The following is a 72,089-nucleotide window of genomic DNA, read 5'->3' as shown; positions in this document are numbered from 1 at the left end:
TGACACGAATGAACTTATTTACAAAACAGGGACAGACTCACAGACATAGAAAACAAACTTATGGTTACCAGGGAAGAAGGTGGGTGGGGAGGGATAAATTGGGAGTTCAGGATTGGCAAATACATAAACAATAAGGTCCTACTGTATGGTATAGGGAACTATATTGAATATTTTTTTAATAGCCTATAGTGAAAAAGAATAAGAAAAAGAATAATATGCATATGTATAACTGAGTCACTATGCTGTACACCAGAAACTAACACATCATTGTAAATCGACTCCACTTCAGTTTGAAAAATAAAATAATCAATATGCCAACGTGGTGTATCTTGGGACAGCCTTCCCTAAGCTCCACTAAGTCAATTCACACCTCTTTGCTGTTAAAGCTCCCCAAAGCCATCCTTCCACAGACCCACAGGGATCCACCCTCTGTCCTGTCTTCCCGGTGGCATCCTCTCCTGCAAATCTCCCTCACTCATGCCCTCATCCTCTCCATCCCGCTCAGGTACCGCCTTCCCCAAGAGTCCTTTCCTGGCCATTGGATTTAAAACTACAACCCCCCACAGCCCGCTGCCTCCCCTCCTTGGCTGCGTTCTCATCCTCCGTCGCCCATATTACCGCCTAACAGGGGACATTTTAACGGACCTTTTACTATTGTCTGTCGCCCTGCTGGAATAGGTTCCACCGAAGACAAGGATGTTTGACTGTTTCAGTCACTCCTCTGTCTACTGTACCTGACACATAATTGGTGCTCAGTAAATAGTTCTTGAATACATAAGGGAATTCACGAATGAAGGAATTCTTTGTACGAATTAGAACGAGTCCTTCCTCAATGAAACCTTTGGTGATACTATTAACTCTGCCCTTCTCTTTCCACACTGTAATGTAAGCCTTTGCCTCAGAGTTTTACTGCGCTAGTAGCTTATCATACTGTATTTAACCACAGCATAACACCACTTAAAAACCCTAATCAATTCTGAAAGAAAATGAGAAAGTTTTTTTTCATAAATGTCAATGGCTCTTTTACCATTTTCCCTTTTCCCTGAGAAAATAAATCTAATAAATCTCAGTTCTTTGCTATTGCAGAGTTCCCCTCCCACCCATTCCCAAGGTTTGGTTCAGCCATAACATTCTATTCTTCCACATGTCTCTTCTTCCTTCACCGAATTTGAATTACCACAACTATATCTCTTGGTTTTATCTCAACGGAATTAGTCATCAAAGTTCTCAGTGCCTTTCTGTGGCCAATGTACCATGTCTACTTTCCTAGTAAATCTATACAGTCATGCTTTCTCCATGAAACAGAAATTCCAAAGACACTAAAACCCTTATACTTTACTAGGATGCTAAAGATGAATAGCAACAGATCTCTTAATCTCCAAAGGTTGAATCATATTCTAAATTTGATGAGAGACACTTAGAAATGCTGTATTTAAATATATATATATATATTTATATGTGTATATATATATATATATATTCTGGAAAAGTTTCAGGATGATTTTAAGCATCTAACGGGGCAAACTGTAGCTTCCAACCTCTTCTGTTTCAGTATGTTCCCAGTAAGCCCCTGAGTAATCCTGCCCTTTTTGGAGGACTTCTCTGATGGCTACTTTCCTCTCCACCATGTGGCTCACAAGATTAAAAACTGTGCCTTCCCTAAAGTCTCTTCCATCAAGAATCTATGAATGTAACTCATGCACAGAACTGCTCGCAAATCATTTAAGCTGTCCTGGGTGTAAGGTTCCTTGTTGGAATATTTTTGGTCTTTCAAGAAATATGTTTTTAAGCAACAACTCCTTTGCTTTTTTATTCCTAAGGGGTTTTTAGGAATCAGGGTTATGAAGAGACCGGTCTAGTATTAAAGCTTCCAACTGGATTTCAATGGCTTCCGAGAAGTATTTGCAAGTGAGACCAGGGTGGGAGACAAGAGAGATGCATAATCTCAGCCCTAAAAATGCTTGCCTTCTGGCAGGGAAGCTCAGCTAACTAACATCTTTAAAACAGTGAGAGGCCAAAATGTGCAAACTGGGTGGCACGGATGAGAAGTGCAGGAGCAGTTCAGAGTCAAGACAGCTGTGGTCCGCAGAGGTCAGGGAGAGCCTCAGGGAAAGAGATGGAACTCTGGGCTGGAATTTAGGGGTGAGTAGGACTAGGGTTGACAGGGTACGAGGGGAACTCTGCAGTCATGAGAAGTAGCATCGATGAAGGCGCGGACATCATTCCTGAGGAATTCTAAATGGAGGGGAAAAATCTTCAGCCTCCAGCCTTTTCCTCCCTTCCTCTGAGATGCATGGATTTCTGACTGCTACAGGGTTCTGAAAGCACCCCAAGACTGAAGCTCCCCCCGTGCCAAGGGAGAGAAGACATTTATGTCTGTCCCCAGGACAGTAGTGCGCAGTCTCTTGGGGTTTCCATTATATTCTGAAGAAAATAAGTGAGCAAATGTCAGATTCAAATAGATCCCTCAAGAAGGATAATTTTAGTTGACTGGGACTGGAAGCCTGTCTGGGCACGTACAGCACACAGATATCAGTTACCTTTAGTTACTGAGGAGGAGCGGGTGTCTAAACAAAGCTCCCGCCAGCCAAACCGATTTAAAATGACACAGCCCTCTTCCACAGCCCCAAGGATTAGTGAGCGTGCGGCAGCCCAAGATCACCTTCTTTCCAGATGGCTTCTGAGGACACCTGGACTTAGTTAACTGTCGCAGCCAATGGCTACATCTGAGCCTGACATTCTGTCCCAAAAGGAACACCAAGTGGTAACAGGATAACGCTGAGGGGCTTAGAACCTGGAGAAAGTGACTCCACACTATTTATCCCGGGTTTAGAGAGGCCTGGAAGGATGCTGGCTCTCTCTGAGATCCTGTTTTACTCCAAGTCATTTAGGCAAAGGGGCAGCTTATGATTCTTTCTTATTTCTGTTACTACTTTTTTTCAATTTGTTAAGACACGTTTACTGAGCGTTTATTCTGTGCAAGGCTCTCTGCCAAATGTTTGAGGGAAAAAGGGAAACACCGACAAGGTGAATGAGGGAACTCATGTCTCCAAACAGTGTAAAACCCTCTCTGGCAGTGCAACAGGGCGCAGTGAGTCTGAGGCTGTAAGAGAGGTCAGAATATGCCAGGGCGAGGCGGGAAATGGAGTGATTAATTGTCAGGGAATGTTTCTGGGATGTCTCCCCCGAAGCATCGTTTGACTTCTGGTTGGCAGAGCAGACAATATTCTGACTGGGGAGAGAAAGATTTCACGATACCGGAAGTGCATCAGTAAAGGTAAGGGAAGATGCAAATGGGTGATATATTTGGAAAATGATCAGGAGCCCAGGGTGGTTGGAGGGGATATAATGTAAAGTATGTTTTCCAAGGCAGGTTGAAGCTAGATGATGGGGAATGCCTGGCTAAGGCGATATCATTTTTTTCTGTAGGCAAATAATAAAGAGTTGCTCAAAGTTTTGAATAGGAGGATATAGAAAGCATGAAAATACAGTAGGTAGATATCAGTGTGTGAAGGATGGCAGAGTGTGTCATCCCAAAATACGCCACTTTGGCATATGGATTATTTTGAGCTGAAGGCAGTTGAGAAAAGGCAGCTACAGAAAAGCTGTCCACCCCCCTCATTTGTCAGTCTATAGGGTCCCATTCAGTCAACCTAAGATGGGTGGAAAGGAAGAATGTTTCCCTCCCTGCACACGCCCCCAGGAATGTGAGGAGTGGACTGGAGATTTAATAGGCCAGTCAGGACCAGCAAACGCCATCATCCTCCAGTGAGATGATGGAGGACTGACCTCGTCCAGAGAGAGTGAGAATGGCTGTGAGAGAGGCCGATTCGGGGTGTGGGCCAAGGTACGGGGGGGACTAGAGGACGGCTCCGGATCCAGCTTGAATTGTTTGACCACTGCCTTCCCCCATGCTTCTCATGAACATCCCAACCTGTGGAAGAGGACGTCAGCCTACTCACATAGAAACTGACATTTACAGACCTTCTGGAGCTCCCCAGACCACACTCAGCTAGGAGGAGACTGAGACTAGCCAAGGATCTGACTTCAAGTCCAGTAACTGGGAGGACAGAGATGCTTTAAATGAAGAAGAGGGAAACAGCGAGAACCGGGTGGTGAAGGAAGACACTGGGGGACACACTGGACCGCCAGCTGCCGGGTGGCTGTCAGGGTAGCGGTGGTCCAGTGGTGACCACAGCTGTTCCCTGGATGTTCCCTCGCAGCGTTCGATGGACCTGAGGGCTGCTGTTTCAGATATTTGTGAACATTTTGGGTGACCTTTTGTTCGTTTGTTGTTCATTTGTTTGGAAAATTAACTTTGGGGAGATATAAATTTCAGTTCTGATGAATCTTCCAAATTGAAGATAAGAAGGACACTATTCTCAGAGATCGAATCTCTTCTAGAAAACTTGAGCCAAGTGTCAAGGCAAACATTACGGGAGCTCTTGTGGTAGAGTTACAAAGGCCACAGTCATCTGTCTTCTGATGGGGAGGCCAGGCCTTTGGCCGGATGGCAGGGGTGAGGACCATTTATTTTAATTTCATCTACTAAAGCCCTTACTTACATACACAATTGCCTCTGGCCAATTCTAATGGGTTTTGCCTCCCAATCCTAGAACATCCAATCCTGGAACATCCTCTTTCCCAAAGATTCTGAGGAGGGGGACTTCACTTGTGATCTTGCGGAGCTCCAAAGGGGTGGTCCCCCAAGCACACACCTCTGCTCCAGGCAGCCTACACGTCTTGCCCCAGGAACAGAAGGGGCGGCGGTGCTTTGACCGAACAGTTTATTCAGGAGGAGTAACCGAAGTGAAACAGTTAGATGGACCACGTGCTGAAGAGTTTCAAATTCCTCTGAAAGTAAAGCTATTGCCCTCGTATACTTCCAGAGCGATTATTAAAGATTTTATTGGTGGGAAACTTTTAAAAGATGCAAATCATTGGAATTAATACCTGTAAGAGATTTTGCCCAGCGTCTAGGTGATCATCTTGAACAATTTAGATAATAACGTCTGTGTTTCCTGCTTCTAAAACACTTCTGTAAAATGTGATTTTTGAAAACACATTCTTGAATGACAAAAACAAAAACATAAAGCAAATTTGGTACCCAGCTGCGGGTGTTTTGACAAGTTCATCTATAGTTATAATCAGTGTGTTGATCCAGTTGATATTTATGATCATTGTTACCTGCAAAGGAGTATTCACAGCCCAGGATTCCTGAGTAACTGTGAGTGTGCGTGTGTCTGTGTGTGTGAGGTTTGCCTCTACTTACAGGAGGAAACGTGCATACATGTGCCATGTAGAAGACTATCCATATCCAAAAAGGGTTCTTGATTTCTGTGCAATGTCATCACTTTACAGTTTGAGGAAGATGAAAACATCATCTGAAAGGGAAAAATGTTGCTTAGGAAATTCACCATGCCTCTCTCTGATTTTTAGGTAGTTTCCACAAAGCTGACATGGGTCTTTTTTCTTTGTGGCTGTTTCTCTTACAAAAGCAATGAATAGATACACAACCAAGAAGATGTTTTTAGCAAGACTGAGTTTTATCCCTGTGTCTGGTCCTAAAATCAAATGTTCTCAAGACACACACTTTCCAAGTGAGGGGAAACAAAAACATTCTGTGTAAAAATTCCATCTTGCCACTAATGAGCGTGATTTGGGGTGATTACAGTGAGCCGTGAAGCAAATTCTCATGACGCAAGGTCAGTGTGCCATTAGGAATGGAAGGGACAGACCCTTTCTCAGAGCCTTGGATGCCCTCTCAAATTCAGTCCTCTCTGCTCCAGGCCTCCTGCTGCCTCCTTCCCAGCCCACAGCCTGTCATGTTGAAGGTCGTCTAAATATGCCTGGCCCATCAGGTCCAATACTCGGTGGAAACTTATCATGTGCACGTCACTCCCCAGCCTCCACACTGAAGGACGCTGACTCCAGGTAGTGCTGCAGACATCCAGAGTCATCGCCAGAGTGCACCGCTTCTCATGGCAGGTGTCCACGGACCTCTCCAGGTAGGTGGTCGGGCTGAGACCGGACGACTGAATGACTTGACCTCTGAAAATCCCCAATAGGGCAGTGGCAGAGCCAGGTTCAGAAGACAGAAGGGCCTCCCAAGAAATGGGTCACTCCACATGCAAACTCAGAAAGTGAAAATGTGGCCTGAGGCTCCAGGGCAGGGGAGAACTTTTAGTCGTGCTAAATATAGTGACCCGAACTGGAGGACAGCCAGTGCTCAGGGTGCCAGCCTTGCAGGAGCATTCTAGGATCTTTAATTGCCACAGGTGGGCTGCATAGTTCTTTTAAAGCTCTCCTAAAAATAAACCTTCAATGAGGCTGACTGCCAGGGTTGATCGTATTATCATCGTAAAAATCAGGATGAAAAGAGGTAGTGGCGAGGAGGAGGAAGAGGTTACTCTTGGGAAACTGAAGGTGCATTCTGTGAGCTGCTGGGGAGTGATGCTGAAAGTTGATCTTTTTCCTTCTTCTTTTTTAGAAATTCCTTGCAGACACCTGTTTACAGTATTCTCTTTGTTTTGTAAAAGCCTGAGAAACGGATCTGTGTATCTGTGAGTCCTGGCAGCCCTGGCTCTGAGGTTAAGGTCACTTACTGCCTGTTGCCCTCGCCTTGGGAGTTGTCTGTTTGCAGGGTGGGGTGCAAGCCCCACGCAGGTGCAGTGACCCCACCAACCAGGCGGCGAGGTGCCTTCTCCACTCCCGGGGGAGCCCCAACCTCCTTGAGTGCAGCAGGCCTGGCAGAACAGGGTGGGAACACCAAAGGACTTTGGAGCCAGATAGACTCGGGGTCTGCATCAGGGTTTCACTCTTATGCCGGCTCCATACACAAGCCTTGGGTTGTTTACTTCTACCTCAGAGATGATGACAACCCGCCCTCAAACAGTGAGATCGGATGAGGGACCGGTGCAGGGTGGTTTCCAGAGGCCCTGACACGCGGTGCCACCAGCACGCCTTTAAGTGTCCTTGCTCGGCATCTACATAATCACCTTGAACAGTTTAGTTGACCGCTGTTTGTTTTTAGTGCAGCTAAAGCACTTTTGTAAAACGTGAACTGGCACTGGGGATAGAGTGCTGGGGACAGCATTAGTTTTACAGTGGCTGTGCTTTCTCAGGATAACTCCCAGAGAATGGCTTATTTTCTGACTACCAGAAATACAGAGGGAAGATGCTCTTGTTAATTGGCATTTCAAATGACCTCTGATTTTTAAAAATTTGACTCCCGATTTAAAGTCCAAAGAATTTTCTTTCTTGCTAGAAGGTGAGTGAATGACCAGGTCCAGCTATGCTAAACTGGCTCCTTTTTTATACGTTTACCATTGGTGGGGGGTGGTCCTCTGTATTTTCTCGTGCATTTCCCCTTCCTCAAAGGCAGGAGCCACGTTGGCCCCTCGGTTCCCTGCTCCCCAGTCTAGTGACTGTCTGTGGTTCTATGGACTCTTAGTCGATTAACTACCGGACTAATGTGCGACCATTTACATACGAGGGATTCTCCAGACACAGCTTACAAGCTGAGCTTCCAAGTTCCTCAAAGCCACTCTCTCCTCCCAAACTCCTGCATTTAGATATAATCCTCCACAAACAAATAGCTTTTCTGCCACTAGCTGGCCCTTTTATGGTTTGACTGTTTTTGTTTCAATCCAAGTCTACTCCTTTGTATTTTCTTCCTACAAACTCTTTTTTTTTTGAAAGAGGTTTTATTCTGAGACTTTCAACTTTCCTGAGGCTGGCTGGTTAGACTTCTGGGCTTGAATTTTGTTTATGTGCTTTTAAAATTCTAATTATAACTCTCTGGGGAGTTGCTCTGCACAGGGCTGTATAAAGGAAGAGCTGGACGGGTGGACTGACACACAGGCAGGAATTAAACGGACCTGTCCCTTTGGGGCTGGGTGCAGCTGCCACAGCGATGCCCCCACAAGTAACTCGGGGCAAAGGTTCTCTGTGATACATGGTGAGGTTTCCTGAGAGCTTAGAAGGAGACCGACTTTTAGGAAGAAGACCGAGGCCCTATCGATCAGGGTGAAGTTGGCTGCTTCTCCAAGCTGATATGGGGGCACCAAGGAGTCTTCTGAAATAAGGCCCCTAGTTCGTTCTGTGCAAACGGTCCAAGTCCTTCGTTCCATAATTAAAAGGTCAAGTGTGGAATCAAAACATCCCTGCCAAAGTGACACGGGGCCACTTTGTAAGAGAGAATCACCTACTGGTCAGGGAACTGTCGTAAGGAGACAGCATAAAGTCTTACAAGTCCCCTGAGAAGGGAGAGCTCTGGAGAAGGGGATTTAGGTCTGCGTTTGGGTCCCGGGCCAGTCCAATGAGAATAAAATAGATTTTCTCCTTAAGGATAGCCCTTGAGGAGTCTCAGGACAGCTACTCCATCCCTCTGCCACCACCCCTGCTTCCCGAGAGAGCCTCCAATCCACCAGGAATCTCCAGCCCTTGGGGTCAAGGATTGTCTTTTTCACCAAGTGCCTATTTTTGGTCATTGTTTGCAAACGTGGGGGTGTGGGGGGAGTTAAGGACACTAGGTTGCTCACAAATTTGCTTCTCAAAGCTCAGCCCACAGTCCAGCCACGTCAGCCTCACCTGGGTTGCTGCGGATGATAAATGAAATCTTGATGACATCTGGATTAGAGTCTGTACTTTAACAAGGCCTACGGATGACATACCCTCATACTGAAGTCTAAGAAGCACTGACTCGCAGCTTAATGGAGACTTCTTTATTTTGGGTTTGCAGGTTGGAAAGACAATGGATCATTTCTGGATGTTGAAAGAGGATACGGGGACACAAGAGGCTGCACCCCATTCTATTCCTTGGACTAACATGAATGTCTCCCAGGCCCGTCTGCTCGGCTGTCCGGGAAGAGGCCCTTTACCAGTTTGTCCCTGTGCTTGCTGGATCAGCACCCTCCCCCTGCCAGTGGCCGGGTCTCTGTCACTCCCCTTGCTTGTGTCTGTCTGCAGGGTCCCGGAAGGGGATGGGAGTCTCTCACAGACACTCGGGCCGCTCCCTGCGGCTCTGCGCTCCCTCTGCCCCAGCGGCTGCTCTGTTCCTGGGCAGCCTCTGCTTCTGGCCTCTGAGGCTTTAATGCTGCCACAGACACCCATCTCCAACTGCCCACAGAGAAAGGGGACGCATTCAGACCTCTGAGCCCAGAGCAGCTGCACGCTCGTCACCGTCACCTGGAGCTCCTGGCCATCTGCTTAATGGTCTATCACTCACCACTCTTCCAGGTAAGAACATTTCCCTCCAAGCGGCCACCTCTCTTCTGGAGAGGGGACCAGCAACTGAGAAGGATGGGAGAAGAAGGGTGCTCCAGGCAGGATGGTGGGAAATGCAGCCAGAGGGCAAAGCTGACCCCCACGTAATGCCGTGCGGAGATGCTGAAGAGAAAATTCAGCAGAGAGTCTAGTTTTTTTTTTCATTTTTCATTTTTATTAGGTAGAGTTGTTACAATTTGACTGCACATTTACAATATATTGCATGTAAATACATATATACAATATACTGCACATTTTTAAAATTTACATATATGTACTGTTCATTGTTTCTAAGAATGTTTAGAGCTTTAGCCTTTTAAATTTACATTGTTATCAAAAGAATAAAGCCAACCACAAAATAAGAATTAATTCAAAAAGATATATACACCCCACTATTAATAGCAACATTATTTATAATTGCCAAGATACAGAAGCATCCTAAGTGCACATCAATAGATGAATGGATAAAGAAGATGCAGCCTGTATATGCAATGGATTACAAGTCACCCATAAGAAAGGATATTCTACCATTTGCAGCCCTTCATTCACTTTTCTTTTCTCATTTCAAAAGAGTTTAGTCTTTAATGTGAAGTTTTTTCCCTGAGTTATGCTATAGTACGGGCCTCCCTCCCTTTCTTCAAGCCAACTTTTGTACAGCCTGCTGCCTCTAACCCTTTGGCAGGAGAGCTGAGGTTAGAAGGACCGTGTCTAGCTGGAGGTTGGGTGATGCGGTGAGAGGAAGTGTCTGCTCACCTTAGAAGGCACGCCCGCTGGCTAGGTGACCTAGATTTCAGTGGAAGCCAGAAGTGCAGTCACTGTGAAAGTGTGAGTCCCCAAGTCTTGGGGAGGTCACTGGATTTGCTACAGAATATGGAATAAGGGAGGTTGGAACAAATACTTGTTTAATTAAGGGAATGAGTACCCAAAAGGGACTCAGGTCACCCAGAAAACAGTTACACTACTAAGTATAATTGTGCCCTTTCCCTGTGGGACACAAAGGTTCAGGAGGTGAGAGAGATTAGGTTGAGCTGAGGTCATGGAAAGCCACTGCTACCTGCCTGCATCCACCTCTGAGGGCCTCCTTCGTCACTCCCTGAAATCCAGCTTTTGCCCCTGTCTGTGTCTGAACCCTAAGTCTGGATAAAGTTCAAATTCCCTTTCATGGGACTCCAGGGCCCCAGAATTATCAGTGATGTTGAGTCACCCATGACCCCTAAGAAGGCTTGGCGCCCACGCAGAGGATCTCCAGGGCGGGCCACCAAGTCCTGACACCTGCAGGGAGTCTCAGCTGAGCTGCAGCCGGGAGACGCGGGGAGCTCGGGTTCACTTGGCTGCCACCACGCAAGCAGGGAAAGATCCCGGCTTTCCTGCTTCTGGAAGTTCCCCCTTTCTCCCCCTCTGCAGCCCACTGCCTGCCAGCACACACAGACATTTCAAGGGAACGACTGAGCCTGCCTTTTGTGGAGTGTTGACTGGTGCAAACGTGGAAGGCGGGTGAGGTCACGTGGTGCCCACTTTGTTGGCTCAGGCTTCCAGTGCTCATCGTTTACCTGGAACACCCAGATCTCTCAGTCTGCAGGCTCTTCCATAGCCTCAAGTTCCCCCGCCTTTGGAGAGCATCATCTCGGGTGATTCTCAAGGGGGCACATTCCGGGCCTGGGCCCGTCCGAAGACCGGTTGGGAGAAGCCCTGCTCCAGCGCTTGGCCTTGGCTTTCCAGTGTGGTAACCCCATGCCCCACCCTCCAGGGGCCCCTGGAGCCACTAATTTTTGCTTCTCCATGGCCTTCAGATCCTTAAATCCCCTTCAGGTCCTCCTTTCTGCTTCTGGTATATTATTGTTTTAAGAGTCACCTGTTTCACCAGCTTGGCCAGGCCCTCTTTTTTAGTTTCTCTGACCCCTTCTTTTTTTTTCCCTAAAACCCTCTTTTAGTTCCTTATAATTCTGCCCTTCCTTCTGCTTCCTCTCTCCACTTCACCCTCTGGAAAAAAATTCACCTTTATAACAGTCCCCTTAATATCGACCAAAAAACCCAAACAAAACCCAATTACATTTTAAGGGACACTTTTCTTTATTATCATTAAAATATTGAAAATATCAAAGACTCCATATTTAGATGGTTAACAGAGAAACCGCAGACTTTTGGGCCAGGAAGGAGCAGTGACAAAAAATCTACTTCACAAGAGTTGCTGTGGCCACATTATGGTCCCTGTAAACAGGGGCTGCTCTCAAATCGCTTTCCTTGTGAGACTGAGACCCTGGGGAGGATGTCTTCACTGTTCCCAGTTGCTAATGGTGGCTGGGGATGAAACGAAATTTCAGTCAATAAAAGCATTTTACTTCAGTAGTTTAATAGTTATCTACATGCCTTATTTTAAATGAAAAAATGAAATACTTTGAAGATTTATATTTCCTAAATGGAGCAGGGGGAAGTAAGTGCTTAAAATATATTGTAATTGCAGGAACAAAAATCCTTATTGGGTAGGTATAAAATTGAAGTTTTAGATTCAAATCACTTTTACTCATTCAAATCCTTTTGGTAAAGGTCAGAGAGCTTTAGGAGAAAGGGGGACAGAATTAGGAATCCAACCACTTAAAGCTTGATGAGACAGGTAATGGCTTATGCTTGAATCATTTAATGGTTTGTTTTTTCATGGATCTTCTACAAGTGAGGTGTTGGGAAATAGTGCTTAAATTCGGCTTCTTGAATAAAGAGCTGAATGTACTTTTATAGATGGGAGGAAAAAGCAGTGGCTCTAATCTCCACTCTGGGTAAAGCCGCAGAGATCCCTAACCAACGTGGTATGACTGCCACCTAGTGGTTGCTTATCCTCATCACAGGGTCCTGACGGGGGACGTGGAGGAGAACCTGGTGCGTCCAAGACAGCAGGGCTGATCTGCAGACGGAAACCACCGGGCGACTAGACTGAAATTGTATTTTCTATCATGTGAGCTCTTACAGCTTCTATTTTAAGGTCTATTTTAAGGAATCTATCTTTATTGATGCAGTTTCAAAGGGAGTTATGTAAGGACATATCAACTTAGGTTTTCACTCTTAGGGAGTTTATCTTTATTCCATGAAGGCTCCAAATGGACAAGTAACATATATCATATACATATATATTATAAATTTATGATGTATATTATAGTCAATATAAATATAGACATATATAAAATATAAATTCCTGTGAATTTAACTCTAGCCCAGAAAGCACTGCATGATTTTTTAAAAAGCACTGAAGTTTGCTGGGTTTTGTATCACTGGGATCAGTAAGAAAGGAACCGTGAGCTAAATGAGATTCACCCAGCTCCAACAATGACCCACTGCGGGACCCCAGACAAGGACTTTATTATTTTCCGACCCACTGGCCCAATCTGTTAAACAGGGGAGTTGAAGTAGATTCTAAGATGCTCCCTATGAAATGCTCTGAGACCTCTCTTGTTGATTAATTTTCACCCTAAGGTGGACCAAACACTTTGAAATTTTAGCTAAGCTGCTCATTCCCTCTGCACTCCTCAACACCCCCCCCACCCCACTCCCACACTGTTATGGGTGATTTCAAGGCTGACTTGTTTTTATACCTCGATTCTACCCTAGAGCCTCCCAGGAAGCTAGAATATCTCAGAAATATCTCAGCTGGCCAGTTGGTCAAATAATTTTTGCTCTTTGCTATTTGTACTTATCAGTTAGTATAACAGTCTTTTCAAATGCAGTCAGATCACGAAGACAAAAAGGATTAGAAGATCCGTAAGATCTAAAGGTGTGCAACCTGACACGGTTTCATTTTGTTGAGTTAGCAGCTAATTTTGCAAACTTAAAAACAAAAGCTGGTGTGTTCGAGGTTTCATTTCAGTTCGTGCTTTCACTATTCAGAAATCAGTGCCAAGATGATAAAATGTGACCTTTCCACACAGCTAGTGCAAACAGCACTAACAGCACCTGTCACACTAAACCTCAGATGCAGATGTTTGCCGATTCTTCAGATACTGTGCCTTAACACGGTAAAATGAGTGCTGAAGTAAGGGCTTTGCAGAAGGGAGACTAATATCACTTTATCTGTTTGCATGACTTGATTAAAAAAAAAGTCATACTGCAGTTCTAAGAAATTAGGAGACACAGAAAACAAAGTGCTCTTCTTCAACCACACGTACATGTGCTTTCTTAAAATTATTACAAACTCTGCTCTAGCTGAAGGCGCGTTGATTCACTGTGATAAGAGGTGTTTTGTTCAATGCAGTGGTCCCCGGCTTCAGCATAAAGCATGATGTGTACTATGCGTGGGCAGGATAGCTTCAGTAACCCTGCACGATTGTTTCCCAAAAGTCACCATATCTCCAAGATAAAAGGAATCTTCAAAGCGATTTCCTCTAAATAGAAAAATCCTTGTATCGATAGCTACAAAGGCAGGATAAGGGGTGGAGGGGAGCCACCCAAACCCAAGGAGAGCCAATAAGAATTGAAAAACAGTAACAAACCAGTCTGCTATTGTTATCACCAGATGTCAGCGATTCCAAACAACCTCAGGGAGGAGATCTCCTCGGGGCAGAGGCAGGCCAGCCCCACTCCCCCCTCCCACCCCACCCACCCTTCTCCCTACACTATCTGGTTTCTGGTTTAATATTACATGACTAAGAACACACTCCTTTCTAATTTTATAAAAATGGGCTCTCTACTTCTTATCTCCTAATTATCAAAGTGATATTTAATATCTTAGAAGATAAACAAACAATATAAAGAAACATTTAAAAAGTCCATAATTTCACTATTCACAGCTGCTTCTAGCCTAATGTTTGGCAAATTTCCTGTGTTTCCTTCCATCAAGTCTTTCTTTAAATGATTGAGGTTATTGTATATTTCTTCTAAAGACTCTTGGAAAACTACATTTTTAAATGCTACATAATAATCCACTCCATGGCTGTGCTATACATTTCTTAACTATTTTGTTAATCTTAGGCATTTAAGCTGTTTTCCAGCCTGCCACTCTTACAAGATGATGATTACTGAGTTGTTATTGTATTCATTTATTTTGGTTACTTTGGTCTATCTGGTTATTAATTTGGTTGAAATTTCTAGAAATGGAATTACTGGGTCAAAGATTAAGCACGTCTTACACAAACCTTAGAAATTAAATCATATGTGGAATCTAAAAAAAACCCCATAAATACAAAACAGAAACAGACTCATAGACATAGAATACAAATTTGTGGTTGCCAAGGGGAAGGGGGGTGGGAAGTGATAGACTGGGAGTTCAAAATTTGTAGCTACTGACAGGCATATGCAGAATAGATAAACAAGATTATACTGTATAGCACAGGGACATATATACAAGATCAAGTTCTTTGCCCATGTAGATAGTTACCCCTTTGAACTTATTTTTCACTGAAAATCGCATGAAAAAGCACTCATTTTCCTAGGGCCGCATGCCCAGCCACTGACCAAGACGTGCCTCCTGGAACCACGCACACTAAGCATCTTTTCCTTTCTACAGCCCTTAAGACCCTTAGATGCAACCATCACAGTCCCCTCTGTGGCTTTTCTTCCAGATTTATCAACTATTCCACCATCCTGGTTGGACACACTTTAGTTCGTTGGAGTCCACTAGACTGGTGGACAGAAAGTTACAAAAACCAAGCTATGGTCTCACCAGGAGCTTGGGGCAGGGCTGTGACCTTCCTTGGTATTAGTGCCATTTGCTTCTGTTCACGTTGCCTCGTGTCCCTGATCTTTCCCCCCTATACTATCTCACAGATGTGAGGAAGAAAGCTCCCAAACCCACAACTCTTTTTCAGATGACTTTTCTCAAGCCAGGTCTCTTCTGTGCTGAAAGGATTGGTTTGAAGGCTCTAAATACATCTTCACCTTCCTGGGAGGTGTGGCGAATACCACTAGTGATCCCCCCAAATCCATTCTCCTCTCTTCCTGGGACACAGATGGGTTATACTCCAGATCCTGTCTCAGTTGGGTAGAGCACATGATAAAGTTGTCTTCAGCAGAATGCGAGTGATTATGTGCACTTCTTATTGGCCCAGCCCCCAAAACCTCCCTGACCTGCTCCTCCATGCCCACTGGATTTACGAAATGGAGAGAAATTTAGAAATCCACGTGTTAAAGATGCAAGACCACTATCAGCCTGGCTTGTAAATGACCGTGAGGTGGGGGGTTGCCCTCCATGCTGGACAGTTACATGAGTAAGAATTAAACTTCCTCTGTGTCAAAATATTAACTGTTGTGTCTATCTGAAGTAGAAATTTAGCACAGCCTGAGCAACACAGGAGAAAACGAAGTATGGTGGAAAGAACCTAGAATGAAAATATGTGCCAGTCACTCATGTGTTGATCCTCAGCTCCATTTTTCACTTTCTCAGCTCTCCTTATATCACAGGGGGCTGGAAGCCTCCAGAATACATTTCACTGATTGCCTTGCCAGCATTCTTCCAGAAAGAATTTGCCAACTGAGAGACTAGAAAAAGGAAGGAAAAAAATTTTTTTTCCTTTCTGCTTTAGGTACTGCATCCAGTAGCCATCGTGGCAGTTGTCAGAAGTGGAGGCCAGCTTTCAGCTGCACCAGCAGAAGTGTGTCCTCCTGGGCTTCCCAGGCTGGCCCTGGGAGTGTCCCCCTCGGTGCATCAGCGGGGGTGGGCCTGTGTGGCCTGGATCAGAAGTTACATCTTCATGATCTCCCCCGTCTCCCCTTGTACGTCCAACGTCTGTGTAGCCAATTCCCTGTGTTATAGCCCTCTCTGGATGAAACATCTAGAAGCTTCTCTTTTCCAATCTGGACAATGACTGATGTGCACAAATTCCCTTCCTGGTGCATCTAATTACTAACAAGTTCCTTAAGCTTTCTAGCCCCAGTTTTCTCATCTGTTGAAACAGAAGACTAATGAAACCTGCTCTCCTCATTAACATAACATTCATGATCCAAATGAACGTGATTATGGACACTCGCCATATATGTAGATACATTAATTTTTTTTTATGGATCCTGGTTAAGTTTCCTTGTTCTGCTCACATCTTAATCTTTCTAGAATTTCAGGAGCCCCTTGAATACTTCAAAATCTTGATCCAGTTAAATATTTAAGTTATTTCTTCCTCTGAGAAAGACCAATATAGCCTGCTGCCAACAGGGAGACCTGCTCCTTTACGACCCAAGGGTGACTGTGTTTCTTATCTAAGGGGCAAGGCTTCAGTTGTTGCAACACTGTCTATTGACAAATGTCACCAATGAACCAACCAGCCCAGCTTCCTGTAACCATGCAGAACTGACTGAATGCCGGTGGGGGGCTTGGGCGCAGAACGCATGGTGGACATGAAGGAAGATTGATCGCCACCTCCCAGGTTAATGTTCATGACTTCTACTCACTTCTACTCACTCATTCAGGCCCCTCTTGGAAGAGGCAGGCCCTCAGCCTTTATCCCTCGCATCCTCCACAGTTATTTCTCGGACTTTCAAGAAGCATTGCCTCATGTGTGCTGAGAACCAAGTCTCCTGCTGTTCTCCTGTTCTACCCCCTGTGCCAAGGGTCCTGCCAAGGCGATGGAGCTACGTGCTCCGGGAGGGCACTCTCACAGTGCAGGACTCCACCCGCCCTGTTCCCTGAGCTACACTCCCTCTTTCGGGGCAATTTAGTAAAATGGACAGAAGCACATGTGGAGGGCTGGCTTTGGTTCCACTTCAGCTCTCCCTCTAGGGAGATGACTTTGCATCCCTGCCCTTAGTGGATTTATGGTATCATTTTTAGGATGCTCTTGGAGTGAGAAAAAAAATGTGCCTGAGGTAAACCAGACTGACTCTTTTGGTGTGTTGGGTGAGACAGTACTTTGTTGTGTGTGTGTGTGTGTGTGTGTCGAGGGGTGTCCTGTGCACTGTAGGATGTTCAGCAGCACAGCGCATTAGATGCCAGTAGGCGCCCAAAGCTGTGAAGCCAAAAATGTCTCCAGACACTGCCAAATGCTCCTGGGGGGCCAAACTGCTCCCGGTGGAGAACCACTGTTTTATGGACTATGGACACTGTTATAGGATTTTTCAGAGAAACAGGACCCATAGGGTGTGTACATATAGAGATTTATTATAAGGAATTGATTTCGGAGGCTGGCAAGGATGAAACCTGCAGGTGGGCCAGCAGGCTAGAGACCCCGGAAAGCCCATGTTCCATTTTGAGTCTGAAGGCTGTCTGTGCAGAATCAGGAAGAACGATATTACAGATGAAGCCTGAAGGCACTGCCAGAGAATTCTCTTGCTTCTGGGAGGTTGGTCTTCCTGTTCTTGTCATGCCTTCAACTGATTGGGTGAGGCCCACCCAATTATGAAGAGCCATTTGCTTTACTCAAAATCCACCAATTTAAATGTTAATCTTGGGGTGGGGGTCGGGGATGGGTATAGCTCTGTGGTGGAGTGCATGCTTAGCATGCAAGAGGTCTTGGGCTCAATCCTCAATAACTCCATTAAATAAATAAGAAAGATAAGTAAATAAATGTTAATCTCATTTTAAAAACACCCTCAGAGAAACACCCAGAAAAATGTATGACCAAGTGTCTGAGCAACTCGTGGCCCAGTCAAGTTGACACATAAAATTAACCATCACGGGTACATAGCTAGGAATAAGACACTGATAGTCACTGCTTCCTGGAGCTCACATTCTAGACAGCGACCCAGAGGATAAAGAAATGTTTCAGTTCTCTGTCACTGGGGAACAAGCCACCCCACACTCTGCAGCATAAAGCACCAACCATTGTTTAACGTGCCTGTATTCCTTAGATCCAAAATTCAAACAGAACATTGAGGGGATGACTTGCCTCTGTTCTTCAGCATCTGGGATTCAGTCGGCAAGACGCAAACCACTGGGAGTGACCTAAGAGGCTGGAGGCTGGAGTCATCTGGAGGCTTCTTCAGTCATGTGTCTGGAACCTGGTCTGAGATGGCTCGATCTGGTTCCTCTGGGACTGTCAGCCAGAGCACACACACGACACAGTCCATGTGGCCTGGGCTTCTCCCAGCATGACATCAGGGTTCCACATGCAGCAGCAGAGAAGAGAGCAGAAATCAAAACACACGCCAGAGATCAAGGTTAGGTCAGCACACCACATGGGTTAGCGGAAGAATAACTGACCAAAGTCAGGGGGAAGGACTCCCAAGAGGAATAATGAGAAGACCAGCCTGTGGGGTGGCCGGGTCCCCAGGGACCTGAATTATGTGTGATCAATCCTGACCCAGAAGGGCGCAAGGAGGGAGAACAGAGCTCCCTTCTCACCAGCACTCGGGTACCCATCTGCCTAGCTGACATCTCCACTTGGCTATTTTGTATTTCTCAATGACTAACTTTATGACATATAACCTTTATGACATGTTTACCTTTATGACATATAACCTTTGTGATACATTTCCCACACATCTGCGAGCCCACACTATGGGTCCACAGATCTTATTTTTTCAGCATTTTAAATTACCCAGGAAACCATGTTTTCTCTAGGAACGTATTGAGAAAATAAAATTCAGCGTGTTTATATCATTCCTTTCCCCTTTGGAGAAAATTCCCTTTATTTCTGTTTCCAGTTTCCTGCCCTTCTGAAGAGAAAGGGGTTAGAATGAATTTCACATCTTGAAGTTAGTGAGTTAGAGCCAGATGTGACATTTGAGATTTCTGTAGAGACCAATAAATTAGGAAAAGATTAAAAAAGGGTTTTAAACTATATGGAGTCATTCTTTTGAAAAGTTTCGCATAATACCCACCATTAGAAACTTACTCTTCTAATAAAGAAATTCAAATCTGGACAAAATAGCTCTCCCCGAATTATCTTTTTGAGAAGACTGATGATTTGAGTGTGACAGTCATTCTGAGGAAGGTCTAACATTTCTTGATGAAAGAAATATTTTTCCAACAAAGAATAAGATGTTCTAAAATTGTTAAAAACAGTCTGGTTGTTTGTGTCCATGTCTATGTTCAATACTAGTGTGGAAAGAAGTCAGTTTTATGAATCAGCACCACTGAAAAGAGAATATTGAAATAAATAAGAAGTGAACTATGTGCTTTAAAAAAATGTATACCTCGTACTTGTTTGGAAGCTGTTTGAAAGTAAAAGTTGCAGTTTCTCTTTCTTTAAATGTATTTTTATTGCAGTGTAGTTGATTTACAGTGTTGTTAGTTTCAGGTGTACAGCAAAGTGATTCAATTATATTCTTTTTCAGATTCTCTTCCATGATAGGTTATTATAAAATATTGAATATAGTTCTCTGTGCTGTACAGTAGGTCTTTGTTGTTTATCTATAGTAGTGTGTATATGTTAATCCCAAACTCCTAATTTATCCCTGCTCCTCAAAAAAGTTGCAGTTTCTTTAATTAAAAAAATAGCATCTGACTAATCTAATATAAAATATATTACCAAATATTTTACAACTGTCCAGAATTTTGTTGAAACCATCTAGTAATGCTGCAGCAGCTGGTACCACGATAATGCTGAATATAGACTTGAGCAGGAGGGCGGTAGGGATGGGAGGCATCTTGGGGAACACGGAATAAGTGACAAAAAGAGAGAATGACATCACAGGAGAGGGCAACAGATGGAGTAACAAAATGAGAAGGGGAGGGGGCAGGAGGATAGAAAAGGGGAAGAGAAGAGGGATCATCTTAATAAATTCTGCTACTTTCCTGGAGAAAAGGAAAAAAAGGTTAAGCAAAATAAAAACCAGAATTTGCTAAAACAGGAACGGAATAGATACTAAAACATTGAACAAAAAGCTGTAGAAAGGGAACAGGAAATCTGCCCAGCTGTCCCCCGTCTCTGCCGTGTTCACATTCAGCACCTCCCTGGCCAGAGCTGGCCTCTGTTGCAAGTGGACACCGTGTTCTTTCTGAACACACTGTTGCCAAAAGAATTTTAAATATTGATGTACAATCAGTTCTCTGTGTGTTATCAGATCATAGCCTCTCCCAGGCTGTCTCTAGACACTCAGGAATTTCTCCCTGGCGATCAGAGTAAGCCAGGGTCTCCCAAATCACTGACCAACAGAGGTCATAGGGAAGGACCTTAAGAAAAGCTAGAATGATGCCAAGTGCAGACCAACCTCTCCTGGAACAGCTCTTTTGTCTTGGTGTCCTATAAAGCAGTCTCCTCAAACTTCCATGTGCAGTCAATGTGGGGATCTTGTTCAAATGTAGATGCTGGTTTGGAAGTGCTGGGATGAACCGAAACTCTGCATCATAATGAGCTCCTAGTGATGCTGAAGCTGCTGGTCCTCAGACAGCCCCGGGAGGAGCAAGTTATAGAGCATGCTGCTGAGCCCTGAGTGAGTCAGGTGTGACAAGAGGCGGCGAGAGAGAGAGAAACACGTTCTCTCCTGTAGGTACATACAGAGAGAAGGCAGGAAGCAACTTATGTTGTTTGTTCATTTATTATGGTACTTTGCCCGATTCCCCAGGATTCAGAGTTATGCTGGCTTCCCTGTAGGACTTTTAGGCAGCTCGGATTCTCTGTACACGAGTCTGGACACAAGCACTACCTGCTGTGAGTAAGCCCAGGGAAGGAAGTGGAACTCAGAGACTCCGGGAGGGCTGCCCTGCCCTGTTAGCTGGGCACCAGGCCGGCCCCCTGTGCCTTTTCCTACCTTCCTCTCACCCATCTTCCTCCACGAGAAAATGATCCCTGTCTCTGAATCACGCTCAGCCTGAACGTCAAGGGTACGTTGGAAAGCCTGGATGACTGAAGCAGAAATATTGCAAACGTGCTAAAATCCAGACTTCAGGCTCGAAGCTAGTGGTTTGAGTCTGATTTCTTTACCCACTCGAAAGACGTTTCGGATCCATCCAGAAGCTCCCTCGGTGCTCCTTCTGCTTGCGTGTGAAGCAGGAAGTGGGAATGATGGAGATTCATAGCACCGAGGAGGACCTAGGGTTTGGCCTCATGAGAAGAGCTGGAATTAGTAGTCAGTCCCAGGTGGAACAATTTCGTCATCTCTTTGACAGAAACTGCCTGTTGTGTGAGCCAGTGTGGGTGTCCTCAGAGGGAGAGACCTAGGTTTGCATACTTCCTGACTGAAACAACCCTCCTGCCAGGGCCTCGGGGCCAGGGTGGTGCGTGTCAGTGGGAGGAGTAACCAAGTTTCACTTCCTTGCTGGTTGGAGACCTCACAGCCCGGCTAGCCGGCTTCTCTCTCTCGCTGAGGAGGGGAGATTGTGAGGAGCTGCAGAGCCCGACTCTCGCTGCCTCTTTCCCAGAGCACCGGGCAGGGGCCGAGCGGACGTGAGGGGCGTGAATGGGCAGAGCAGAATCTCTAGAAGGGAAGATGAGCACCCAGGACCCTTCAGATCTGTGGAGCAGGTCGGATGGAGAAGCTGAGCTTCTCCAGGACTTGGGGTAAGAGGGCAGCTTCCCTTTTCAGCGTGCTGCTTGGGGAATCTTAGCTCCCCTCTCCCACCTGAAGGCTCACTCTGATGAACGAGCACCTTTTGCACCCGGTGTCTCTCTGCCTCCCCAGTCTTCCGTCCTTTACACTTGCCTCGCCTGTGTCGGTTTGCAGCCAATTCCACTGTGAAAGCAGGTATCATCTTTCCAGGTGTGAAAACTAGTAGGTGGAGAAAATGGGACAAAAATCAAATGCTGGACATTCTTTGAGATTAGGGACAGAACTGGGCTGCAGGTGTTGAGTGCGGCTGGGTCTCCTTGTTATTGATCTGGGTTATGAATAAATGTGTTGTTGGAGAGTTCTGAGCGCTAAGTTATTGACAGAAGAGGACTGTGCTGCATTCGGGTAGATGAACAGAAGGCCGAGTCCCAACTGTAGGGGAGAGGGACTTTTTCAAAAGATAAAGAATGAGGAAGTGTCTGTGGCAACATCTCATATGTGTTTCTTTCTCCTGACACCGCATCTGTGAGCTCTTGTATGTATGTATGTCCAGAAGGGCAACCTCGAGCCTTCTAAATACTATAAGTCAGGAAGAGGGTAAACTTTCTGCCTCAAACAGTGTAAGTAGGTGGAGTCATTGTAGTCCTCTCTTTAAGAAGGGACCCGATGAGGCAATTCAGGAGATTTAATAAAAGAAGCAAGTATTACACAAGAGAGGAGCAGATTTCCTAGAGAAACTGGCTCTTTTCCCTGAAAAAATATCCTAGCGAGGCTGGTTTTGACACCTGTGATTCCAGAGAGGCGAGGCCTGCACCTGCTCTCCTACTAAACAGCTCTAATCTTCACAAGCATCCTAAGACAGAGAAACCACTGTCATCTCCGTCTTACAAGGAAGAGAACACTCACAGAGGGGACTGAATAGCTTGCCTCTGGTCACACATCCATTACACAGTCGAGTCGGGCTTCCAACCTGCCAAAGTCCACGTCCTTCGTCAGAGAAAAGCTTAAACAGGGGTGAAACCTCTCTGCATGAAGAATGTAGAGACTGTGTCAGGTTGCATTACCGCAAGAGTTTTCAGTAAGTCCTGTCTTCAGATTTTAAACTTGAGGTCTCGGAACTGAACTCTACCTTCAGAAGGTGGATCAGACCTAACAGCTAGACTTTGCAATAAAGTAAACTCCCCTTGTGAGTTCCAGGACATCCCTATCCTAGACTGAATCCCCAAGCAGCTGAGGTGAAATGGCCCGAGCATCCAAAACGGGTGTCATGAAGCCCAGGCACCGACGCTGGACCCTGGGCTCTTGCTTGGAGCTTTATTCGGTTATTTAACTATAATTCTTTACGTGTTTGGTTATCTGTATTCTTGGCCCAAGATCATTAGGAAGCCCCAAAGTAGAAGATAGATAAAGGAAATATTCAGCTCTGGTCCTTTCATGCAACAATCTTTGAGCCCAGACCCTGTGGCACTCACTCAGACGACAAAGGTGAGCTAAATGCTGTCTCTTCTCCCACCATAGTGCCCATAGCAGGAAGCGACTACAGGTAAAACCCACAGGAAACAGAACTGTGTCTTCTCACCCTGCGCAAAGATGGACATTCAGTACAATCTAGAAACACCACAAAAAGGTGCTTTTCTGTCCAGACTTCTCTATTTCAAAAGGCCTGGAAATGTACTGAATATTTGAGGACGGTTTCTGTAACAACAGGCAAGCTAACATTGTCTTGGGAAATTGCTCGACTGTTGCAATTCTTAACCTTGGCTGTGCACTAGAATTACCCAAGGAGTTTGAAAAAATTCCTGCCCAAGCCACACACCAGACAAATGACATCAGTACTTGGGGATGAGTGTTTTCTTTTTAAACTCTCCAAGTGATTCCAGAGGGAGACAAGGTTGAGAGTGACTGCACAGAATGTACATCCATCAGAGCACTGAGTAAATGTGCCTTTATTTTTCATTTGTTGGGTGTGTACCTGCCTCTTAGAGCCATCCACATATGTTGACACTTTGTTTGTTGGCTTGGGAGCATTTTAACAATTTTATTGAGGTGTATCTAACAGATCATAGGGCCCACTCATTTCCAGTGTGCAATTTAATAATTTTTAGTGACTTTAAAGAGTGGTACAACCATTGCCATAAATCAATTTTAGAACATTTTCATCCGCTGGATAAGAACCCTCAGGAGCATGTTTTTGTTTGTTTGTTTGAATATACTCAACGGTGTGCTGATAAAACACCTGGATGAGATTTGGCCCTGATTTCGAGAGTCTGCCTATTTCCCTGGTATAAATACGCCTACTACAGGCAGTTGCAAACTGCCAAAGGTTTAACAACAAGCTTGCAAAATTCCTGAGAATTGATAATGGACTTGAGTCAGTACTTGTCGCTCCAGGATAATATCTTTTACAGGTCATAATATCTGAGAAAACTTGAAAATGACCTGTTGCTCTGGCAGAATTCTGAATAAGATGAAACTTTTTCTCTGGACCTTTAAGCTATTAGTTAGGTATAATCTACCCCACAACTTCTAATTGATTTAGTTTTTAAAATGCTCCCATAAAAACAAAATGATTTAATAAAGTTAATAGATGAAAAGCGGTAGGTTTTAATGCCTTAATTTTAAAATCTTTTTTTCTTTTTTTTTTTTAATTGAAGTATAGTTGACTTACAATGCTGTGTTAGTTTTAGGTGTACAGCAAAGTGATTCAGTTATATATGTATCAATATATCTATATATAGAGAGATATATAAAAATCTATTCCTTTTCAAGTTATTTCCCATTATAGATTATTATAAGATATTGAATATATTTCCCTGTGCTATACAGTAAGTCCTTGTTATTTATCTATTTTATTGAAAAATATTTTTAGTGGGAGTTAATTAGGTTTGTTTGTTTATTTATTTATTTATTTATTTATTTATTTATTTATTTATTTATTTATTTTTAATGGAGGTTCTGGGGATTGAACCCAGGACCTGCTGCATGCTAAGCACACATTTTATCACTGAGCTATATCCTCCCCGCTTGTTCATCTATTTTATGTATGGTAGTGTGTATATGTTAATCCTAAACTCCTAATTTATCCCTCCTCCCTAAAGTCATTGTTAATAGGTTATCTGAGTAGTCAGGTAGATTCTTATGCTTGTATTTTTGATGGCTATAAAAAGATTAGGTGGTAGTTAGATTAAAGAGCTACTATATGCCTTTGTTCTTTTGTCCCTATTTTTCTTTGGGCTCTGGAATCTGTGAGCTCTGCAAATAAAACCCTGAACCACAGCCAGCCCAGCCCCTGCCTTTCCAGGACACACACAGCTTGCCCAGGACACAGGGTCTATTCTTCCTGAAGAACCTAAAGCAAGCAACTCAGATGCATTTCTGTGTCTCACTGATAGAGTGTCAATATAAAAACATTTCTTTCTTCCATCCTAAATATATTAAGGCATCCAGAAGCAAAAGGGGAAATAACACCATCTGCAAATGTCCCTCAGCTTCACTCAAAGTTTGGCCAAGTAGGGAGGGCGGGGCAGAGGCTGCGGAGAAGGTGGGTAAGAGGCAGGAGGCAGGCTGGGCACAGAAGTCAAGCTGTTTGTGGCTTTCGAAATGAAGCGATGGGGAAATGAAACAACTAATGATTATCTGAGATGTCACCTAAGTCACAAACTAGGATAGAATTGTTAATCAGTTAATAATTTAAAATCCCAGCAATTCTTTGATTGTAACAAAGTTTCCTGCATGACAATGGAGGAATGTAGAGTTACGTCCAAACTATGTAACCACAGACAAAAAAGGGATACTGTGAAATAAAAATATTTTAGGATACTTTTAAATTAAATATTCAAGTTATCTAGTCATAGTCCTTCAGTGAGAAATAGAATAAACATTCCCTTTTTTATATACTTTCCCAAATCTCAAATTTTATAAGGAAGTTTTGGTATTTGACTATGTCAGTCAGAGTCAAGAAGGTAGATTCTAAGCTCTGGATATTTAAATAAATTAATCAAAAAGTCTCTAATTTCTCTGCCCTTTCATATATAAGAGGTTAGGCCAGATCAAGGATCAGCAAACTCTTTATTTTTCCCCTTTAGGTCCTATTTCTTGCCTTTTAAAATTTTTTTTAATTAAAGTATAGTCAGTTTACAATGTTGTGTCAGTTTCTGGTGTACAGCACAGTGCTTCAGTCATATAGGCACATACATATATTCGTTTTTATATTCTTTTTCACCAAAAGTTGCTACAAGATATTGGCTATAGTTCCCTGTGCTATACAGTATAAGCTTGTTGTTTATCTATTTTACATATAGTAGTTAGTATCTGCAAATCTGGAACTCCCAATTTACCCCTTCCTACCCCCTTTCCCCCTCTGGTAACCATAAATTTATTTTCTAAGTCTGTCTATTTCTGTTTTGTAAATAAGTTTCTTTGTCTTTTTTCTTTTTCTTTTTTTTTAAGCTTACACATATAAGTGACATCATATGGTATTTTTCTTTCTCTTTCTGGCTCATTTCACTTAGAATGACATTCTCCAGGCTGATCCATGTTGCTGCAAATGGCATTAGTTTATTCTTTTTTAAGGCTGAATAGTATTCCATTGTATAAATATACCACAGCTTCTTTATTCAGTCATCTGTCCATGGACATTTAGGTTGTTTCCATGTCTTGCCTATTGTAGATAGTGCTGCTATGAACATTGGGGTGCATGTATCTTTTTGAATTAAGGTTCCCTCTGGATATATGCCCAGGAGTGGGATTGCTAGACATATGGTAAGTCTATATTTAGTTTTTTAAGGAACTTCCATAGTGTTCTCCATAGTGACTGCACCAAACTACATTCCCACCAACAGTGTAGGAGAGTTCTCTTTTCTTCACACCCTCTCCATCATTCACTGTTTGTGGTCTTTTGAATTATGGCCATTCTGAATGGGTGTGAGGTAATACCTCACTGTAGTTTTGATTTGCATTTCTCGGATCAGCAAACTCTTTTTGTCAAGAGCCAGGTAATAAATATTTTAGGCTTTGCAGGCCTTAGTGATTTCTCCTTCAGCTACTCACATCTGCCATTGTCATGCAAAGCCAGCCACAGATAACACAAAAACAAATGACTGTGCCATATTTAAGGACACTGACATTTGAATTTCATTTAATTTTCATGAGTCATAAAACATTCTTCTCCTTTTTTCTCCCCACCATTCAAAAACATAAAATTATTCTTGGCTCATTTCATACAAAAACGTGCACCCTGGCAGGAACTGACCCTCAAGACGTGGTTTGCTGACCCAGGGAATAGGTAATAATAACCAAAGTGAGTTCTTATTAAGAGGCAGACATTTTGCATACACTAGCTCTGGTCTTCAAAGGGTATTGGCATTTCCGCTTTACATCCGAAGAGACTCAGCAGCAGAGAAATCAGGCTGCCTGGAGTCCCAGAGATTCCAGGTCCCAAGTTCATGCTCATTGTACCACAGTCGGCTCTCCTGCTGTGAGAGTCATTATTTACTAACCCCCTGCTCTGTGCCAGCACTAAGCCAGTCACATCCATTTGGCCTTCACGATAACATCTTCAATACAGTATGATCATACTCATTTTATAGATGCAGAAAGTGACTTCAAATAAGTTAAGTGAACAGGTCAGGTCACAGATGGCATTGGTGGTGCCACTGGGAGTGCCTGGGCGGTTACTCCAAAGCTGACCCTGACGGAAGAAGGCATACGTCCTAAGAACAGCAATAGGAAATTGTTGGATGCTTACCATGTGCCAGGTGCTATTTTAAGCCCTTTGCCTATATAACTTATTAAATCCACACATCACTGGGAGATAGTTACTACCACTAATGTCATTTGCATTTACAAATGAGAAAAATGAAGAACAGAGCTTTTATCACCTGCTCACATGCCTGTAAACCTTCAAATCCAGGAGTTTTGTCCCAGAGCCCACATGCTTATCCACTAACACAACTTCCTAGTTTCTGTCAAATGTCTCTCTTCTTATTGTATCAGCACTATTTATTAGTGCTGGTGAGAACTGAAAGGGCAAAAAAGAAAGTTCTGTGATTACTACCACCAACACATTTTTTTTTTAACTAAAAGACATTATTCTTTCACATTTTTCATAGGCACACAAAGCCAGATCAGCATTCTAATTAATCAGAACTTGACTGAATTTTGTGTTGATTCCGTTTTCCAGGGCTAGGCCCATTGAATAGGCTAAGAAGAGTGTAGTGAAGTCCAAGCTCTAAAGGAACCTGTTTACAGAGCTGATACCAAGTAGAGCAATAAAGCTTGTTCCTCTTCTGTGCACAGTTCTGTAACCTTGGACTCTAAAAATGGTAGGTGATTCTCTGTGGTTGGGCAAGAGTATGGAACTGTATACAGTTCAATCTCTGCTGACGCAAGCAAATGTCCTCTTCTGTTGTTGTGTTTCTGTTCCTCTGTGGGTGACGGTGACTTCCTTCTCCTTACATATGGAAATCTGTCCACACAGGTTCTGCACATTGAGTGGGGTCACCTTGTTTCATTCATTCTTCCTTCCATTCATTCACAGAGCCATCCGTTGAAGGATGACATTATGCAAGGCAGTGTAGGAGATACTGACACTAAAAGGAAGTATCTCCCTTCGGGGAGTTTACAGTGCATGGAACAGAGAATGCATGTGTGGGGAGAGTTAGAATGCAGGGTGGTGGGGCTGGGGGTCATTGCAGTGTCTAATAAAACATAGCAGGTGGCAGGAAGGAGGAAGATTGTTGGACATGGTTGTTGGACATGGTGAAGATGGCCTTGGAACCCACAGGATTTTTGTCTGTTGAAGGTAGAGAAGAAGACATTTCCTAAAGAGAAACTAGCATGAATAAAGCAGCAAAAGTGGCAAAACATACGAGTTTTCAGAAGATAGAAAGAGCCCACATAGACTCAGACCCCCCCATTCTTGGGGCTCGGCGTTCAGTCAGCTTCGTTCTGGTCTTTACCACTCAGAGTCTCCATCTTCAGCTTCATTCTACAAGAAAACTTCCACTTGGCTTTCGTCTTCCAGTTTCTAGGATCATTACCATACCTTTTGCCTCTTTTTTTTTTTTTTTTTTTTTTTAACCTGGGTTAATTTCTTGCCCCTATCAACTCCCCTAGAGGATAAATTCCTAGTCTGAGCCCACACACTGGGTTCCCTCCTGATGTGGACCTGTCTGAACCCAACCATGGTCCACATAGCTGAGTCTTAACTGTCACTGTTCACCTCCAGCTTCTCTGTGGTCCTGCTTCCCTGATTCCCTGCCAATAGTGCCTACTCCCATCATCTGTTGTTAGACTTTTGCTTAAAAACATTTCAACTTTAAAAAGCATAAGGGCAATAATTTAATTTGTTTGACACAAGTATAGATATGTAAGGATGTTACTTTTTAGAGAAACATGCTGAATTACTTAAGATTAAAGTGCTATGATATCTCTAGTTTACATTTAAGATGTTCATCCAAAAATATATGAAGGAAATATGGCAAAAAGTTAAAAATAATTCTACCTAAAATATGGGTATTATTTAAATGTGGGTGTTATTTATACTATTTTTTCTACTTTTTTGTATATCTGAACTTATTCACAATAAGCAGTTTAAAATAATAGTAATACACATTAATTATAGAAAATTTGAGAAATAAAGAAAATCACCAAAAATGTCAGCCCTGTACCACCACCCAAAACAACATATTATTCAACTTCTCTCCAGTCCTTTAAAAATATTTTTCTGTACACACACACACACACACACATGCATACACATTGAATTGCAGTCATATCATATACATAATTTTGCTCATACTTTCTGATAGCATGTTTTTTTTATCATCTGCTTCTTGTTCTGTCTCAAAGCAGATTCCAGATCTGGTCTTTCCCAGGCCAGCCCATTTCCCTTAAAGTTTGACTATTGGTCCAAATTCCAAATGGCTTAAGTTCCCTGAGCCACAACCACTGGGGGAGCGATGATGCTTCTTGGGTCTTGCAGCCATTTGTGCACTGTGCAGGCTGACCCAGGGACCCAAAAGGACCTCTGCTGGAAAGAGATGCAGTTTGCCACGCCACCTTCCCATAGCGGCTCTGCTCTCTGGTCTGTCATGTCTCTGACTTCCCTGGGTGTGTAGATCCACCCCTGAGTCAGGCTCTGTGGGTCTCTCTCCATGTGTCTGCAGCCTTCACTCTCTTCGGTTTCTCTGTCTACGTCTCCTGGACCCCACTGTTTGGGTCTGTATTCATGTTCCTTAGGTCCTTGTCCCTATGTGCTTCTGGCTTTCTACATGAGTCTCTGTGCCTTTCTCTGTCTCCAGGTCTTATATTTATATATATCTTTCTACAGCCCTTGACATGTGTCTCTGGCTCTTGGTGCCCCTCTGTGTCTCTGGATCTCTGAGTCTCTGTCTCTCTCTCTGTTTCTCTTTCTCAGAACTCCTTGCCTCATTCCTCAGGCTCCTCCAAGAACAGGTTTATCCTGGTTTCCAGCTTCCACAGAATTATCATATCCCTTTCAGTCCTGTTTCCCTTTAGCTGAGCCTTGACTCCTACAAATAAAAAATCTTGGGGCCCCACCTTTGGTTCACTGTTTGTCCAGATACTCACATACTCTGCCTCTGTCATCACTCAGGTATGCTTCCTAAAGCCTAGGCCAGCTGGCCTGACCATTTAGCTCTGCTGTTAGCATTTGTAAATGTGGGCATTTAGAATGGCAATGTGGAAAGTCTCAGACAAGCCGGTTCCATCACAGAAAGCTCCTTTTTGGAAAGACTGTGGTGAGTCTTTCTTCAGCCTCCCCTATGTATCGCACTATGCCTGTCTGAAGTCTCATTAGAACTTTGAAAATTCTTTGCAAAGTCTCTGCTTGATTCTCTCTACTTAGACAAGGTCCATTCACTATGACCAATGGAAAGATAAGCCTACATCTGCAAATAGGGACTTACCATGCTTATCCAGACACCATCGCATTGTCACAGAAGATGCATCACAGCCTGACTGTAATATAAATTGCAGCACTGATCTTTTGAGCTAAATAAGACATTTCCTTTTCCTTAACCAATGATTTCTGATGGCTTAGAGAGCTATGCGTCTTAGTTTTCACGAAGTCAAAGTATCTAGCACCAACCCTATGAAGAAATGAACACAAAGGAAATCAGCAGCCAAGCAATCCCATGGAGTGACTCAAGATTAAGCCAAGTTAAGACTGCTTAGATTGAGATTGCCTAATAGATTCATTGTTTGTTCTATCATCATTGTGTTCAGAAGGACTCTGAGGCCAAGCATAGGTTAGCAAGCAAGAAGACAAGTCAACAAGCTATGTCATCCGTGGCCTTAAGAAAAGGGGAGTGCATCATATGTCGTGCACTTGCTATCTTTGGTCTAGGGAGTTCAGAAAGTGTGTCAGTGTCATTCAAAAGCGAGAATAATTTTGAAAATGGTAAAAAAGGGAGAAAATTCTCTAAAGAAGAGTGCTTTTGTTGGCTGTTCAACTCTAGAGCTTTTTAGCTGTTTTTACATAATCAGCAATTTCCGTTGTTTTTGGTTGAAATATACGTCCTCTTTATAAGTCTGATGAGACATATCTAGGTTCTATGTCACTTCTCTTTGCCAAGAAAGGGAAAAACATGTCATTAAACATATGAAAAATCTGTAGACATAGGTTACTAAGAAATTTTCTCCCCAAGAAGTATATAATCTAAACGGATGTATGGCTCATGTTTTAACACGCAAGTCTGATTTCTGTGCCCACTTGTTCTTCCAGTGTTATTTTGTACTACTCCTCAACATAGACTCTCTGTTCCAGCTAGGTATTCTGTTTTCTTTATACGCCATGCACATGTCGACCCCAGTGCCTTTGCTTATGCTACTGCTCCTGTTGGGATGCTCTTTTCTTTCACACCTAATGAACCCTGTATTTATTCTTCAAGTCTCAATGCATAATCTTCCTCCTCCTTGAAGATTTCCCTGATCATTTCATTCCCTCATGAGCTCCCGTTCTACACCATTTACTGTCCATATCACTAAGATGGAAGCTATTTGAGGATTTTTTGGTGAAGTTAGCCTGCAAATCCTTCTCTTTTCCTCCCACTGGCCCTGTAATGCCATGTAGTATTTTCTTGGCTCATTGTCCTCCTTTTTAGAGGCCATACACAGTCCACTCAAACTGTCAAGTTTATTGAAATAAATTAAAGTTTTTAGGACCAAGAGTCCTTCACTTCTATGCTTCTCTAACCCTAAATTGCACAGTAATCATGTGGGGCTCTTGATAAAAACAGATTATAATTCAGCAGGTCCAGGAGGTCGGTGAATGTGAATTTATTACACGATCCCAGGGCACTGAGTGGCAAGGCTTCGCATTTTACACCAAGTACAACCCAAGAGTGTTCTTGAAGTCAATTTAGTATTTAGGTCACAATATTTGTTAAAAAGAAATAGAAAAGTAAATATTGAATAGAATTTAGAAGAATAGTGTTGTTTCCTATAACACTTTGTTTCTTTGTGTATGTTTGCAATGTATGTGTATATATATATATATATATGTAGAAAGAAAGAGAGAGAAATACAAAAATGTATTTCATACTGCGGGCCAATTCAAACGTGTGAAAGCCTCTCTTTTAAAAGACAGAGGAGAATGAGATACAAGCTTAAATCCTCATATTAAGTTAAGACAATAAAACCCAATGGGATTAGAAACTATGAAGTCTCCAATATGATGCTGGGGCAATTTTCCAGGAGGCTCTAGAACAAAGGGGCACTGGGATGAGAGGAGAGGAGGTGGACTTGAGGACCATCTTGTCTGCTTTCTCTGTGGTTGAGCTTATTTCCTGTATCTTACTGAGAGGCAGCTATGAACATTCTTTAGTGGGTGGGTGTTTCCTAATTTGTTACTGTATCTTGGAAGGAATAACACCACTATTTCCTTCAAGGCCAGCTGTGGGTTTTGATAATTTCATAAATCTAGTACAGATATTCTTTGGAAGCTGATGAGTCTCTCCTGGCTCTATCAGCCTTGAGACACACTTACATCAACATGTGGACCTTGAGGGAAGAGGAAAATACAACACTGCATCGAATGTGTTGCTATAAAGAGTAGTTTCCTGCTCTTTCTTACTTCTTCAGGAAAATGAGGCAAAAATAATTTTTTTTTTTAAGTCTCGGGAGAATGGAACTTATCCCAAACAGCAGAGAGTCGTATTCCCAGCAGGTAGCACCATATCCGGCATAGTCATGACATTTGCATAATTAGCAAAGCTTACACCTTGTTCTCTTCTGCAAAAGTTAGAGAATCATGTAAGAAGTTTATTAAAGAAGTCAGTGGTCCAACACATGAAAATAAGAGAGTTTTTCTATCAGTCACCTTGACAGATGAGAAGACGAGGTTGTTCCTTACGTGGGGTCACATCGCTAATATGTTAGAAGTCGTTGGCACAGAAGGACTCATCGCTGAGGACATGAGTGGAGACAAAGGCATGCTCTCTCGCAAAATTTTCACTAATACTGCATGGGTGTTTGTGATCCACGTTAGCTGCCTACCAGCATTCCTTTTCACTTGGCATTTCCTAGTGGCAAAAAGATTTCTTACTGCACTTAATTCTAAAAACATCACCTTTCTAATGCAGCTGGGAGAGACATGGCAGAACAGCAGGGGAAGATGATTTACTTGGAGGCTTTAATCTACAGCAGGTTCAATGTGAATCAGCAGTGTGATGCAACTGTCAAGGAACGAATGCAATCTTGGGTTGCTTGCAGTGTAACTGTCAGCTGGAATAGGGCGATCCTATGCGGCTTTGATTTGCATGTCAGATCTTACCTTTAAGATAGATGTTGAAAATTTAGAAGGTATTCAGACGAGATAAGGTCTTTGGATGATCAAGGGACTGAAAGTCTGTTATAAAAGAAGTTGAAGATGATGGAAACAAAAGAGAGTACATTCTAAATGCTTTAACTATTTGTGTAACAATTATCTCTATAACTTCAAGAGGTAGCTCTGAGACCATCTGTTGAAAGCTGTACAGCAGGAAACAGTAACTTGATGTAGACAAGAGTTTTCTAGCCATCAATCATGGAAGGATGGAATGGGCTTGCCTGTACAAGTAGTGAGTTCCCCATCATTAGCAAAATGTAAACAAAGATTAGCTAAGAGTCTTCTCAGGGTTCAGACTTTATTCACATACTGTACAAAGATTAGAAATATAAACCAAGCTGATGGTTGTGATTTTCTCTGCAATGAGGGATTATATGTGGCTTTTATTTGCTAAGTTAAATGTTTTTAATTGTTTAACTTAAAAAAAAAATAAAAAGCACATATGACTTTAATAATCACCAGAGATGAGTTTGCTGTGAAGCCAATGAAACTTCAGCTTTGGGGCCTCTGCCTTGCACAGACCCTAGTGATGTGGTTAAAATAAATGTGGTCAACTCGAAGAGCATTTAAGATTAGTCCCTGAACATGAAAATTTCAAATGCCCTGAAATCTTACAGTTCATTTATGAAAGCAGTTTGACAGGTTCTCAAATTTTCCAACAATCTGAAAGACTTTATTATCAGTATCACATTGTAGAGTTCAAAATAACTTTTGTCTCAAAGTAATTCTAGGTGAAATACTGAATTCTTATTCTATATAGAAAATTATGTAATAAAATTGTTTTTAGATAAAGAAATAACCAAAGATAATACAGCCAAAAATGTACAGGAAAAATGATAGGGGTGTATTAAGCAGTTAATTAATGAACAGAAGATTTATTCCTTGGTTTTGTAATGTTTGTGATATTTGTCAGCTTTTTTTTTTATTTTTTAAATTTGAGATATAATAGACATCTAGCATTATATTAGTTTCAGGTGTACAACATAATGATTTGATATTTGTATACATTGTGAAATGATCGCTACAATAATTCCAGTTAACGTCCATCACCATACATAGTTAACAAAACTTCTCTTTTATTATGATGAGAACTTTTGATCCACTCTCCTAGCTACTTTCAAATAAGCAATACAGTATTATTAACTGTAGTCACTGTGCTGTACATTATATCCCCAGGACTTAGTCATTTTATAGCTGGAAATCTGTACCTTTTGACACTCTTTCTCCATTTCATTCCCTGCCCCCTAACTCAGGCAACCACCAATCTGTTCTCTGTATCCATGAGCTTGGTATTTTTGGTTTTTGGGTTGTTTTATTTTTATGTATTTATTATTTTTCATAGTTAAATCTTAGTGAATTTTTATTCCTTTTTAACTGAAATAGAGTTGACATACAATATTATGTTAGTTTCAGGTGTACTACATGGTGACTTGACATTTGCATTCATTATGAAATGACCACCATGGTAAGTCTCATAACCATCTGTCCTCATACAGTCATTGCAATATTATGGACCATACTCCTTATGCTGTATATTACACCCCTGTAGCTTATTTATTTTATAACTGAAGGTTCATACCTCTTAATCTCCTTCACCTATTTCACATACAATCCCCTGCTCTCTGGCAGCCATCCATTTATTTTCTATATCTATGAGTCTGGTTTAGTTTAGTTTTGTTTATTTATTTGTTTGATTGTTTAGATTCCTCATATAAGCGAGATCATATGGTATTTATCTTTTTTATCTGACTTACTTCATTTGGCATAATGCCCTCAGGGCACAACAATGTTGTTGAAAATGGCAAGATTCCATTCTTTTTTATAGCTGTGTCATATTCCACTATATATATAGCAGAATATAATTATTCAGCCATGAAATAATTTCCTTATCCATTCATACATCAATGGACATTTAGGTTGTTTACACTTCTTGGCTACTGTAAATAATGTTGCAATGAACATGGGGTGCATATATCTTTTCTAATTAGTATTTTAGTTTTACTTGAATAAGTACTCAGGAGTAGAATTGCTGGGTCATATGGTAGTTCTATTTCTAATTTTTTGAAAAACCTCCATCCTGTTTTATATAGTGATTGCACGAATTTACATTCCCACCAACATTTTTTCCGTGTCCTCACCAACATCCGTTATTTCTTGTCTGTTTGATAATAGCCATTCTCATTGTGGTTTTGATTTGCATTTCCCTGATAATTAGTGATGTTGAGCATCTTTTCCTGTATCAGTTGGCCATCTGTTTATCGTCTTTAAAAGATGTCTATTCAGATCTTATGCTCATATTTTAATTGAACTGTTTGTTTTTTTGCTATTGAGTTGTATAAGTTCTTCGTTTATTTTGAATATTAACCCCTTATCAGATACATGATTTGCAAATATTTTCTCCCATTCAGTGGGCTGCCTTTTCATTTTGTTGATGTTAGCTTTTAAAATTTATAATCTATTGTGATTTCTCACTCTAAGTAATCATTCTTTTTCTTTTTTTGGTAAGTTTATATTAATTTTCTTAAAGAGACTTCCAAATTTTACAAGCTTCAAACCCCTTAAATTTTGACTTTTCCATCTAACAAGCAGAATAACAAAATTAAAAAAAAAATTTTTAAACAGATTGCCAATCACAAGAACTTCAGGCCCAAGCAATTAAGACTCTATGTAATAAGCTGTTGTCCATGCATATTAAGCCATCAAAATCCAAGACATCAGCCAAGGAGCCGTCAGTGTCCAGTGCCAAGTATAAGCCAGTGCCAGTCTCCTCCTGGCTTCATCTCACCACGCTGACTGCTGCCCTTGGGCACTGCCCTGAGTTACTCACACCGCTGTGCCGTGCTCTGGTGCGATTTACACCCGGCACACTCTCGTTTCTTGGCCTTCGCTCCTGTTACTCCCTTTGCACAGAATAGCTCCTTGAAAAAAATGTCACTCCAAATCCCACTAGACTTCAAATAGAGAAAAAGTCTCTCTCTCTCCCCACCCAAGTGCTAGGTCACGTCCAGTGTTCAATAAACAGCAATTGAATAAGTAAATTAAATAAAATGATTTTTTATAGTGGAACACATTTTCTTAAAAAGTTTTCCTTTTTAAACAATTTTAACAGCTTCCTTTGTTTGATTTTATATTTTATTTATTTTTTTGGGGGGGAATTAAGTTTATTTATGTATTTTTAACAGAGGTACTGGGGCTTGAATCTAAAACCTCATGCATGCTAAGCATGTGGGCTCTACCATTGAGCTATATTCTACCCCCTAAATAAAATAATTAAATAAAGCAAATTATTAACAGGGTGCTGGAGGTTGAATTCAGGTAGAAATATTGTTTTCTTTTTTCAAATTTTAGTTACACAGTTAATATATGAATGTATTTTGTTTTTTTTTTTTACATTTGAGTAAGGCAGATTAGGGAAATTTGATCACGCTAAATCCCCTTTATCAACACCCTCAATCCTAGTTCCTTCCATTAAGGACCAGATTTATCAGTTTGGTGTGCATTTTTTTCAGACTTCTATTTCATGCTTTTATATATTTTTATATGTGTATATGTTGTATTGTTTGGGGGAATGAGATAGACTTTTTAAAGCTAAGTGGCATCATACTGTACCTGCCACAAGTTCTTCTAACTTAACAATACATTTTGGGGTCTATCAAGTTTGACATGTGTGTAATGGGTGTATCTCCGTGGGGGTGCAGCTGGCATTCTGAGTGGGACAGCTGTCGGTTGTTCAGGATTGCATCAGTCTCTATGGATGTTAAGCATTCCTGGCACTCCCTCACAAAGTGCTGGTAGCATCCAACCCCTTGCCCTCAGCATTTGGCAACCAAAAATGCTCTCACCTTTTCAAATGCTTTTGGTTAACTTTTTACATAATCTCCTCATCCTAGGACGTGTTTGGTTAACTTTTTATATAATCTCATTTTAGTAGCACCTGACTTTATCATCTCACTGTTGGTGGATATTCAGGATGGCTCCAAATTTTTATTCTCACAGTTTGTAGTAAACATCTTCATTCATACTTCCTTCTGTGTATGGGTAAGTGTTTTACTAGTCAGACACCAGAAGTGGAGTCACTGGTCACGTGTGCATGTCCAGTTACATCAGATGTGTTGAAATTCCCCTCCAACTTAAACACCTGCCAACAGTTGACAATATCTATGGCCCCCAAATTTTCCAGTACTTAATACTAACCCTTCAATTTTAGCCAATCTGGTGGATTAAAAATATATAATATATATATTACACTGTTGCTTTAATTTGCATTTCTCTGAATAGTAGTGAGACTGTTTATTTGAAATGCATATTTCCTCTTCTGTGAAAGATTTTCACTTTCTTTTGCATGTGTATATATTTTAATTTTTACTACATATACTTTACAATCACAAAAATTGTGCACATTTTAAAAAGTAACTTACATGTCTTTTAAGTCAAAAAAATGGTCTTGATCTTTCTTCCTGGAACCCTCACTGGATACTTTACTCTCTCTTGGATGTAGTTTGCAAAGTATTTACCTTATCCTCCTGACTAGAGTAATGGTTTCTTGAAGCCCAGCGTGGGCTTTTGTTCCATTTGACCTGCCTAATACAGTGCCTTGCTCAGATTTTAGCTTAATTGATAAAGATTTATAAAGTTGGATGGTAGAAAGTAAAGCAGGTTGATAATGGGACAATTACCAACTGAACTCTACTATATTTTCAACCTTTCTCCCCTTATGGACACAATCGGGAACCATCCTTACCAAAGGCGGACAGACTCCTACAAAGGATACATAACGTTATTGGTTCTGTCGTCACTTCCCTGGAAGATGTGCTCACCTACAGTTCTTAGGAAAGGAATGCTTAATTCAATTCAAAGAGGAAGTTTAGGCATTTGCGGAGGAGCTGTTTGGGGGGGTGAGGATCCTCGTTGCCCCACAGACATCATGGAGCGTGGCTGGCTGCCAGGCAGGCTCCGACTTAGGTTTGCCCACACCCAGATCTCCATGAAACCCAGGATGGCAATACCGACTCAACCAAACAGCCGCCCAGGAGTTAACACTCCCTGAGATGTTCCAAATTAGAGCACAGTGCAATCCTTCTTACTTTATGTTCAAAGATTTCTTATGTGTTTATGATAAATAGTCACTGTTTAAAAGATTACCATAAAAAAATTCTTAGTAAAAGTTCTTAATAAAAACTGGCATTGAGCTGAGGAGGGTATAGCTTAAGTGGTAGAGTGTATGCTTAGCATGCTCAGAGTCCTGGGTTCAATCCCCAGTACCTCCTCTAAAATTAAACAAACCTAATTACCCCCGCTGCCAAAATTTAAAAAAATTAAATAGTATAACAATAAATAAACAAAAGGATGAAATATATTTTTAAAAACGCTACCATCAAGCTATGATTATTCTGTAAATGCTTTAAACAGACTTCAGATCTCATTGAAAAGCATCCCAAGGAAGGGAGGTTATAGTTCAGTGGTAGAGTGACTGCCTAGTGTGCACAAAGTCCTGGGTTCAATCCCCAGGACCTCCATTAGTAAATAAATAAATATATAAACCTAGTTACCTCCCCCTCAAAAAAAGACCCCCCAAAGATTTTTAAAAAAGAATCCCAAGGAATGTCTGAAGCCTTTACATTTTCAAATTTTGTCGATCGGATTTTGCCACTTCAAATAAGTACAAGTAAGTAGTCTATTGGCTCAAACTGAATCTTATGCTAAAATATTCATCCCCAAAGTAATTACAGGCAAAATGTATTTAAGAACTTGTGGCCACTTAGAGATTTCACCCATTAAAATGAATTAGAATTTTGGCTGTCACCTAACGTCAAGTTTTTGACAGCCTCACTTTCAGTTCCTCCAATTGTCCTCTTTTTTTTTTTTTTCCAGTTTGCGGTGTAATGGACATATACCATATTAGTTTTAGGTTCCAACTGTCCTCTGAAGGAATTCTGTAGTGAGAAGATTTGAACATGTTTGGGAAATTGTCCAATGAATGGGCAAATAACTCAGTGGGATTTCTTATAAAATGTTTCTCTTGGCCATCGCTTTTAGCTAGCAAATCCATTTCTGACACAGGATGGAGGCATCTCTACCTCAAAGAGGAAATATGCTAAAGAGATAGACATTAGGAAATGTAGATTTAGAAAACAGAGAGCTAAGAGACCTACATATAAATTTCCTTCTACAGATGGGCTTACGTTGACTTTTTCTTATCAGGACAAAATATCATTCCCTAGGGCCCTCACTGCAGGGCCTCTCAGCCGCAGAGCAGGGTTCTTGCTCAAAGTCCTTGTACACCTTTATTAAAGAGGTGTACTTAGTTCACTGACATTAGTGACAATATTTATGTAATCGCTGGTGTCCCCCTTCCTCTCCAACTGCCCTGGATTGTGGGCCCCTGGCAGCAGCAACGATCCCCAGGGACCTAGATTTCTGTTATGTGAAATAAATTGAAAGTAATGGAAAGTTATATTTGAGCAACAAGAAAATCACACCACAGAGGACACATCACAAGTTATGACTTTATAGATCTCAATGGCTTCATGACAACTACTCATGTGTTTTAAGCTCTGCTGTTGTCAAGCCTGTTTTGACTGTTTCTTGTGTCTAATGTGAGCAGGACTCCCAGCCGGCCCATGAGACATGACTGTTATTAATCCTACTTTAGAGGTCAGAAAACCATGGCTCAGACTGGTTATATAACTTGCCCAAGGTTGCACAGCTAGTAAGAGGAATCACCTGGAAAGGGACTCAAGGGCCACAATCCCAATCACCACACTGGACTGTCTCTATCAAGGCACTGAAAAGAACAGGGAAGAGCTGTCATTAGGAGAAAGCAGCGAGGTGCAGAACAGAGCAGTGGGCCTGGAATGCTCTTATTTCCGTAGGACTTGGGTGGAGGATGCGCCGGCATGCCTCCAGACCCACAGGACATCTCCTAGGAGGAAGCACAGGAAAATGGTTAACATTGGTGTTCTCTGGGGAAAGGAACAGGGGGACTGAGGACTAAGGGGGGAGAAAGAAAGCTTTATTTTTGTTCTGTCTTCCTTTGGACTATGTAGGGTTTTTCCCTACCATGGATATTTGTTACCTTTTCTGATGTGTTTCTGGTGTGTGTTTTTTTTTCAAACACATACATCAATTGGAATCTCCTTGGGACTTCCCCAGCTCTGCAGATATTTGTCAGTTTGAAACAATATTTGATGGGGCTTGCATCTCAGTATAAAATGTCTGAATTCCTTTTGTTCTACTTCCTTTGCCTTGTGACAGTGGGCTCTGGTATAATAACTCAGTGGTTTTCCACACTGCAAAATGTGGTACCACACTTGAGAAAGAGGATATGAGAGAGAGATCAGAAGAAAGAAAGAAAAATGGCCAAAGTCTATTCTTGCGGTTACTTTTGACTTGGACTTTTAAAAAAAGAGTTTTCTATTTACAAAGTAACGTGTGTCTGTTTGCTAGGGCTGCCATGACAAGGTACCACAAAATGGGTGGCTTAAACAGAGGAACCTGTCTCACAGTTCTGGAGGCTAGAAGCCCAAAATGAAGGTGTCAGCAGGGCTGGTTCCTTCTGAGGACTGGGAAGGGGATCTGTTCCAGCCCGCCCTCCTTGACTTGCAGACGGCCGTCTTCATGTTCACGTGGTGTTCTCCCCATTTGCAAGTCCGTCTCCAAAGTCCTCTTTTCACCAGTCCTATTGAATTAGGCCCCACCTAATGACCTCATTCTAGCTTGCTAAAGACCCTGTCTCCAAATAAGGCCACATTCTGAAGAACTGGGGATTAGGACTTCGAGGTATGAATTTGGGGGGGTACAATTCAATTCCTGACACTCTGCTATTAGGCAGCCCTCTCCTCTCCCCTTCAGCCTCACCCCGCGATTTCCTTCTCTTGATAAGGTTTGGCTGAGAGTTTGGTCTTGGGGCTAGCAGTGCGGACAGCATTGCTGAGGTAATTTCAGAGAAGAAAACCCAGTGCAGGAAGAGCCCCCTGCCGTTGGCCCTAAGTGACAGTGCCAATCTCTACTCCCAGGTGGTACCACAGCAACCTCACGCGGCACGCGGCCGAGGCCCTTCTCCTCTCCAATGGGTGTGACGGGAGCTACCTGCTGCGGGACAGCAATGAAAGGACCGGGCTGTACTCTCTCTCTGTGAGGTAGGTTGCATAAGAGCTCTTCTAGGAATTCTACAGGGTCCCGTCTCCTACTTGTACAGACGCTCACTTCATCATCACACTCAAACGGCCAGAAAACCAAATTCTCTTGATTCCTGTTAGACCAGCAGGTCCAAGGATCCCAAGCTCTGAATGGTGAGACTGTAAAAAACACTCTTGCTCCTTCCATTGGCAGGGAACAAATGCTATCGCTGAAGGAGATTCTGTGAATTGTTTAATCCCAAACTCTTGCCTGACTGATGAAGAAATTGAAACCCAAAGTGATAAAGTGTCTTCCACTCAATAAATCAGGATAGAAGCAGCACCGGAGACCACATCCCTGAAATCTGGCCCAGTGCTCTTTTCATTATGCCTTGCTTCCTCTGGAAAATCAGAGTGATGTGTGGCTGTGCAACTTTCATAATCATAAATTCAAGCAGGCAATATGCAACTTTTTTTTTCTATAAATGGACTAATCTTTCTCAAAGCTCCATTTCCTCTGACTCTTAAGAAAGTTAAGCAAGTCCCCACCAGGTACGCCCAGCTCAAAACAGTGACTGTCCAGCCCTTCCAGGGTTTCTCTCCCACCCCCTTCCTCCTGACTGGCATACCTCTCAGAGAAGGTGATGTAGCCATGTGATAATCAGGAGGAGTCATTGGTTATCAGTCAGCATCTGTCACCTTGGCTTCCACTGACATATAGCAAGTCTTCTTGGGTTCACAGGCATTTGCTCCAGGATCAGAATGGGGATGTGATGACTCCATGAAATTACCATTAACGTCAAACCATTCTTGTTTTATGATTGTTCTTTTTTTGTTTTGTTTATTACTGTTTCCATGGTGTCTCCATATACCCTTGAAAGAAAGTCACAGGTTCCCTTCATGTGTCAGTCCATTATGATGATTGGGCACAAGAAGGTTTTCTCTTTTCGTTTCTGCTTTACATGGTTCAGGTCTCCCTGTCATAACTCAGTAGCAACAGATACATTCCCTTCTCTATAAATCCTCTTTTCCATCCAGCTCAACAATAGTTTTTTTTTTTTTCTTTTTTCTTATTTCCTTTCCCTTTGATGTAAGGAAAATGGGCTACAAAAATATTTCTGTAAATAATTGATGGCAGGCTTCTATGACTTCAGAAGCCAAGAATTAACATATTTAACTAACATACTGTCTTATATTCTCTTTGGGCTTGGAGCGTTCTGTATTTGTCTTCTATGATACATAACAAATTACCGAAAAATGTAGTGGCTAGGAACAACAGCAATTGATTATCTCACAGTTTCTGTACGTCAGAAGCCCAGGCATAATGTGGCGAGATTCTCTGTTTGGGGTGTGGCCAGGGTGGCAAAAAGGTATTGGCTGAGGCTGTGGCTTAACTGGGGCTCAGGGTCCTCTTCCTTCATTTCCTCCTCTCTTCTTTATTTCTTTTCATTTCTTCCCTTGCTGCTGTAGGACTGAGTGCCCCATTTTCCTGGACACTCTCAGCTCCTGGAGGTTCCTTGCCATGTGGCCCCTGTAGGGAGTTCACAACATGGATGTTTGCTTTCCTCCAGGCCAGCTCCAGTGTGTCTCTGTAATCTCTTCTCCTGCCACACGCCAGAGAAAACTCTCAGCTTTTACAAGCCTCTTGCAATTAGGTCATGCCCATCCAAATAATCTCCCTCCTTTAAGGTCAACTGACTTAAAGCCTTAATTATCTACAAAATTCTTTCACAGCAGCATCCACATTAGCATTTTAATGAATGAATGGGAGAAGATGTGTCGCTCCAGGGGCTGAGAATCATGGGGGCCATGTTAGAATTTTGTCTGACATAGCTTCCATTCCAGGGAACAGGGCAAGTCTCCAGGCAACTTTAAAGGTAGTGGCAGAAATAGGTGGGAAGGTAATGGGGTAAATAAGGGGGTAATGGATCACAGAGATAAAACACAGTTTTCCTGTTACTCTACTATATTTTGTTTATAAATTTTTTTTCTCTCTCTCTCCCCTCCTTCCTCTTCCTTTCTCTCTCTTTTTCTTTCTTTCTTTAATGGAAGTACTAAGGATTGAACCCAAGACCTTGTGCATACTAAGTGTGCACTCTACCACTGAGCTGTTTATACATTTTCTAAACAGCATTTTTGGGAAAATTATTAATCAAGAATGGAATTCTGTTTGGGTGGAAGCAGGAATTGTGATTTCTCTGATCAACAGCAAATGTTAAAATTTCATTAAGTGGTTAGATTGTTGATCCTTTATTGCATGGATCCCCTAAAATCTCAAATAAACCTGCATAATTATTGTATCAAAGAATGTTAACTTTTCACTTATGTGTGTCTCATCTGAGCAGTTAGACCATAAGCTCCTTACAAATATTTAGCATCTGTATTATATCTATATAAAAAAAAATTTAATGGAGGTACAGGGGATTGAACCCAGGACCTTGTGTATGCCAAGCATGTGCTCTACCACTGAGTTATAACCACCTTCCCTATTCAAAGATTTTAAATATAAATCATTAATTTCTGTTATAAGCACTTGGAAATGCTTTAAAAGATAATAACCACCAGAAAAGGTGAGAAGAACCACAGACCAGCTCAGGAGAATGACTGTTTTTATTCATTTGTTCATTCACTTTCCTAATAATAAATATTTCAGAGCATCCTCTCTGCCAACCACTTTAGTAAGTGTTGTAGAAGATTCAAAGACCTGTCCTCAGGAAGTATAGCCTTGCAGGGGCAGTAAGACCATATGGGAATACTAAAGTAGTGTGCTGTAAATGATGTAAAGAAAGTAAGCTAAGTGCCTGGGTTGTTGAGAAGAGAAAAGGCAAGAAACTCAAGCTGGAAGTACCATGCAACCCTTGACAGAGTAAGTGGCATTTGAACTGACACCTGATAAGAAAAAACATGGCAGAAATTGCAGGTGAAGGGAACTGTACAAGCCAAGGGACAAAGGCAGAAACTCATAAAAGAATAGTAGCCCCGGTTGGACGACAGCAGTTCCCAAGACGTGGTCCCCAGACCAGTAGCATCAGCAGAGAATGTGTTAGGAATACAAATCTCAGGCCCTGCCCCAGATCTACCAAATCAGAAATTCAGGGGGTACAGCCCAGAAATTTGGGCCCTCCAGGTGATTCTGATTTCTGATGCTTGCTAAAGGTAGGGCCTGCCGTGCCAGACAGGAAGAGCGGAAGTGAGGCTAGAGAGATAGGGTGGGGTCACATCAGGTATATAGACATTTTTTTAAATTTAATATTCTGCCTTACTCCCAAAATGAGGTGGAGAATGACAATGTAGGAAATTTGATATTTTATTCGGTAGGCAGTGGCATAGGCATAGGAAGGAAAGGGCTAGGCTGATGTAACTGATTGACAGAAACTGAATTCGAACCGACTCTCAAACAAGTGAGGGAGAAGCACCAAGCACAGAGGAGAACTGGGGGAGGATGTGACCTGCCATTTCTATGGTCTTTCTTCCTGCCTTTCTTAAGCTCATGCCCCTTAGGAGATTAATGATCAAGGACTCGTTTGCTGAGTCAGGGAATACCTAGGTATTCCTGTCTTTCATTGGAGTGAAAAATTGAGAAGCGTGTGCTGTGCTTTAAATGCCAATGGTTCCAGTGATCCTGTCATAACTCTCAGTTTTTAGAAGGGTTTAATGCTGATGCTAATGCCTAGGGTTATATTTCCCTTCAAAAAAGACATTAGTTGCTTAAATAACATTAAACATTTTTTTTGTCCCTTTCAGAGCCAAAGACTCTGTCAAACACTTTCATGTTGAATACACCGGATATTCATTTAAATTTGGCTTTAATGAATTCTCATCTTTGAAGGATTTTGTCAAGCATTTTGCAAATCAGCCTTTGATTGGAAGTGAGACAGGTAAGCTACGAACAGATACTTGACCTATGAGACATTATTTCAGGATAAAGGCGGGACAAAGCAGATTTCAATTAAATAGTGTTCACTTCTGTTGAATTCTGTGCAATACAATATGCAATTGGATATGTTCAGAAACAATTTTCTCAATTACTGCACTGCATACTATATTAATAAAATACATAAATATATATATTTCAGTATTACTTCAGGAGAAAACAATGTGTTTTGTACAAAATAGATTTTTTCTTTTTACATGTTATTCAATGGATTGAGTAAAAGCACACATTTCTTTAAAATGGCCTATTTGTTTTATAGTGATATATACAATGAACAAAGAAAGAACAAAGGAAAAAACAACTTTTCGATTCTTCATAAGTTTAAGTGTGGGTAGTTCGCATATTGGGAAGACCTAAAAATGATCATTTTTGAGCAGTTTTTGAGCATTTTTTAAAATGAAATTTATACTTAAATTTTCACAAGGATCATTGAATATGGAAAATACTGACTAGAAATAACTCTCCTGAACAATTCTGTAATTTCATCATAAAATTCTGTTTCTCCTGTCTTGGTTTCTTATAAGTTTTTAGATGGGACTTAAGTATGGCTGAAAAGGTTTGAAATTCCCTTTTTGGGTGTTTAGAGTCAAACCAGAAAATTCAAGTTAAGAAACAAACACACTAGCTTGGGATTTGAATTAGCTAACTCATTTGCCTGTACTATTTAAATTAAGTAAGCAAATGAATTCCTCGGTATTTGTGATATAGAATCACAATTTTAGATGTCCTAACTGATGATAATTCTCAGTGAATCAAAAGTTGGGCAATTCCAAGAACCAAGCTCAAGAGGAGCTGAAGCCTTAATAACCCAGCGGACTGCAGCGAATTTGTACACTCCCTTTTCATGGGAAACTTGGTCAGCGGGGGAATTTTGTTAACCACACTGGGAGAGATGCCACTGTTGCCTTTCCTTTTCTGCTACTTTTGTGACCCAAATAGACCCAGATCTGAATCACACAGTGTCAAGGAGGGCCGAGAATTACAGCGGAAACCACAAAAGAGCTGCCTTACTTTCTACTGACCATACAAGGTTTTAATAGTATATTCCAAACCATAAAATTGAAATTATAATCTTTTTTTTTCTTTTGGAAATTCTCCTAATCACCCTTGAAAATTACTTTACCATTTAACCAGCAGTAGCTTTCGTAAACAAAGGGCAGGTGGGAATGAATTTATTTCCAGGGCTACGTTGGCCTCGGCAGACATTTCAGTTTCTCAAATCCCTTCCCTTTGGACTTATTTCCTGGTGGGGTCCAACCCTCACTCATTTTTGTTCAAGTTTTGGTCACTGGCAATGGAGAAGGGATGTTGAAGCCAAGGATTGTTGTCCTTCCCCATGTCTCCCTGGTCCTGGCACAGTGCATGGCGCTTTGGGTGAGTGAATGAATAAATGAAGGGATAGATGGCTGCAGGTTGCAGCTCTTTGTATCCTTCAAAGCCTTTGTAACTTTTATCTCCCAGCATCCTCGTCTTTCTCCAAGCAAAGTAAGCTCCCTTCTTTTAAACTCTCCTCTAGACTCTAGTTTCAATCCTTTTGGTCATTTTCTGTGCTCCTTCCTGGACTTTCTCCAAGTTAAGGAATGGTAAATATTCTGCTCACCAGCAGGTTTCAAAACTCCCTTTTTAAAAGTTTTTTTTTGTTTTATTTTTATTTTTAATTGAATTATAATTGACGTACAATATTGTACAAGTTAGGCATATAATAAAATGATTCACAATTTTTAAAGGTTTTACTCCATTTATACTTATTGTAACATATTGGCTGTATTTCCAGTGTTGGACAGTACATCCTTGTAGCTTATTTCATACCTAACAGTTTGTACCTCTTAATCCCCTGCTTCCATGTTACCCCTCCCCTCATCCCTCTCCCCATTTGTAACCACTAGTTTGTTCTCTATATCTGTGAGTCCACTTCTTTTTTGTTATTTTCACTAATTTATTGTATTTTTTAAGATTCCACATATAAGTGATATCACACAGTATTTGTCTTCCTCTGTCTGACTTGTTTCACTTTGCATAATGCCTTCCAGTTTCATCTATGTTGTGGCAAAATTTCATTTTTTGTGTGGCTGAGTGGAATTCTATTGTGTGTGTATATGTACCACATCTTCTTTGAGAGCAAAGTGAATGCAGTATTTTCTGGTTGAACTTTTCTGGCACTGATCCAATCACTAGATAAAGGCTCCACAAGACTGCTCCAAAGTAAAGGCTATTCAATGTTATATTTGGGACAAGTTAAGTTTCCCTGTAAATACACTAATCTGACTAAAGAAGTTTTGTGATTAATGCACTAGGGATTATAAGGATTTGTAATCCAGAATCCTATAGTAGTTTTCTTCAAAGCAAAACTTGCTGTATCATTATCATTACTATAATTGTTATTTTATTTATTATGATAAAACTCAGGAAACTAGTATTTTTATCCTCTCCACGGTCTCCTCTGTCCTATTCATTACACAATGGGGAATTTGCTGCTATTTAAGCTCCTGCTACAGACTCAGGGTGCTGATATATTCTTGACAAACTGGCTTTCAGCCCTTGTATTAGATTCCAGTAACCTATGAATATTTCTTTTATCTGTCCCTGCCAAATGAAGGCAAAGCCACCAAAGCTGGGAACAAGGCACAAAACTGATGACATATGAGTGTTCCAATTTTGTCCCCTGGGACAAATAGACCTTAGGAAACAAGATAACATGCTGAGGTTATGATGACTTTTAAGTCCAGAAGGTCCTTGGAAGTCACAGAGTCAGCACCGCATTGTGAACAACAAATGAAAACTGGGGTTCCACCTTCTAAAAACAGATCTCTTCTTGTTTATTCAAGACTTGGCTCCTGGTGTTGGCTGCCAGTGATCAGGAGCCCACCAGGCTGATGTTTCCTTGTTCACCACCAGATGAAGTGCAAATTCTTATTAAAATTTTTGTTCGGTTCAAGATCACAGGGGGAAGCCTTTGCCAGCACGATGGACAAGGCCCTGCCAGGGTTCTCACCTCCAGATCCCTGGAATGGGAGGGACTAGGATTGGGTATTTCAGGCCACTCCTCTCAGTCCAGACCCCAGTCAGGCCAGCCTCGCCCTGCAGGGCCCTGGTAGTGAGTTTATTTAAGAGAGACTTTCACTCATCCGCTGTCAGGGATGGCATCCCCTCTGAGGTCCAAATAGCCAACAACCATACACTTGCACCGTACAGTTTTTTATCTGTTTAATGTCTTCAGTACAGTGAAACCAGAATGCTTGGTTCTGGGTCATAAGAAAATATTCGTACTCAGGTTAGGTAAAAGCTTTAACCTAAAGGGGTGAATATTGTTTTAAGATTTTTTTTTCTTATTTTATTCCTATTCTCTATTCCTTAAACTGCAGGATTACTGTTTCCTAACCTGAAGAATGAGGATTTTGTAAACGAGATCTAACTCTCCTGACAACCTTAAGATTCTATTATTATAATTTTCCCTTTCCCTTGTTATAATCTGCATTTAATCTCTCTAATCTCCATGAAAGTTTCTGTTCACTCTAATTTATCCTTAGTGATACCCATTAACACTGTTAAGATCTTTCTAATTCTCAAAACCCAGTCATCTCCCAAGTGTATCACAGAGATACACTATTGTACCCACTTGCTTTTTATTCTCTTCATTGGCCCTTTTACCTTCTAACGTATTTTTAATTCACTTATTAAAAAAAAAAACTTCATACTCATACGTAAACTCTATGAGAAGAGGGGTTTTTGTTAGTTTATTTTTTTCCTCTGTGTCCCGGCACCTAAAAGAATAAGTGCTAATCATTATTCACAAGGTTCCGCGGTGGGTGTCCCATTACCAATGCCCACATTGCCGCCTCTACAACACCACAACCAGCAAGATACTGACACTTTTCACTTCCAAAGTCTATACAAAGCATCATTTGAAAATGGCCATTTGTGTTGTGCGTATGCTCAATAATGATTAAATTCAGACTCTGCCTTTCATTTGTGATAGTAAGATGTTAGGTAAAACTTCTATTCATATTTGTACATGGCTTCTAAATTCAGTTCAAATGGATCTGGAAATCTGAGACTTTTTTTAGTATAGATATGTTTGGTCCATTATTGTAATTGGCTGAGTTTCTTATGTATAGTCTTGGAAAATGTAGACAGCTTTTATCTTTATGCTTAAAATGTCTGAATATAATTATTATTATTAATATTATTATTAAAACAAAATTGCCTCTCCCATTACCTTTTCTTTATATTGCAGTACTTTTGTCCATGATGGACGAGGACGATGTACAATTTATTATAGAAATTACTGTGTTGTGGCTTTAATTACCTAACTAGCATGAAAAACTACAGCATAAGTCATGTCCTTGCTTGTGCTTACCCGTTACAGCAGTTGGTTCTCTGTTTTGAAGAGCCTATCTGGTTCTTTCTCAAATGTCAAATTTCCACTTCTCTTTTTGTTTTGATGTGGGGATTCCCAACCTTTTGATAACTGCTACAGTTATTATTATTTTATTTTGTGACACCCGCCATTTTACCCAGGCGGCATTTAAAAATCTTCACATTAAAATTAATTTTAATTTGAGAATGATGTGACACTTCTGAAAATAATTGGTGACAACTTGGAATGTTGCCAAACCACAACCAGGAGTCACTTCTTTATGTTTGCCAGAAATAGAAATGTTCTTAGCTTGTAGATGAGGTGTGTTTGAAAAAGGGAAAAGCAGGCAAGGGGATGAAACCAGCCTCTGTGGAGAGTTTACTAGGTTCCAGGCATTCTATTAGATGTTTTCACGTATACCAAATTGTTTAACCTGCTGGACCACCCTCAGTAATGCATAAAGCAGTCCCATTTTCAGATGAGGAAATAAAAACTCAGATATTTTAAGTTATTTGCTCAAGGTTGCACACCCAGAAAGCATTGGCGCCGAGACCGGAATCCAAGCTAACCTGGTTCTAAACCATGTGTGCTGTCCATTCGTTTACTGTCTCGGGAAACTGGTCTCCCGTGACACTGCCGTGCACTGTTGCTCTGCACAGCATGGCCTTGAACAAATTTGGGTGGGAGGAATCCCTGCCACATGATGTAACAGAGTGTTTGTAGGATCGATGGGGCTACAATACACGTCTTAGTCCTCAGTCTTTTTAAAGTCTGTGACAGTATTTTTGGTACATGCTATAAAGCCGCTGTTCTAAAGAATGTCATTCAATTTGAACTTCTATCTTTGTGTTTATTGCCGTTCTTATTTTATTTACATGAATTGCCATTGGAGAAATTGTACCAAAGGAAATCACAGAACATGAAAAGGATGACTAGGAAGCATCCTCCCCATTTCATTCATGCTTCTCCAGTGAGGATATAAAACAGCCTAGGAAAATGTAATAATGTAAAGCAAAATTTAGAGTTTGAAGAGAAGGTGGAGGAGAAGAAAAATGAGAGGCAAAAATAAAATGACATCCAGAGTGAAGTATACCAGATGAATATTGTACATTTGCAGAAACAGGATAAACATTTGGTTACTAAGCATCCTAAAATTTCTTGCCCCTCAGTTTGGGCCTGTGAGTTTAACTAGATTCACAGAATGTTGGAACTGGAAGGGGGCTCAGAGACCATTTAATTTTTCCTTTACAAACGAAGAAACTGAGGCCTGGTGAGAAATGTTGGAACAAAAACTCACATCTCCTTTTCTCATGCTTCCTCTTAAAGGATCCATTTCTTCGAATTTTGACTTATGCATGTGATCTCTTGCCCACAATAGCCAGAGTACAACATTTCACATGCCACAGAGAATTTCCAAGGTGGTGATTATCACCAAGGCTGAGAAAAATGTATGGTATAACAAGTAAACATGTGAACTCCCAGTTTTAACTCCAGCCTTTGCTATGTACAAGCTGTGTGTCCTCAGGCAAGTTATGTAACCTCTCTGAGCTTCAATGTCATCCCTTTATAAAACTGAGCTGATGGTAATTGTTGATACCATAATGACTTTCTGTGGAGATTGAATGAAATTACGCATGAAAGATTTTTAGAATGATTCTTAGCATGGCATAAATACTCAAGCATTATTACTGTTATTTAATGAAGCCTTTTTATGGTAATTCATCCCATCATATTATATGCTAGAGCTATAAATTCTTTGGAATATCATGAAGAGTTGGTTTAGGACAATTGGATTTGCGTTTATCAAATATTTGTGATGTCTTTTTCAAATTTTAAACCAGTTCCATAGTGAATTCATATGAAAGATGGAATCAAGTACTCCAGAAAACAGTGACGTGACTTGACTTGGTTGTTGTAACAACCTTCTCCTGCCCTAGCTAACTGGTCTGCTTCTCAGACCTCAGTGTAGTTCTCCCTGTGAGACTGGAAATCGAATATTAAAGCCCCTTCACATGTAAATGAATGTGGCTTTACTGGCACCATTTTATGAAGAGTTCAAGTCCATTTGTAGAGCGGATAGCAAAAAAGAAGAGAAAGATCTTCAATATTCCTATAACCCCACCCGTTTCCCCAGAAAGTCACTTCCCATTGGCAGGAGGAGACAGAGGAACCCACCATGCATATGCCAACTGGAAAGCTTGGTTTCTGAACCTGAGGGCTATAATAAAACATGGATGGGGATGATCTTATTTTAATTTAATTCATAATTAACAAATATGTCTTGAGTGTCAACTATGAGCTGCGCATTGTTGACCACTGATAATACAGTGATGAAACAGGTGTGATCCTTGCCTTCAAATATCTTACAGTCTAGCTGGGAAACCTGATGAATGAGCTCTAGCTTTCGTGCATAAAAGGAATACTCTAAACAAAAGTTTCCCTTCTACCGTGTGCCCTGCACTACACCCTGTTTTAGGTATCAAACCAGCGCTTGAGGCTTGAGACTGTCCTTCCTCTTTTTCTGAATTCCTGCTGAAATACAAGACAAGGAGCCCTTCAGTGCGCTCTCATAGTATTACACACGGAGTAGGAGTCCTGTGAGTTACAGTTCAGCCAAAGCTAATGGAAATGCCTGCCTTGGTCCTGCTCTGATCACCTCAAAAATGTACCCTCCCCCCACCCCCCGCCCCCAGCATTTCTGATACCAGGTTTCAGGTCAAAGGCAGGAAACAACAGCCCCCTTCATGTAGTTCAGAAACTGAAGTGAAACTTACAGTCAGGGTTCCAAACTGTGGTTGAAGATCTTTCTCTCTTCTTCCTCTTCCAGCCCCTGCCTCCTGTTGCCTTTTATCTGAATCTTCCCACCAAATCCTGGAGTTAATTTGGTCTGAGTAGCACTAACCCAGCTTTCCTGTCTTACGGAGCCAACGCACTGTCTTGAAACTTCGGTGGAACTTACAATGAATCTGTGGTGGCTACAGCAGATAAATTTCTTTTGATTGCAAATGATAGAAACGAATTCTGGCTAGCTGAATTAAAAAAAAAAATAGGAGTACAGGGAGAGAAGTGGTGTTTTTTGGAAGGATATTTATATTCCCGCTCAGAATTTAAGGGCAAGACAAACAAGAGACAGTAAGGAATCAGCCCAGCGTTCGTGGCAGCTCTGAAGCTCTCAGCAAATTGAAATGCCTGCTTTTGTCCTCCTCTGATCATCTCAAAAATGTACCTCCACTGAGCGTTTATGAAACCAGCTTTCATGTCAAAGGCAGGAAACAACAGTCTCCTTCATGAACTCAGACATTGAAGTTAGTGGACCTTCTCTCCAGAGAAGTAACTGAGCAGATCTCTGAATCAGCCCAGTGAGAGTGTCCAGGTTAGGCGTATGTGGGGGAGGGCCAGGATCTGCAGGGGGTCTACCTCTGTGTGAGGGGATGGGACGGTCTCTACAAAAGGGGAGATCATTGTAAGCCTGGCAGCCATGACCTGAAGTCCATGTACTGGCCCTTCCTTGGGCAGAATGGTGGGCTAAGGAGACCTGTCTCTCAGGAAGCCAGATTTTTATCAGCAGAAGTTATCATTTTATAAGTAGTTCATCATTTTCTCCATTCCCCCATTCAATCTAGCTTCAGTCATGGTCTTGCTAGTTAAACTCAATCTATAGTCAATTCTGCTTTCCTGGTTGACTCAGTATTATTTACCTTAGTCAATCTATTTGTTGGCTGAACTATAGAAGAGGTTTTCAAAATAGAATTAGGGCCCCCCCAGTGGAGATTGGGAGAGCCCAACTTGAAGCTTCTGTCCTATCCTGTCCTTGCCCCAGGCTGGGGTGACTGTGGACCTGGGAGGCTGGTTCATCTCAGGCTCTTAACTGCCTTAAACCTGAATTACTGTAACATTCATTCATTCATTCATCCATCAAGCCTTCACTACGTCAGAAACTCTATCAGGAGGTAAGGATACAGAGATACATCTGGCACCAGACCCGGTCTGAAGGGACTCAGGGGGCTTGGAAATGCACGTGTTAGAAAGGTAACAGCTTTATAATATCAAGTGGTTACAGCACTGCAGGCTCAGGCAGTAGCCCTGGCCCAGAGGTCCTTACACTGCGCCACAACTGGCCCCTCTGGCTATGCTCACCTCCCAGAAACTGACACCATGGGAAGCAGGATGATGGCCTCCCCAGCCCGCAAATGGTGCTCACAGCTTTCCCCAGAAATAAGAATGTTATGTTACACGGCAAGAGGGAATTAAGTTTGCAGATAGAATTAAAACACTAATTAGCTGACTTTAAGAAGTGGAGTTTAGCCTGGCTTGTCCAGGTGTACCCATTTTAATCACAAGGGAAGGACGGAGACAGAAGAGGGGGAACTGGAGAGACAGAGGCATAAGAAGGACTTGACCTGCAGTTGCTAGCTCTGACCCCTGGACCCTCCAGAAGGAACCAGCCCTGCCAACACCTTCACTTTACATTCACTTTAGATTTCAGGCTTCTGACTGCCAGAACTGCCAGATAATAAATTGGAGTTATTTTAAGTCACTGCACTTGTGACGATTTGTCACAGCAGCAATAGGAAGCTAGTGCAGGTGGACATATACCCAGGATATGCCTGGTTCTATGCAAAGAGATAGACGACTGACTGGGTGTATCTTTTTAGAACATCACTTGAAATAGGATGACAATTTAGCATTGACTTTGAAGATGAAGCACAAGATTTCACATTTTTTCTAATTTGTGAGCTGCTTTGAGCCCTGGCTCCAGGCTCCCTCTTCTCCACTGTCAGATGGGAGTGTTGAAGAGTCCTCAGTTTGTCCCAGCGCTGTGGTCAGTGACTACTAGACTACTGCCATGTCTACCCTGAGTACAGCGTTACAAATAAGTCTTGTTTAACTTCACATTTCAAAATCCACATTCCCAAAGATGGCAATCATTGGGATTTCACTTAAGGATTTAAAAATACTCATATCAAGGCACGATAACATCTAACATTTTTATAATCCTTTCACAAACACTTTATTAGTTTTAGCACTAAACTGCTTCATGAAGAAAGAGTAATCATTCTCACTTGTCAGAGGAGGAAACAGAAGCTTAGAAGAGAATGTCCGAAGTCAGCAGGTGCTGAGTGGCCGTGATGGCTCTTTCCACGATGCCACGGTGACCGCCAGGAGGTGTTTCTCCGGGGTAGGTCACTCAGAAGCCACCCCCAAGTTCATCAAACCCCTGCCATGTCGCAGCTGTGCCCTTGCAGCCCCTGAGCCTGCACAACGGCTGCTCCTGATTTAGGTGCTGCTGCTTTTTCATTATGACTGTAAAACGGTAACCGGCCCCTTGTCTTGCTATGACTGGATCTGCTCTCGTGAAAGGATCGCATTGACAGGAGAGAGCACAGACAATGCGTGAGAGCAAGACTGGGGCTTCTGATAACTGCAAAGCCATTTTTCATTGTATCCCAAAGCTCCTGCGGTGAACTGGGTGCAGAGAAAGGAGGAGGAGGCCACTGTTTTCCGGGGGGCCGAGATCAGAGCCCCTCTTTTGGCCGTTTTCAATGCTCCTTTTCACTTTGCCGCAGGGCACTACCTGGGCCCAGGTATCAGTACGTTGTGTGTGCTCAAGCCTCATAGAAAGGTTTCGCCTTGTTCATAGGTTTCTCATTATTATTAAGGTTTTTTTTTTTTTTTTTTTTTTTTTTTTTTTTTACTCAGAGGTTTCTTTTCTTTCCTCCTTGTCCCTCTCTTACTCCAGTCTAAGGTTCATACTTTCTATGATCTCTTCATCCCCTTGTCAAAGAAGCCTTCCTTGACCCTGTATAAAATACCACCCTCTCCTGACCCGACTCTTCTCACTCTCTGTTCCTTTACCTTGCTCTGTTAGGGTTTTCATGACAATTCTCTCACATTACATTTTTTTTCAAAAATTGTTCTATCTCCCCTGTCTCCTTTGTCTGCTGATGTGTCCCCAGTGCCTAGACAAGGGCCCAGCACTTAGCGGAGCCCAGTAAATATTTGTTGAATGAATTACTGAATTCTTTACATCTCCCCTAGTGTATGGCACAATCCCCAGCCTGCCATAGAAAAGATCCTAGTGAAATAAAAATGCAAGAAGCCATAGCAAGGGGGAGAAAACCCTTAACTCACTTTTTTGTAGCCAGTTTCTAGTTTATGACTTGGAGGAAGTGTCAGGAGAAGGGACGGATGCAGAAGGGGTAATGTCAGAGCGTTGAGTCAGAGGCACTCTCAGTCCTCCGAATGATGCACCCAAGTCCCCAGCACCTGGGCCCTGCCTGCTCCCCCCAACCTCCGGCCTCCAGCTGGAAGTGAAGGTAATGACATGGGAGCCCCAGTCTGTTCACTTCCAGAGAAAAGCAAAGGCTTCATTTCCTTCAGCTGTTAACTGGTTGGCAGGAGACAGCACAGCAAATGCTATGAGCTCCTATTTTTGAGATCCACTGATTTGTTGCAAGTTGTTCTGAAACTAGTAAGAAACGGGGCAGTGGAATGAATCCTCCTATACCCAGTGTATTTGCTTAGTTCTGTTTTCATGGCTTTTGTAAAACCTCCCTGGAAAATCTCATTATTGCTTAAGGTCCGGAATGGTGTCACCTCCCCTAGGGCAGTGTTTCTGAAACCTTCAATAGAAGGGCTCGTCAGGGCCTCCGGGTGCCCAGCATGCTTGGTTCACGTGACTGTTGCTGGTCTCATCACCAGGATCCCTTAAGTGACTATTCATGGCCAGCTCTGTCTGAGCACTAGGAGGCCAGACACCATCCCATGCTTTTATCTCTAGCATCCTGCTTAAGTGCCTGGCACATAGTTTGTAGTTGATAAATGTTGAGAAAATGACTAAGTAAATTAATGAAAAACAAAAGACTTCACAATCTAGCCACCGTTATCCAGTTGTTAGCATTTGGAGCTTCTTCCTGGGGCTTCTATTTGATTATGCTTTTTCATTTTCATTCAGGCACTCTGATCGTCCTGAAACATCCGTATCCAAGAAAAGTGGAAGAACCTTCCATTTATGAGTCTGTCCGGGTTCACACAGCCATGCAGACGGGAAGAACAGAAAACGACCTGGTGCCCACTGCGCCTTCGGTAAGTGGCCGTCCCTCTGCCCACAGCGCTTTCACTATCTAAAAGTGATAACATGCAATAAGAGGGTTACACACTTTTTAAAGTGCGTTTGTTCACATAAAAATGCTAACTTGGGATATAAAACCTGGAAAGGAACACAAAGTTCAAAGGAACACAAAGTTGAGACTCAGATCACCTGGTCCAGGGTAAACTGTAAAAAGCTGCAATGCAATAAGATTTTTAAAGACTTCAAAAATGGCACTTAAATACCAACCCTTACTTAACCAAATAAGTTCATGGTAGAAGGAGCAAGAGATGTTTATGCTCACACAGTTAGCTAAACTGTTATTCTACAAGTTTCTCAAATTAAGAGAAAAAATTGTTTCTTTTACATTTCAACTTTCTATGGAAGAAAAAGATTCCCCATCTTGACTATAAACTCTCGGGATGTTATTTTTTTCCAGGGCTTTTTATTTTTCCCTTCACTGAATGAAGGGAACAGACAGAAGACACTTGCACATCTTTGCAATGTGTGCGCCACTGCTCAGTTTCAGGACGCCTGGAACTTTCCTTGTTCTCCTCAGAGTCCATTTATTTTTGTTCTGTGGGCTGCGACCCGGCAAAGTGTCCTTTCCACACTCTCTTCCCTTCATTATGCCCAGGGCTCCTCTGTTCTTTTTCTCCGCATACTCCGGTGTGAGACATCTGGAAGTGTGCAGATGATAAAGAGGGCAACGCCCAAGTGACATTTCAAGAACTAGTTCTAGGTCTGCAAATTATATTAAAATACGCATGACCTTTTGTCTCTGCGGTACTTCTACCCTGCCACTAGAGACATCTCTCCTAAAAGGCAGATTTCCCACGTGACCTCGCCGCTTAACATCCTTCAGCCGCGCGGAGGGTCTTCGCCGCCGCCCTGGACCCTGCCCCTCTCCCGCCTCACCTCACGCTCCGCCCACACTCACGCTGGGGAACCGAGTCTCTCACCAGCTGTGCTCGTGCCCGCATCTGAAATGCAGCCGACACCACTACTGTGCCCTCATCCTTCCAGACTCGAGGCAGGGATCAGTATCTTCCGGGAAGCCTTCCTGGACCCCTCCAACTTCCCCTAAAATGCCCCTCCGCTGTGCTCCGAGCATCCTCTGCTCACCTGCATCCTGGAATCATCGCGCTGGAGGCTGGCTCCCCGAGCGTGTCCGCCCTCCCCCGGCGCCTGACTCTTCTCCGGACGGGAATCATAGCCACCTTTCTAGCTTAATAGTGCAGCCAGGTTCAGGGCACATATTACATTGTTACTATGCTACGTCTACTCAAAAATAAAAACCCTGGAAATTGGTTGAGAAAGATATTTTAGCTTTGTTAGAGTTAGAAGAGGAAGCATTAGATCTCAGAACTGGAGAAATTTTAGAAAGCAAGACAATAGTTCCAAGTCAGAACAGACCAAAGAACAAATCCTCTACCTTCTAACCAATCCTTTGTTTTCCAGGAGACCATATTCTTTCTGCCTAACCTACCTCTTTACCATCCTTTCCCTGCCGCCAGTCACTCCAACATCTTTCTCATTTGTACTCTCAGTTTAAGTTTACATTCTCCTGTTACCTTCCTATAAAGATCTCCACTCAAGGTTAACTGAACTATACCTTACTATGTGTGACCTTTATCAACAGTAAAATGCAGATAAAACCTAATTTGTGGAGTTGGTGTGAGCATGACACATAGCATACTTAGGTAGAAAGAGACCTCTGGAGACCAAATTTTGCCAGCCTTATTGCCTTCCTTCTTTGCTCACTCCAAGTATCAGATAAATTCATCCACCCAAGTATCCAAATATGACCACACACAGAAGGTTCTGTATAATGGAGTTTTTAAAACAGTGGTGAGTGAATGGTTGAAAACGTCTACATTCACACTGTCTAATGAGAGGTCCATGACATTTATTGTTCACTGACATAGACAGAAAACTAAAGGTTTCTTAGTGGATTCTCAAGGGTCTCACACTATTTCCCACTAAGGAATGACTGATAACTGGACCAGCCAGCTGGGGAAGCAGTTCTGATCCACTCAGATGCTCTTGTCCCTTACTGAGCACAAGCATTCACAGCCCTAACTGGTTACTTCCAACGCCTAGATGATACTGAGCCTCCACCGTAACCTGAGAGCTCTGGGGCTTCTAGACACCTGCTTTCTCTTTGGGGAATGCAGTTCTTGCACAAGCTCTGGCAGTAGAGGAAGAGAAGTCCTATTTACAGGAAAAAGAACTTCTTGCTTGAAGTGAAAATGAAAATCGGTGTCCTACTGCCCCAGATGTAGATGCTTCTGTAAAACTGTCTGCCATCCATTGGCAACTGCATTTGGGGAAATTACTATTTATGCATTTTATAAACAACCTAGGATTGGGCTCCTGAGATAGGGTGAAATTTAGCTAATCCATTTATTTAACAAAAAGAATTTTTTTTTAAAGTGCCTACAATGCACCCAGGACTGTTTTAAGCACTAAGGGTTTGGGAGTAAACTAGTCAAAGGCTCCGCCCTCAATGGGCTCACGCTGTAGTCGAAGGATCACAGACAGTAATTGATGGAATCAGGTAAACACAGATAGTAATAGGTCATAAAAAGAAAAAGCTGGAGAAGGGAAGGCCTCTCTGAGGAGGTGACATTAGACCAGAGGCTTCACTGAAGGGAAGGAACGACTCATGTCAGGATGTGGAAAAGTGTTGCAGGCAGAGAGAACAGGACAAAAGCCCCAAAGTGGGAACTAAATTGAGGCGGTTTAAGGACTAGGAAGAAGATTGTCTGGCAGGGAGTGAGCAGGAAGGAACGTGGTGGGAGGTGAGAGTATTGAGGTAATGAGGGGTCAGATCCTGTAGCCAGTGGAGTTCTCAAAGGGCAGGGGTGCCCAGCTGAGCGTTTGGAAGTTTCTGGGTGTCACAGTTGTCACAATGCTCTGGGGACACTGCTGGCATTGGTGGGCATCCAGGACTGTGAAGAGTCTGAGCCTTAACCCTCCTTTGCCAGCTGACCAGTCAGCCTGCCGCGCTCTCCTGGGTGCCGAGAGACGTGCGTGGCTTCTGCTTCTCTGCCTTTTTCTCTGGAGGGAGCACTATTTCTGCCTTTTAAGGCTGTTGGCTAGACAAACACACTTTGGTGTGGACCCAAGGGGTGTTGGTGCCTTGCTTAAAATACGTGGAGAAACACGAGAGACCCCAACAGGCAGGGATCGTGGAGGCTCAACACAGAATGAGAGTTATCCAAATCACCAATTGTACTTTCCTTACACAACACGGAAGGTCTTGTAGGATAAGACAAAGGATCTATTTTTGTTCTCCGTGTTGATAAAAAAGCATAAGAGTTTTGAGTAACATAATTTGTTTCTAAATTTTTAAAAAGACCATTTTTGCTACTCAGTTGAAAATGAAGTGGGAGCAAAATTGAAGGCAAGGAGACCAGTCAGGCAAGGAGGCTGTGCCAGCCGACCAGGTGGGAGACCGTGGTGGCTGACACTGGAGAGAGGGGATGAGAATGGGGAGTTAGAACAGGGGGAAGGCAGAACTGTTAACCTCAGGATGTGCCTGTGTGTGTTTTATTGAAGTATAGTCAATTTACAACGTTGTGTTATTTTCTGGTGTATAGAATAGTGATTCAGTTGTATGTATATATATTCCCTTTCATATTCTTTTCCATTATGGTTTATTGCAGGATGGTTTAGTGCTATACAGTAGGACCTTTTTGTTTATCTGTTTTATATAGTAGTTTGTACTTGCTAATCCCAAACTCCCAATTTATCTTTCCCTATATACATTTTGTTAATTGCACAAAATCATGGTTTGTTTTTGCCATTTAGACATTATCACACAATCCTATTCTAAAAGACAATGTTCATTAAAAACAAAAATAAAAACTCACAACCTTAATTACCCAGATTAGTTGTTTAAAGGTGGGAAAAAAGGGAAGGTGGCCAAGGAGGGGCTTTCTTATAAGCTTTTCAACAAGTGTCATATTTTCTCCTTAATGGGAAGGATTTCAAAACAAAGGTGAGACAGCTTACATAGAAAGATGCATAAAAAGGAGCTTTATAGAATTGTCATTGATACCATGACAACACTAACTAAGCAGCTTCATTATAGCGCCATCTCTCACTCTGCACTGTTAATAGAGTTATAGTACTCTTGTTTATTTAATTATGTATTGTGAGCATCGTCCACGTCATTACATAGGCTTCTAGAACATCATTAAAACAAGTTCTTTAATATTTCATTATTTGGATATATCATAATTTATGTAGTTAATTCTCCATTATGTTTTTAGGTGCTATTTTTAAAATTTTCAATAATTTCAAAAGTACAGAAAAATTGAAAGAGTAGTACAAAGAACTGTCTTTGTTCCTGAACCATTAGACAGTAAACTGCCTGCATCGTGCCAACACCCCAGTGCTTCCACCTGTGGGACCACAGGGAGCCGTTCTAACTGGGAAATTAACATTGATACAGTGCCGCGGTCCCATCCACAGGTCTCATTTAGGCATCACCAGTTTCCCCAGTAAAGCCCTTTAGAGTGAAAGGATCCAGTCCAAAGTCACAAGTTGCATTTATTCGTCAAGCCCCTTGAGTATTCTTCACTCTGGGACACTTTCTCAGTTTTTCCTTGATGTCATGACTTTGATACTTCTGACAATTAAAGGCCAGTTATTTTGTGAACTGTTCCTTAACTGTAGTCTATCAGATGTAGCCTCATGATTAGATTCAGGTTTTGCGTTTTTGATAGAAATACCACAAAAGTGACGCTTTGCCCGTCTCACTGCATCCTCTCGGGTGGAACACAATTTCGGTTTGTCTCATCCCTGTGTGTTTGACCACTTGATTAATCGGTGTCTGCCAGGTTTCTTCCCTCTAAAGTCACCTTACTCCCTTTGTCATTATAGATATTTGGGGGGGAGATTATTAGAGGCTAACTATTCTGTTCCACATTAGCCTTTCACGCACCAGTTTTATCCATTGATGTTTCTTGGCGGCTTTAATTATTTCTGTGACTGTTGCCAAGTGGTGATTCTGTGATTCTGTTACTCCTTTTACATTTATTGGTTGTCATTCTGCTGTAAGGAAAAGCTTTCTGTTCTTCCAGTTTATCCAGTCATTTGTTTTTATATCAGCGGGCTACAATCATTACCATCATTTATCTGGACTTGGGAAGTTTCCCCAGTTTCGGCCACTGAGCCCTATTTCCATGTGACCTTTGTGTCCATACAGCCTCATAAGTCGTTGAGAATGTTCTCACTTCCTGGTATAGCAGAATGGCCCAGGCTTACCTTGCACTTTTATCCAGGTCTACAATCAGTTATTTCTCGAAGACATTGATTTTTTTTCTTAAGAGTAGTACTTTAGAAATCCAGGTTTGGGTGCTACATATGCATTGTTAGCAGGTTGTCACTCTCCCAGGCCACTCTGAGGACAGAGCTGGGAAAATGTGTATGCTTATACATATGTACACATACTTATATTGATGTCTATATTTCTTTCTATTTCTATCATCTTCTATCCATGGGTTCACACCCATACCTCCAATCCTAGTCCTGTTCCACAAGGCTCGTTTTAATTTCTTCACTTTTCGTAGTTATAACTCCCTTTCCCCACAGTGAGGAATGGATCTCATTATCTTCAACACACTCGCTTATTGGTCGATCAGTCCAATGTAATCAGTCTCCGATTGACAGGGCACCACTGCCCGGCCACAGCCACTCCCTCCCCCACCGCAGATGCCCACCCAGTCTGACCCGGCTCTGAAACTGGACACCCCCCCACCTCTCTTTGAGCAGAAGCTCTCCTCACCCTGCCAGGCTTCAATGCCTCGTACCAAGCTGCTGCCCCTACCGTCGTCCCCACAGATGCCCTCTGTCCCCAGCTAGGACTCCACCCTGAACTCAGGTGCACCAACGCCCTGCACACACCCACACTGATGCCTGCCCTGCTCCATCCCACCTGACAGCTTTTGACTAAATTTAAGGCCAGCAGGTAGAAAGCATGGTATTCAGGCTAATGCTTTATTTTTTAAATATTTAAGTTGTTTCCAATTTGGGACTATTATAAATGGCTTTCTTATTACAGATCATTGATTTTTTAAAAAATAAATCTGCTACATAGTCATTTCCTTTCTTACCTCCTGAAACCATGAATAAAATACCAGTTCTCAGCTCTATCCTCTGCCACCTTCTGCCTATTAAAACCTTAGAGAGATACTGGATGGAGAGTATATTGTTTAGATGGAGGTAAGATAGATTGAGTAGCATAATCCTTTAGTGCAGTTTCAGTAAACACTTGTATCAGCTCTTCTACAAAGCCATTTACCCTTCCTTATTTTGCCTCTGCAGACTCAACCATCCAAGATGTCAAGTTTTTTATGTTTCCATGATATAATACCCAAACTCAATCCAGTCAGTTCAATGTCTTTTAACATCAAAATAAATCACACTGATTATTTGAAATCCACCAATATTATTTAACATTATTTACATGAACACCTGGGAAGTTCACCCTGACTTCAATGCTGTAAGAAGGGCGTTTTAAAGGAAGTGGTTGTATGTTGTTTCCAGTTTTACGTCTTTCTACTGTGGTGGTGGTTGTTCCTCTTTTTATTTGGTAGGGAGACTTCATCTCAGGAAAAAAATACCCTGGAAACTCCCATGAAGAGAACGTTGACATCAACTGAGTCATTTCCAAGTTTTTATTCATTTTCTCCTTATCAGTGTAAGATATACTGACATCATATTAGAACAAAATATCCTGGAAATTCAGTTTCTTCAGAAATGTACGAATTTAGAATTTTTTTTCATTTGAGGGTCCTGGTTTTATGCAGATTTCCATTTACACAGTTTTCCACCATTCCTTACATTTCACAGGAGCCAGCTAAGTGTATAATACTGTTGTTACCCTTGAATTAATGATGAGTAAGTTAAAAGAAGTGATTCATTTTCACTTCAAATCCTTTTTGGATGAATCAATTGTAAACAAATCTGCATTCCTGGAAGTCTAAAAGTCTGTTCCATGGAATATAGGTCTCAAGAGATTGTCTGTGAAAAAATAGAGTGGTTTAAAGGAGAATTATATGATTTTGAAAATGCTATTTCTAATGTTCCTTCTTAAACATTCACAAAGCAGATTAGGCTAACACAAACTCAGGGAAGTACAGAAATCCCTCTTCTTTGCTTAAATCCAGACTTTCCCATAAACTGAGCCCACGTCAGTGTGAGTGTGTGCACGTTTATGGGCATAATACCCCGGCAACAACCTGAGCAGCTGGGATGACCTGACACACTCTGCCCAATGCCGACTTCCACGAGTGGTGTGATCTGGCTGGTTGTTGGCAAACTGCTCACTGGAGTTAGAAGAGCGTCTTTCGCCTGTTGCCTGTCGCTACAGAATTATGCTTGACAATCCAGTCTAAAAACAGTCTCTCACAGCATAGGGAGGATTTTCAAGTGCCTGGATGAAGAATGAAAGACGATCACTTGAGATCAGAGGCAAACTTGAGTTTCACTTTAAACTAGGACAGAACTGGGAAGGCCTAAATCATGTTGCGATACGCCTGGCTTCACCTGGATGTTCCTTTCTTTTTCCAGCTGGGCACCAAAGAAGGTTACCTCACCAAACAAGGCGGCCTGGTGAAGGTAAGGGGGTGTGTTTCTGCCAACACCTGACACAAAGAGAGAGTGTCATGTAGACTCAGCCCTCATGTTTACTTTTTAAAATGCACATCTGCCTACTCATTCTGACTCAGTTACAATATTGACATGTTTCAAGAGTTCATCTTTATGGCTAATATTCGTCAAAATTCTGAAAAATCACTTGACTATTCTTTGGCAAAGCCAAATGGCTAAGAGTAGAAAGAAAACACACAACCCTTTGAATGGAATGATTGAGGGTGAAGGTAAGTTAAGTCTAGCACATTTCTTGGATGTTTAAGATTTCTCAACAAAAAAGTCAAAATTGTATGAAATGTCTACCTAAAAGAAGGCTAGAAAAACATCACAGGCAGTTATGTAACTATATGATAAAATCCCCAGGAAAACAAAACTTAGGACTTTACTAGTTGGGGGTAGCCAACTGTCCTCCACTTATGTGACCATATCCTTAAAGTTACTTTGCTGTATTTTCATGTACCAAAAAGACCTTCGTGGTTTATGCCTGCTATTTTCCATTTTAAGAGTCAAGGCGCTTAACCTCTCAAGGGTACTGGCCTGCTAGAATTCAACCTAAATATTTAGTTATTTGTGTCTCCACTAAACTGGATGCTCCCTAAGGAGAAATATTCATATTCATAGCATATTTGTTTTCAACTCCACTCTTACTTCTTTTAACTGGGAACATTGCCTCCCAGGACAAGATTTGTGTTCTGTTGGTACATGAGAAGGAAACAGTTTTTCCACCAATGCTGTGGAATTCTTAGACAAGGTTTAGAATAGCATGTGGTTTGAGGTTCCTAAACCTCAATTTACTTATATGTAAAACAAGAATAATAATAGTTGGCATTGTATGAAGATTGGCTCTAATATACACAGACCTCCAAGAATAGTATGTAGCCTGCAGTAGGTGCTCACAAATGACATCTGTTTTTATTATAGAGTTTTTTTTTTAATTGACATATAGTCAGTTTACAGTGTTGTGCTAATTTCTGGTGTGCAGCATAATAGTTCAGTCATACGTATACATATATATATATTTTTTCATATTCTTTTTCATTTTACAAGATATTGAATATAGTTCCCTTAGAGTTTGATTTTAAGATGGAAATTTTTGTGGTTATAAATCACCTGGAATGTTTATGATTGGTTATTTCTTTTTACTTGTTTAAAAATGTTAAAGTTATCTTTGCCTTTGTTATGAGCTTAAGGCATGGAATCATTTTAATTCTTGAAATTTAAAAATTTTAAGTTTAATTTTGAAACTTTTTCTCAGAAATAACACCACAATAATATTTTATTATAGCTAATCTTTTAGATACTTTTACAACAAAAGGAAATTATGTAGTTCAGATGTTGTAGTCCTGTATTCAAAACCTACATGTTTTAATTTCTTTTCTCTCAGACTTGGAAAACAAGATGGTTCACTTTGCATAGGAATGAGCTGAAATACTTCAAAGACCAGATGGTGAGAAACGTAATACGCTTTCCCTTTAAAACTCAGCTCTGTAGGTGAAAGGAATGTCTGCCTTTAAGATCCCAGAAATTTCCCTTGTGAGCACATGAAACACCCTGGAGATGTGAGTTCTTGATTCCTGATGTGAGCCTCGTTCTTTTGCAAAGACAGGATGTATATCCCAGAAACCGCTCTCTCCAGATGTTTAAGCTGTAGTTCCCCAGGGCATCTCAACCCCTCTGTTTAGGGCAACGGAATTGTTCTCTTACCTCAGTGTATTAACTGTCTCTTCTAACCCTTTATTAAAAATACGTCCATTTCTCATGCCCATTTCATCAAGCAGATTTAAAATTATTTCATTTTTCCCCTCATTTTTCCTATACAAAATTTCTGGAAAAGTAGATGTTTAAAAACAAGGAAGAAAAGTGTGGCTTCCATCCATGTGTTAAAAATCCATCACCACCAAGTTTAAATTGACAAAGAAAGGCTCTTCCTAGGGTCCAGTTGCATGGAAAGCCAATCCCCAGACAAGTGTGTGACATCCCTTAGGAAGGTTTTCTATTTTTGGTCCCCATAGTGGAAGTTGATAGTCACTCATAGTGAAAGACTTGTTAGGAGAATGAATGATGAACAGATTTGTGTGTGTGTTTCTATGATGACATAGTTTGCCATTTTTTTTTTTAAGTCACCAGAACCAATTCGGATCCTAGACTTAACGGAATGTTCAGCTGTACAATTTGATTATTCACAAGAAAGGGTGAACTGTTTTTGGTAAGCTGATTTACAAAGGAAATCTTTTTGAAGTCTTCTTGCCAGACATTTATTTTAGCTGAAGAATAAAAAAAATTGTATATCTTAACATGTACAATTGTTTTGATCTAAGGTGTGTGGGTTTAACCATCACACAGAGCATGTATGTTTTGAGTTCTCTCAACAGAGACATAATACCTCATTTAAAGTGGCTTCAACAAATAGGCAGGGCTGCTGGGCACACTGCACAAGCATGACACAGGACAGTGTGCCATTCACAGCTTAGACAGCTTTTATTCCTTTGCCGTGTTTTACACCATTTTAATTATAACTTTGTTGACTCCAACAATGGGTGATTTGTATTATGATGACAATTCTGGTAAATGGCACTAAAGTATTTTGTTCTAACACAATCAGTGTATCATCAAAATTTTCTAACTGGGAGAAATAAAGTGTCTTGAGAAGGGAGTGTCTTATTTCCCACCAACTTTTATTTTAAAGTTTTTCAAACATACAAAAATTGAAAGACTTAGATGCCCATATACCCTTCACCTAGATGCATCAGTCATTAATATTTTGCTCTCTTTGCTTTATCTCTGTCAGTTCACCTTTTTTTTCCTGAACCAATTGAAAGTAAGTTGTAGACATCATGGTGCTTTACCCTTAAGTCCTTAAATATGCATCTACTAAGAAGAAAAATATCACCTATAGAACTACAATACCATTGTCCATCTAAAAAAATTAACATTAACTATTATTAATTAATGATTTTATAGTATCAACCAATAGTGGACATCTTTTCAAAATTCACATAAAGGTACCATATGAACTAACCGGAGTTTATATTTCTTACATAACAAGCAATCAGGAGGCAGACAGCTACCTTAACAAGGTCAAGTCCAACGTCTCTATGATTCTCTTGGTCTTTTCCTCATGCGCTACTTCAGGGTCCAAGACAGCTACTCCAACTATAGGCCTCACATTTACACGTAAGCCATGAAGAAAGATGCAGGGATGGTATTAGGCATGTCTGCCCTTTTTATCAGGAAAGCAGACATTTTCCCAGAAACTCTTCTATCCAATTTCCCCTCGTATCTCATTGGCCCAGACTGGTCCCCTGCCATCACCAGCAGCAGGGTACTAGTATGATCATAATTGGCTCCAACTAATTATAACTTATCACCTGGGGTTCTGTAAGCAAGAGAAAAGGAAAAATGATTTGAATTAACAGGCAATTAATAATGTCTCTCACAGAGGATACCAGTGACAGTTCCAGCCATCAGTTTTGTACAGTGTGTGCACAGTATCACTCCCCATCCCCAACCCCAGCTCTGGCTCCTCACTGCCCAACCGACCTCACATCAAGGTTTACCTTCTGTCCACAGGGACTACCTCTTGTCTATTCGACATGAATTACTGGCATAAACCAGATATATTGCTTTGGTTTTAGGATGTAGAAACTCTTCTGATTTCAGTTCAAGGCTTTTTTTTTTTTCATGGAAAGTACAAAAAGATTTTTAGTGTTTTGCATCTCAGCTGTGAGGACAGAAGTATGGACAAGATCTAAGTTAGGACTGACCTTATCAGTCAGGTGATTTTGACTCTAGAGCCAAAGAGACAGTTAGATGAGGAGTCAAGCATATTCCTAGAACAGCCTTCCATGCCAGTGGGCAAGTTCATCTTCCCTCCAGCAGAGATTAACTAACTCAAGGCAAGAAGTGGGCAGAAAGAATAGTTAAAGAGTGTTATTATCTCTTTTCCCTGTCCTAAAAAGTTGAAACTGCCTTCATCCACAGAGGGCAGTGTTATCCTCCTTGAAGCCAGCTAACCCAAATGAGTTACTTCAACAAACTCACTCTTATCTGTCTTGCTTGTTCTTTGTTATCAGAGCACAAGTTCTGAGTCATATATCAGATTAGCTGAATAAACACACAAGCATATTCAATCTAAGACACGAACAACAAACGGATCTGGGGGTGCCCTCGACCTGTGTTTTTCCCTCTTTAGATTCTCATTAGAAAGTAGAAATGTGGCCCGTATTAATAACATGAATCTACAACTTTGTCAACATTTCTGCAGTTTGCTGGCAGGACTAGCTCCACATGTACCAATTCCTCAAATTCTTACCCAGGTTTTCTGTCAGTTATTTTCCCCATTGGAATACTCTAATTAGTCTTCAACTAGTAGATGTTCAACCAACCATCTGGAGTCTCTTATGTTCTTCCTTTTGTCTTACCAGCTTAGTATTTCCATTCAGGACATTTTATCTCTGTGCAAAGACAGGAGTAGAGGCTGATGAGTGGATCAAGATATTACGCTGGAAGTTGGTGAGTTCTGCCCGTCTCTGGATGTCTAATGCTCAGAAATAATATGTGGATAATTTCAAACATTTTTCTATTGAAAGAATCAGATGACCCCCGAGAACCAATGGGATGTCTACTTGCAGGCTTGCAGAATAGTCTGTTCATTCTTCTGGGACAGGAAAGGGATGGAGACAGAATAAAAGAAAGAGAACAGAGTGGCACTGGGGTTGCTGCTCGAGCCTGGCCTCACGCCCTGGTGTCTATCACTCTTCCCCTAAGTGTTTGGCTGCTCCAGTTTTGCCTGGAGAGGGACATGAGGGACTAGAAGGTCCAACAGAGGGAAGCTGACATATTTCCATAGTAGAAAATCCTTTTAACTTGTCAGAGAAGGAGGCTTGCCAGAGAAACTTAGCTTAGTGTCCAGTGTACATAAAGTAAAAATATATCAAATGTACATACTTTCAGACTTCTCCCTGTGCAGATAAACATTCAACTCAAAATTTAATCATTCTCTAGTGTTCTTTACCTGTTCACTTGACTTAATATATAATGAACATATTTCTATATCAATTAATTTAGATCTGTATCTTCATTCTGATTCACTGAATAGTATTGCACTTTATGGGTTACTAAAAGTATTAGGCCAGTTCCCAATTTGTGCAGGTTTTGGCAGCCCCTTTACAGTATTTCTCTGGAGAAAAAGAAAGAAAGTCAGGGTAGAACTTGGGGGAGGAGGAGACATGATAATTAATTTATAGGTGCATGGTTTTCTTACTAATCAGCAATTCTTATGTAATATTTATAAAATGTTGGTTATCTTAAAGTTGTTCAACAATAAATCCACGTGGGTGTGCTCTCTTACAGTCTCAAATAAGAAAACAGCTCGACCAAAGGGAAGGCACAGTCCGATCTCAGTCATTCATCTTTAAATAGGCAGACCTTCCTCCGTGAGGGCTGCCCTGACCCAGGAGCAGGGTGGAATGTTCCCGAGGCTGTGAGCCACAGCAGGCTTCTTCAGCTGAAAGCTGACTAAGGATTTTTCTATAGAAACAAATCAAAAGCAGATGCAGAGTCGGACATTTCAGGACACGCCACATTTGCGGACTCACAGAAAACTGCTGCCGGTCAAGGCGCGTCTCCCTGAGGATGCGGACGCATCATGGTTCTGAGGGAGGCCGAGGCACCCGGCGCCGCGCCCGGGGGCTCACTCTCAGGACGCGCAATGGGAGATGAAGGCGTTTTGCTTTCCCTCATCATGCTCCCCGAGCTGGCCGATGTTATCTGCCCGGGGCCCCACTCGGCGCCCTGGTCAGCTCCTCTGACATCCAGGTTGTGCGGTTCCCCGGGAAGGAAACAGCTCTTTGTGTGCCCGCTGAGGCTGAGACCGCTTCTTCTGAAAGTGTGCTGAGAGAAACCTCCAAGACTGGGGACAGGGAGCGGTGTTGGTTTTGTTTTTATTCCCCTCTTTATATAAGAAACAAAACAATTTCTGAAACTAAAATGGGAAAGGTTTGCAGTGTTAATTTTCCCTTTGCAAAAGGCTCTACAGATATTCTTCTTCCCTTCTAATGATAAGCCTGTGAGAACTTAACGTCCTCTGGACGACTAGGTAGCTTGACAAAGATGAAGGCACAATCTAAAAAACACCTCTTTTAGTCATTTTAGGGGAAATGTTTTAAAGAGTGAGAAACCATCAGTTGAGGAAGGGTGATAAAGTAATAGATAACTTTTAGTTTAATAATTATTGTGATCATTACTATATCATGTATTAGAATAATATGATAATAATTATTAAAACTGTAACAATAACAGAGCACGTTACTCTTAAGCACTAAGTTATCTTCATCCAGCGCTTCCCTAACAGACTGAAAGAGACTTCTCCAGGAGAGCGTGTTGTAACAATCCCTTCCTCAGAGTGAGTGCTAGGTACGGACCCAAGAGGAGTAAGACACACCCTGCTCGGCAATGATGGCCAAGTGCCCTACGCCTTATTTCAAGAGCACCTTCTGTTGCCAACTGAGGGAGCAACACTAAGTCCACACGTGAAGTATAATGATGCGTTTCTTACACCGTGTTTTCAAACTAGAATGAGGGGACTGAAGTAGGGGGATGAGATATCAGCATCCGGAGCTCATAAGTAGATTCTAACCCCTCCATTATCTTTATTAATAGTGGGTTTTTTTTTTTTCAAGATTGACTTTTGAAGGGAGAGTAAAGTGGAGGAAGAACCCAAATAAAATGATCATGATGTAAAGCTATGACACTGCTCTAGCGGTCCTCATTGAATAAGTTCCCTCTGTTATATAAACAGCTAGGACTCAGAAATGACATTACATTTTTGGATGTTTCAACAAGGCTTTTAATGTCTTGTTGTATCACATGGAATAAACCAAATGTCAAGTTAAAATGTGTTCAGTTTGCAAAGTCAGGAGTTAGAAATCCTCACTGAAATGTACAGTTTCGTGTATTGTTTTCTTAGAACCAAGGGTGTTTGTGTAGGTAATATTGTTTTGACTTTTTGTACAATGTCATGTTTATTTATATTCTGTGGTTGTTTATTAAAAAGACATGACTTTGCTGTGCCTGTATTTTGCTATTAAATTATGTTTTTTAACATTTAAAATTTAAAAGAAATACAAGTGATTAATATCATAAATAGCAATGAAGGACCCACTTGGGTTCGACTCTGAGCTACAAAGGATGGAAGGATTGAGAGTTTAAGAAATAGTCCTCGTCCTGAGGGAGTTTCTAATTGAATATGGAAAAGATAATAAATACATACATAATCATGTATGGAAGTAAAGAAGATAAATACTGCAGGGGAAGCACACAGAGCTATATGATGGTGTGTGCTGAACGGGGATAAAGCCATATTTTGGAGGGTTTTTGACATAAAAAGGGCGATTAAACATATACTAACCATGTAATTAGTGCCACCCCAGATGCTTCACCTGCTCTCAGCAACCCGAAAGGTGGTCATG

The 72,089-nt window shown here is 41.7% G+C and overlaps 1 protein-coding gene across 1 annotated transcript; it reads left to right on the top strand.

The window, feature by feature from the left end:
- The first annotated feature begins 21,365 nt into the window (after positions 1–21,365).
- On the top strand, positions 21,366–71,722 carry DAPP1 (dual adaptor of phosphotyrosine and 3-phosphoinositides 1). The gene is made up of 9 exons (XM_010980622.3): positions 21,366–21,617; positions 41,473–41,595; positions 45,319–45,452; positions 56,821–56,951; positions 64,540–64,587; positions 66,005–66,067; positions 66,741–66,826; positions 69,045–69,132; positions 69,973–71,722. The coding sequence occupies exons 1-9, from the start codon at positions 21,517–21,519 to the stop codon at positions 70,039–70,041; spliced, it is 843 nt and encodes a 280-aa protein (XP_010978924.1). The 5' UTR covers positions 21,366–21,516; the 3' UTR covers positions 70,042–71,722.
- Positions 71,723–72,089: the final 367 nt, after the last annotated feature.

This window comes from Camelus dromedarius, chromosome 1 (genome assembly GCF_036321535.1).
Source record: "Camelus dromedarius isolate mCamDro1 chromosome 1, mCamDro1.pat, whole genome shotgun sequence".
NCBI classification, from domain to species: Eukaryota; Metazoa; Chordata; class Mammalia; order Artiodactyla; family Camelidae; genus Camelus; species Camelus dromedarius.
This window is presented reverse-complemented; position numbering and strand designations above follow the sequence as displayed.

Excerpts from the sequence above, each read along its gene's own strand:
- DAPP1 (XM_010980622.3), top strand. The coding sequence starts at position 21,517 with ATGGGCAGAGCAGAATCTCTAGAAGGGAAGATGAGCACCCAGGACCCT. Across the intron at positions 41,596-45,318 it reads CTGTACTCTCTCTCTGTGAG|AGCCAAAGACTCTGTCAAAC; the intron begins GTAGGTTGCATA and ends TGTCCCTTTCAG. Across the intron at positions 64,588-66,004 it reads AACAAGGCGGCCTGGTGAAG|ACTTGGAAAACAAGATGGTT; the intron begins GTAAGGGGGTGT and ends CTTTTCTCTCAG.